This window comes from Diabrotica undecimpunctata, chromosome 7, assembly GCF_040954645.1.
Source record: "Diabrotica undecimpunctata isolate CICGRU chromosome 7, icDiaUnde3, whole genome shotgun sequence".
In the NCBI taxonomy this organism is placed as follows: domain Eukaryota; kingdom Metazoa; phylum Arthropoda; class Insecta; order Coleoptera; family Chrysomelidae; genus Diabrotica; species Diabrotica undecimpunctata.
The window spans coordinates 19,680,880-19,741,827 of record NC_092809.1 but is presented as its reverse complement, the minus strand read 5'-3'; the positions used below and the strand labels follow the sequence as shown (position 1 = coordinate 19,741,827).

At 33.5% G+C, this 60,948-nt stretch overlaps 4 protein-coding genes across 6 annotated transcripts in view; 3 read left to right on the top strand and 1 right to left on the bottom strand.

Moving 5' to 3' along the window:
- Positions 1–359: 359 nt before the first annotated feature.
- LOC140445018 (cathepsin L-like proteinase) lies at positions 360–13,648 on the bottom strand. Of its 2 annotated transcripts, none has more exons than XM_072536798.1 (5): positions 13,617–13,648; positions 13,113–13,205; positions 9,651–9,983; positions 3,164–3,443; positions 360–652 (listed from the first exon to the last, which is right to left on the bottom strand). In XM_072536798.1, the coding sequence occupies exons 2-5, from the start codon at positions 13,194–13,196 to the stop codon at positions 402–404; spliced, it is 948 nt and encodes a 315-aa protein (XP_072392899.1). In that variant the 5' UTR covers positions 13,197–13,205; positions 13,617–13,648; the 3' UTR covers positions 360–401. The 2 variants fall into 2 exon arrangements, with proteins under 2 accessions (XP_072392899.1, XP_072392900.1); XM_072536799.1 differs by lacking the exon at positions 13,617–13,648 and adding an exon at positions 13,465–13,485.
- A 6,635-nt stretch (positions 13,649–20,283) lies between these two features.
- Positions 20,284–28,496, top strand: LOC140445017 (cathepsin L-like proteinase). The gene is made up of 5 exons (XM_072536797.1): positions 20,284–20,589; positions 20,813–20,940; positions 23,825–24,157; positions 24,531–24,813; positions 28,182–28,496. Exons 2-5 carry the CDS (start codon positions 20,860–20,862, stop codon positions 28,451–28,453), a joined length of 969 nt encoding a protein of 322 aa, XP_072392898.1. The 5' UTR covers positions 20,284–20,589; positions 20,813–20,859; the 3' UTR covers positions 28,454–28,496.
- A 13,240-nt stretch (positions 28,497–41,736) lies between these two features.
- On the top strand, positions 41,737–47,004 carry LOC140446202 (cathepsin L-like proteinase). Its single transcript, XM_072538740.1, has 4 exons — positions 41,737–41,828; positions 42,479–42,901; positions 43,822–44,122; positions 46,663–47,004. The coding sequence occupies exons 2-4, from the start codon at positions 42,488–42,490 to the stop codon at positions 46,947–46,949; spliced, it is 1,002 nt and encodes a 333-aa protein (XP_072394841.1). The 5' UTR covers positions 41,737–41,828; positions 42,479–42,487; the 3' UTR covers positions 46,950–47,004.
- A 6,030-nt stretch (positions 47,005–53,034) lies between these two features.
- LOC140446201 (cathepsin L-like proteinase) overlaps positions 53,035–60,948 on the top strand; it is an 18,455-nt gene continuing 10,541 nt past the window's right edge. Inside the window, exons 1-2 of one of the 2 annotated variants that reach the window (XM_072538738.1) lie at positions 53,035–53,149; positions 55,881–55,983. In XM_072538738.1, coding sequence (XP_072394839.1) covers positions 53,103–53,149; positions 55,881–55,983 — 150 coding nt within the window. In that variant the 5' untranslated portion in view covers positions 53,035–53,102. Of the gene's footprint in view, positions 53,150–55,549; positions 55,603–55,880; positions 55,984–60,948 lie in introns of those variants that run through there. The other variant, XM_072538739.1, reaches the window with a different exon arrangement.

The window sequence follows — 60,948 nt, the reverse complement described above, 5'->3', positions numbered from 1 at the left end:
AGCAGGGTGAAAATCACCAGGAAGTTTAGCATAATTTATATAAGGGGTTATCTAACTCTCTAACTATTATCATGCAGATTTTATATTGTTGTGTATATTATGCTGTTGGAGTCCCTAAATGGACTCATCAGATTTTATTTGTAATAAGTTGGCTTTCCCATCTTTGGAAGAAGATTACCTACACCTTTTATATTTAATTTAAAGAGTTCAATTTTCAGACACCATACAAACTTGATCCATAATTAAAAAATAATTTGAATTTTATAAAGGGACAAATTAGACTCTTTGTTAATCTTAAACGTTTATACAAATATAACAGTACAAATACATAAAAACCTAAAAACTGATAAAAAACAACGTTTTAGCATAAAAATGTTTTATTTAAACAAATATTTAGTCGTTTATAATAAGGGAATTTGACTGGCGAAAGTAATATTGCATTGATTATTACCGAGGGATAATTGAATGTAGCCATCTTCTCCCCAAGCTGCTCCCCAGGAATTTTTAACTATCCAACTTTTTTGTGTATAGCCAACAGCCAACACAGCATGATTAGGATGTCCTCTGCAGCTTGCGTGTTCAAATATGCCACCTCCATACAAACTCCAATCGTTGTTAGCAAACACAGAAACAGATACTGGACCATATTGAGCTAAAAGTAATCAAGATACTTAGGCATCAATTAGGGTTACTCTATGGTTAAAAATTATATTAAAAAATAGCTGGGTAGAATATCAGTGACAGATGTTTAAAACATCGGCTGTGAAGTCAAATAAACAAGTTATTACGGCAATATATAAGAACAAGACAGGACATTAATTTTGGCGAAATAAATGAAACAAAAAGATAATAGAAAATTTAAGAACAATAAGAAGAAGAACAATAATAATCTATTCGTATACTAATTATCACTTACATAATAAAGATCATCATTATAACTGTTCAATCTAGTCGAATTATAGCAATGTGTGTCTTTGCAACGTTGGTTATTTATTACCACTCTGTTATCTGGTCCCACCATCTATTTCTTTTCTCTATTTCTTGAATTTAATCGAATCTATCTTGTAATTATTTTTATCATTTCTGTCGATGATTATCTTTATGTGTTCCACCCATTCTAGTCGCCTTGCTTTTATATGTTTTACTATATTTTCTCCATAGTTTTTGCTCCCGTTTTTTGTTATATTACCTTAATCAATCTCATACTTATTTTTCCTTCATTGGTTACCTTTTCCAAGAATTGATCTCATTATTTTTCTTTTCAATATTTTCAAATCGTTTTTGTCCTTTTTTGTTAATGTGGTTGTTTCCATTGTAAGTAATTACAGGTCTGATCAATGTCCTGTACAATCTGATTTTTGTCTGTGGGCTAATCTTCTTTAGGTAATGAAGATATAACTTAGGTCCTACTAGACGAGGACTGAAGACGAGGTCCTACTAGATTTTAGATGATAAGGTTAAGAAATATTAAAGAATAAACCGGCTCAGTCTTCCAGGTATTGTCCAGTCTATGTTCTAATTTTTGGATTTAAAGAGATGTTTATTTCTTCCGATAGCTTGATATCCTTTTTGAATTCTCTCCTGTATTCTGTCAACTTCTCCATGTCCTATTGCCACTCTTTGGTAGTTAAAGTTGGTTACTTCTTCTAGTTGTTGATTTCTGGTAATTAGGGGAGCCCTTCCCCCTTCCACGTCAAATCTGATTTATTTAGTTTTGTCATTAATCACTAGTCTCATTTTTCTTTCTTTTTGTATCCAGTCTGATTATGGCTTTTATAAGGTCTTCTATAATTTCTGATACTTGTGTTAGGTCAAATGCATATGCAATTATTTGAATTCTATTCAGTATTAATTCTTTTCATTCAATTTTGCTTCTCTCATCACGTATTCTAAAACGAGATTAAAAAGTGTGGAAGACAGTAAATCGCCCTGTTTTACTTCATTAATGGTGTCGAATTATTCCGACTTTACCCCTGAAATTTAATTCTTGCAAAACACATTTCTTGCAATTCTACATTCAACACATTTTTGTTGTAGAAACAGTTCCTTAAACACATTTCTTGTAGTTCTATTAGTTTGTTTGGTATCCCTATTGCTCTTAATATCATTTTCATTTTTGGTCTGTATACACTGTCAAATGCACTCCTAAAGTCAATAAAGATTATACGAACGCCCTCTTTATCTTCTTCTTCGTTTGCTTTATCTGTTAAGGATATTGGTGAACACACATTGCTTTCTGATATCGTTATAAATTTGTAATGATTTTCACATCCTGATCACCTACTTCTGTGTGCCTTTATATGTTTGGTAGCCTTCTGTGTTGTATTTTATCGAAGGCTTTCTCAGTTTTTGCCTTCATAGTTTTATTCTTATTTTTTAGTTCCTTGTTTTCATTCCTTAAGTTTTTTATTTCCTCAGCATATATTTCACTTCAAATCTTGCATAAAATTTAATACATTTTAAGTTTTCCTTTAGGTTGCCTTGCCTGTTTTGGCGGAGTTCTTGCGGTCTTTTTACTCTTACTGAATTCGTCCTCATTAGGATCCTGTTTTTCTTTTTTTATGATTATCGTATGTATACTACAGTAGTCAGGCACGAAAATTCCACTAAACCTCTAAAAATCAAACGAACAAGCTGGATTTTACTAAGAATATTAATTTTAGGACCCCAAAAAAGATGCAAAAAAGATCACTACTTTTACTCTTTTGCTTCCTCCTAAGACCCCCCTCGTAGGGGAGTAAAAACGCAAAAAAAATCGATTTACCAAGAATTTCTACGCCGTAGAAAAAAATGTTTTAAGTAAAAAATGTAGCTGAAATAATTTTAAACAAAAATGTTTATTGGGACTTTTTGTGTAGAATGAACCGTTCTCTCACAAACAACGCTTGAAGCGACCGTCGATTTTGAATGTCATAAAATTTATATCAAGTTTTTATTTTGATTTTTAAAGACCTAGTGCAGATATCCGAGGAATTTTTAACAGGTATAGATTTGTTATTATAATAAATTTGAAAATAAAAATTTACGAAATTTTGAATTTTGTTCTTAATATCAATTGAATTAATATTTTAAGTCGACTTATATGTAATATTTTAGACGTAGTCAATAAAGGAGAACTGATAAATAAAACAAACGATTAAAAATAGTTTAGATCAGAACTTACCAACAGCTTCCATAAGTGCATCTTCATCTGAAGGTACTCCCAACCATCCTGAAATGCTAGACACTGGTTTATTTTCCACTTTTCTACATTCACCTTTTTGTTGTGTATACTCGTATTGACTTTCTGAACTAATACCATTTGACTCAATGTATTCAAATGCGACGTCAGGATTACCTCCAAAGCATGCGCTATTCCCAGTATCACAGTCCATTAATTCTTGTTCGCTTAAGGGTATTGCCTGATTTTTATGAATGGCAAGTTGACCTTCAAGTGCACCTGTCTAAAGTTTAAACATTTTTGTATATTGTTATTAACATTAAAATAATTTAATATAAGTTTTATTTCCGTGGATGATCCATTTACTACTACTGAAAATTAACCACTACTTACAAATTGCAAATATACTGCAAAATAATATGACAATTTCCAATATACAAAATTGCTAATGGTAAAAACAAAAAGACTTAACGATTGTCACGTACAACTATTTATCGCCCCTCCTACTCCCTCTTTTCTTACATTTTTCTAGAAATTTAATGGATAGCCTTCTCTCCCTAGCAAATCTGGTGAGATGGTCAGTCTAATTTTGTGTAAGATGGCCATAGTAGGTATCTAACCTGTATTTTTATTCAGATACTAAATAAGTACATAAGAAAACTTGGTGTATCCCGAGGTTATGGACTTAAAAAGGCCTTCTCAGTGCCGTTCAAGCTGTAGAAAATATTTCTTCTATAAGAAATGCATTTCGAATCTGAAATTCTGAGAAAAAGAAGACGCGTGTCACGTTTTTACACTGAAATACGTGTGAAAACTGGAAATCTTGTCATATCTATATGCAAATCTCTGCAAAATTATATGAATATAAATATAAAGGAACGTGGAAAATTCCGGGATTAAATGAAACTAATCAAATAGACCACATTTTAATACAAGAGAAATTCGCCAATTTAATAACAAACGTACAGACGGGCTGACGTATACTCAGATCATTTTTTGGTTAGAATTATTATGAGAGAAGCAACAATTAAAAAGCATAAACGCAAAAAGAAATGCAACGTAAATTTAATGTTAAAAAACTGCAGAAATTTGAGGTAGTGCAGGATTATCAAAAGGATATACAAGAAACCTACGCCAAACAATATAGTACTACTGTGAATAACATACAACAAAAGTTCTTAAAAATGAAAAACATTATAAAGGAAACAACGTCGAAGAACATAACAAGAACAAAAAGATTTAAAAAAAAACCACTGGTTCGATAACGAATGTAGAACAGAGTTAAAAAAAGATCATATTTGAGATTAAAAAGTTTACGATTGCAAAAACAAGACGACCTAGAAAGGTATGCCGAACAATGAAAAAAAAGTATATGGATGATAAAGTAAAAGAAATAAAAATTTTTTAAAAAGAGGTAAAATACATTAAAACTGGTTATCAGGGAAGAACGATGAATGTAAAAGATAAGCAAGGGAACATGATAGTGGACGAAGACCAAGTATGTGAAAGGTGAAAAGAATATTTCGAAGAGATGCTAAATGACAGAGTGACTACTGAAGAAAACCGTGCGAAAAAAAGGTAAAGTGTTCGCCATACTCCATACTAATTACAAAACGATTAGAAATATATGTAGAGAAGAATCTAGGAGAACACTAGGGAGGATTTCGGAAAGAAAGATCAACAACCGATCAAATTTTTATGGTAAAACAAATCCTGATCAATTGCTATAAATAAAATATTTCAGCACAAGTACTTTTCAGTGATTACAAAGCCACCTACAATACAATAGACAAAAACAAATTAATAGAAACGCTAAAAAATTCAAAGTGCCAGAAAAAAAGAGTAAGATTTTAAAAAATGACAATTAGACAAACCATTTGTGCTGCGAAATGTAACGGTACAGTCTCAGAAGGATTCGAAGTGAAAAAAGGTGTTCGCCAAGGAGACCCGTTGTCTACATTTCTATTCAATATAGTTCTAGAAAAAATTGTAAGGGTTAGTGGGATAAATAGGTCCGGCACTATTTTATACAAGGAGCACCAATGCTTAGCATACGCTGATGATGTGGTTCTCATTGCAAGAAATGGAAAATAACTGCCAAATATAGCAAAAAGACTGAAATGGGACTGAAAGTTAATATTGAGATCTCCAGAGGTACGAAACCATAACCTGAGGGAGGTATGTGTGGAGATGGAAAATAAAGTATCTTATAAATAAAATGGAAGGGTGATGATCTTAGTTGAGCAAATGTGTTAAAAATGTGGGGATTACTGTCATAATATTGTGAATTATATGTATTCTTACCGAGTAAAATATTGATTTATGTATGTAATTATATGATTGATATAGGAGGTGGTCAGAATGATTCTTCTTCTTCTCGTAGCACTACAACGCGGGGTGGGTTTTGGCTGACTGCACAAATTGCTTCCATCTTGAACGGTCGTCCATAATATTTGGGTCAGTGGGTAGCACCATTGTTCTTAGATCTGACCATATATTCTCTCCATCGCATTCGTGGACGTCCCAAGGACCTTCTTCCTGTGGGGGCTTCCTCCCATATTAACTTGGCAAGGCAGTTATGTTAGAGTCTATAGATATGTCCAGCTCATCTTAGACGTTGGGATTTAATCTCTTGGACTATATCGTTCGCTCTATAAGTCTGCTTGACCTCAGCATTTGTTCTCATTCGGTATTGGTTGCTATTAATGTCGTGATAAGGCCCAAAGATTTTTCTGAGGATTTTCCTCTCAAAACATCTAAGTTTTCTTTCAGTTTCTTTGGTCAGGGTCCACGTCTCACACCCATACATTAGGCTTTTAGATTTAATAGTATTGTGGAGGCTGTACATACATGTATTTGCTGCCTGAATTCTTCCTTTAATCTCTTCCGCGATATCGTTATCTGCAGTGATTCTTGCTCCGGTCAGAATGATTGGTTAATTTAAATACTGCTAGTACATTACTTAACTTTTGACTTAAGTAAAAGGAACTACATGTTAAAATATTACATTTGGAACCTGAAATTTTTTTATGGGTGTCTAAGTTATACGTAATATATGGAAATGGCAAGAGTTGATTAAAAATTTCTTGTTAAATGTGTGTTGGTAGATTATTGAAGATTGACAAAACTGATTTGTATAGGGTGAATATTCTTGATTAGAGTTATGGTTTGTAGTATTTTATTGTTGTTGTGATAGGGAAAAGTTGACTGAACAAGACGTTACTAAAGTGTTATGATTGATAAGAGGAGATTCAGATGTGTGGCTTGGCTTTAGATGGACCATGAAATTATATAGGTATGTGAATGTGAGGGGATGTATATGAGTGATTGAGTTATTGTGTGATTATGAATGGTTTATAAAGAGGGAATATAATTATCTGATCTGAATTTAATTATTTAGCAGTGGATGATGAAAGGCATAAGGGTCAGAGGTGAAGTTTAGAATACTAGAAAGAATAGGAGAATGATGTTAAAGTTAGATGTATTGAAAGAGTGATTTTGAGTGGCTAAGAAAGATGAATAAATGACAAAAGGAGAGAGATTAGTGTAAATTTTGATGTAACAGTAGATGTTGAGAATGTAGGTAATGAGATGTCATATTTAGACAAATACCTCAGGTTACATTGACTGCTTTGTTTCGACTTCCGTTCTAACATGTTATTTTAATCAGTTGCTAACAACAAGTCCTCGTAGACACTTCGTATCAGGACTGGCAACCTCCAGTGGAGTCTTATGTTGCCATATTATCCATTCCTGTTGCAACTTAAACATCATAGTTTATACAGTTACATAATGTAATTCAAAGGTAATTTAATAATATTTAAAGTGTTTTTACTCATGTATTTAATGGCTTTTAACATGTACATCCAGTAAGTATTAACCATAATTTTTGTAATAACCTCGGTAAAAATTTTAAATTTTATGTTTGATTTAATTAAAGTGGTTATACTTAAGTGGGTCTGCTGGCTGGAAGTCGCCAGCAGACTCGAAAGAAACAAATGTAAGAAACCAGATCGACTTCATTGCCATACCAGAAAGATTCAGAAACTCAATCACATCAGTGAAAACCTATCCCGGGGCTGACGCTCAATCGGATCACAACCCAGTGGTGGGTAAACTAGGAATCAAACTAAAACGTATAGAAGGGAAGCCTAACAAAACCAAGATAAACATTAGGAAATTAAAGGATCCCAGCATTAAACAACAAGTACAGGAATCCTTAAGAAGAAACATTGGAAACTTGAGTGAACCCGAACAAGACGCAGTTGCTAAATGGGAAGAAATAAAAAGAGCTGTTGAAATGACAAACAAGACACTTCTGTTACAGGAGCGCGTAAAGAAGAAAGAATGGATGACGGATGAAATCCTTGATATGATGGAAGAAAGAAGACAACACAAATGCAAAAATCAAGTGAAGTATCAAGAAACAAGTCACAATAGAAAAACAAAGATAAAGGAAGTGAAGGAACGCTGGCTGAAGGAGAAATGCGATGAAATCGAAGAGTGCGACTGAAGATATGACTACCGGAACATGCACAAAAAGATCAAAGAATTAACAACTAAAAAGAAAACCAATAATCCCCACCCGACACTAATAGACGCAGACGGTAACCTTATATCAGACGACTTGAAGCTCATTGACACATGGAAAGATTACGTAGAACGACTTTTTAACGATAAACGCAGAGCGACAGTGGACCAAGATGACGACATGACTGGACCCGAAATACTAAGGTCTGAAGTGAAAAAAGCCATTTCATCGCTTAAAAACGACAAAACACCAGGTCCCGACAACATACAGAGCGAGATCATAAAACTCCTATGCGAAACGGATGACCACTTTCTCGATTTTCTGACAGGCCTTTTTAACACCTTTTACGACAAAGGGGAGATTCCGGAGGAATGGCTTCGATCGACCTTTGCAGCCATACCTAAAACACCAAGTGCAAAACACTGTAATCAACACCGCTTAATAAGCTTGATAAATCACATTACCAAAGTTTTCACCAAAATCATACACAATAGAATATATAACAAATGCGAAGCAAATATATCGGAGTCAAAGTTCGGATTCCGAAGCGCATTGGGCACAAGAGAGGCGATCTTCAGTCAGCAAGTTTTAATTCAAATATGCAGAGACATGCACAAGGACGTCCACTTGTGCTTCATCGACTTCTCCAAGGCGTTTGACAAGGTCAAACATGATAAACTCATGGAAATGCTCAGGAAGATGCATATTGATGGCAAGGATCTGCGCATAATAACCAGTCTCTATTGGAACCAAAGTGCTGAGATAAAGATGGGCAACTTACACAGTGGGAAGATAGATATTAAAAAGGGTGTACGACAGGGATGCGTCCTCTCGCCGCTCCTGTTCAATATATACTCTGAACAAATCTTCAGAGAAGCACTGGGAGAAGTTTCGGAGGGTATCAAAGCAAACGGAGAGGTAATCAATAATATTAGATATGCTGACGACACAGTTATTATCGCAAATGACTGCAACGAGCTTCAAAGACTCATGCAAAGCATACACACAGCAAGTCAAGAATATGGTTTAGAACTCAATACAACCAAAACTAAATGCATGCTCATCAGCAGAACACAACAACCTCCGATGCAATTGACATTAAACAACCGAAAAATAGAACAAGTGGAGATATACACATACCTTGGAACCACAGTCAACACAAAATGGGACCAGTCAACAGAAATAATATCACGAATTGAAAAAGCACGAAACGCGTTCAACAATATGAAAAAGTGGTTCACAAGCAAAATCTCATTGGAACTAAAATTAAGACTGGTCAAGTGTTATGTCTTCCCGGTCTTGTTCTATGGAGCAGAGGCATGGACCACAACGGAAGCCACCCTGAAGAAACTAGAATCCTTTGAGCTGTGAATATATCGCCGTATTCTTCGGATATCCTGGACAGACCACATCACTAACGTGGAAGTAATGCAGAGAATAGGCAAAAGCAAAGAAATAATCTTCACCGTAAAGAAACGGAAGCTTGAGTACTTCGGACATGTCATGAGGCATACTAAGTACCGGCTGCTACAGTTAATAGTCCAAGGAAGAATCGACAGTAGAAGGGGACCGGGAAGAAGACGACACTCATGGATGCATAACCTGCGACAATGGTTCGGACTAACATCTACCGAACTGTTCAGAGGTGCCGTAAACAAAGTCAAAATAGCCTTGTTAATAGCCAACGTCCGAAACGGATAGGGCAAAGAAAGAAGAAGGTTATACTTTTAGGATAACACTGATGATAAAATATTAATCTCGAAAGCGTCTTGTGATATAGGCCGACAAGGTTTTTTTAATATTATACCTTCTATAAATAAATTTTTAAATAAATTTATAAATATGGTAAAAGATATTAGTGCATTAAATTATTAGGGTTGTAACAAAACCGGTTTTAAAAAGATTTTACTGTAAATTATCAAAAAACCCCCTAAAGATCTATCATATATTATCACTTACAGTACTAAATGCCCAACAAGAACCACAGTTTGCCTGATCTTTTACAGCCAAAACAGCTTTGTCTCTCCAGTCGATGCTCGCTGGACGAGTTAAGTTTGGATCACGTACGAACGTTTTGGTGTTTTTATGCTGTGCTTTAGCAACTATTTTTGGGTTTAATATAGCATTCAATTCTTTATCGGTCCAGTCCGCAAATTTGGTTATTTTAAGAAAGTAAGACTTTTCTCCCTTCTCATATTTTGAATTATGTTCAACAATTTTACGAAGATTTTTTTGAAATACTTGGAAACGAAGTTCTTCTTCTTGTAATTTATAACTTTTTTTAAAAGTTTTCTGAAAAATAAATTTTTATATTAATATCTTCCTTAAATTATTATTATTTTTAAAAGTATTATAAGCGAAAACGTAAAACAAAATTTCTATGAAAATATTACGGGAAACAACTGAAATTTCAAACATTGTTTACATTTTTTTGCCACGCTATTTGTTGTCACCTAGCGGACAACACGAGAACTAAACTTAAAAACACCGGCTCTAAAAACTTGAATGAATTAGAGTTTATAACTGGTATAAATTTCATCAAATTTTAAAAATAATAAGCGATAAGAAGAAAAGTAATCAGAAGATAAGTAATTCCCTATCAAATTTACAATGTCAACAAACGATATCCATATTTCGTCCGCCATCTTTTAGAACAAGTGCTGCTACCTATAGTCGTTTTAGAACGCGAATATACGTTTATTATTACTTTAAGAGTAAAAAGGCTAGAGGGGAAGAATATATTAATTTGTCAAAGAAACTAATACAAAAGAAAACTACTGAACCAAATGCCATTGTAGCAAAAATTCTTCTTCGTCTGTTACGCCTTAAGGCCTGTTGTTTCCGGTCTGATTTAGCAGTATTTGTGATGTTGACTGCCAGATCTCTCCATCTTTTAGGGGGTCTACCTTGTGGTCTTTTACCTTTTGGTTTTCCATCTCTTACTGTTCGGGCAAGTCTCTCTCTTCCCATTCTGTTAATGTGTAAATTACATTCTCGTCTTTTTGGCCTCTCCATATCTAAGTACCGGCGTACATGATGATTGGGTGTATAGAAGAATCCTGAAGATATCATGGACCGAGCATGTAACAAACAACGAAGTCATGAGAAGAATCAACAAAAGAATGGAAGTATTGGAAACCATCAAGACACGAAAGCTGCAATACCTGGGGCATGTTATGCGTAATGAGAGATACAACCTACTTCAATTGATTATACAAGGGAAAATCTAGAGCAAGAGAAGTGTAGGAAGAAGAAGAATCTCATGGTTGCGTAACTTGAGGGAATGGTACGGATGCACATCAATTGAACTATTCAGAGTAGCAGCATCTAAGATCAGAATAGCCATGATGATTGCTAACCTCCATCGCGGTGATAGCACGTGAAGAAGAAGAAGAAGTACATGATGATAACAAGTGTCACAAGTGATACATGTCTCTGATTTGTGTATTAGGGATTCTGCCTCATAAAGTTTTACTTGCTATCGTTCTCAGTGTTTCTATCTCTGTTGTTTTTAAGATTTTCTTTGTAATTGTTGTTTCTGCACTTGCTTCTATAGCATAGGTTAATATCGTCGTGCACAAGTTTTATATATGTGTGTTTTCGGTCAATAGACCGAACAAAATTAGTCAAGCAATAGTAGCGCAAATAGCGGAACATATTCTGAGAAAACTGGGAAGCATTTCAATAGACCAACAATATTAGTAAAGCAATAGTAGCGCAAATAGAGGAACATATTCTGAGTTTTCCCAGAAGAAAATTTCGTTATAGTGCAGAAGATAATCAGAAAAGATATTTTTTTATCTCCCGAGTTGAATATTGCAAAAATGCATGTTGTATGTAAAAGCATATGTAATGCAAAAGTATATTATCCTGGATGACGGAAAAGATTTAAAAGACATTAAGCCATACAGTAACATATGATTTTTATCACCAGCAATTTAATCTCAATCATAATCTTAGTTTTGGACATCCCAGGTTGGATATCTGTCAGAAATGTGACCGCATGAACAAGACAATTGTCGCAGATGCCAATGCAGAAACTAAAATCCGGTTGTAAACTGAAAATTATCTACACTTACAGAATGCAAAATTTGTATATTCCCGTAATTTGGTATAAAATATTATAATTGCATATAAATATTGCATTATTTATATGCAATTATAATATTTTATACCAAATTACGGGAATATACAAATTTTGCTCGTCTGACCAAAACGACTGTTTTGCCCAAACAAAAATCACACCATAGTGTAGTTCTTTCATAAATGCTTTCAGTAGTTATATTCAGCAAATTATACATCAGTTTCCAAAACCCGGTCGCAGCTTTCTACCATGTGACCTATGCTTTGGTCTGATTGAAAAAGGAAAACAAAATAAGAAATAATTTCTGAAACCTTCTGAATAGACAAAATTAGTCAAGAAAACATCAACAAAAGTTTCGTGTAATAGAACGTTACCCAGGATATAATCACCGATTGTTAAATTATTGCTAATTACCATAAGTTAAGCAAATATTTGAAGCAAGGTTCAAAAGGATACCAGTCAAAAAGTCTAAAATTTGTATCTAGAGAAGATGTTTTAAAATTTATCGATGAAGCACCGAATGAGACATTTTAAATAACCAGTTGCATTCATATCTGATGTATTTGTTGGATAGCGATGGCAAGAACTGGTAAATATGCTAATTAATCACGTAGAAGATAGAAAATCAGTTTTTGTGGTGTACCAGAGACAAAAATCGACAAAAGGCGTGTTTTTACCAATATTGATAAAGAGAAAATAAATAGTTTAAAGCTAATAAGAGACTACATGTCTTTACGGCCACGTGGATGGTCGAAAAAGAGATTTTTTATGACCTATCTACAAGGTACTGTACCACTACTTGAAAAAAATAAATATGAAAAAATCCTCTTCATTATTACAAAATATCTTGGTTTGAGTCATCCTGGCAATCGACAATTCTTCTGACATACGCTGGAGCCAGTATGCCAATGTTAAAGCAGCATGGTGGATGAAAGAGGACTTGAGTTGCTAAAGGATGTATAGAAATGTCAGAGATGCTGGTAGGCATATCGTTTGGATCAGACACGTCCTGACATAAAATTGATATGCAGACAATAAAACATGAATCAGTATTTGCTGCTGGCACTCTATCTCTGACCAGATCTTTCCAGAATTGTCCGTTTTATATGAATTCCTCATAATAATCTTATGTAGTTATACTTATTTAATTCCATATTTTATAACTTTTATATTTAATACATTTTATTAAGCAGTTATCAATTTCTTTTTGTCTTTATGTCTGTGCGGGTCATTAAGAGCACTTTATACCTGAACAGACATAAAGTAAACTATTATGTAGTTAGTAACTAAGCAATAGAAACACAATAATGAACAAGTATGACATAAAATATATTTACCTTGAACGTGGCCCATTCTTCGTCAGCCGAAAGTTGTGCTGTCGCAACCACAAGACAAGCACAAAGCAGAATGAATATCTTCATTATGTCGTTCTACAAAAAAAAGAATACATGTTTCTAAAATTGCTTAGATAAAGAAAAAACAAGAAGTAAGACTCATTATATATTCGTCACTAAAAGTAATTTTCTGAAAATTGTTGAATTAAAGTGTTCCAAATTACGATTTTAATTTTATTATTTCTATAGGGATGTACAAAAAAATATTGTACAAAAAAGTATTCTTTTTACAGTCATGGAATTTCCACACTCGGCTGTGTCAATTTTTCTATTCGTGAAAAAAGTATACACTTACTGCTTAAAATACTATTAATATATAAGATTCTTGCATACATAAAGGTGTATAATTCTCAAATCTATTTGGCTAGAGTTGTACGAAATTTTAGGAAATAAAAAAATAAATAAACACGAAAGATAAATAAGTAAAAATTTGAAAGTTTATCATACCTGTTCTTTAAAATATAAATGTAGATTTAACTACAATACTTATATTTTATTTTATATCAATCATAGATCCCAATCTGGGTTTTTTTTAGATAAGATAATGTTTGTATTAATCTTTAAGACAAAAACATGTAATATTGTGGAAGATTATGTACTTGAATTTTATCTTATTTCGGTAGAAAATAAATTAGCATTAGGTGTCTGCTTCCTCTATTCTCCTTCTTTTTATCATTGGTGAATACTCAGAGTTCCTGTTATTCAGTTATTCAACACTTTAATTTTACTTTTTTTTTACTCCAGTCATCTACTTAAAAATTAAGATTTCTGTTTTGCTTGTTTTCTTGTTCTATTTTGAATGTTATCAATTCAATACTAAATGTAGTTCACTAAGATAGTGGCGGCTTCTTGGTCAACAGTTGCAGAATGGGGAAAGGATATCAGATAATTCATCTTTATTTTTATTTTCCAACTATTGACCGAGAACCCTCCGCTATCTTAGTGAACTACATTTAGTATACAGGGATGAGTGCCTTAAGAACCGGCAAAATAACGCAAAAGATAGAAAACATAATACGTTGTGAAATAAAAAGAGATGCAAGTAGTAGAGGTGAGAAATTATCGATATAAACCTATAATTTACTTTACATTACATTAGATCTATCGAAAATTTCCCACCTTTAGACGTTAGCTTATGAGCTGGTTGACTTCAGTCATAGTAAAGGCCGGTTTTCACGCTACGTCTTATTGTACGTTTTGTTGGATAGGACAAATCCTATACAATAAAACGTGGCATGTAAACAGAAAAACGTACGTCTTGTCGAATCGAAATGAAATCCAAGGTCAGATCGTAGAAATGATGGGAGAAGCATAGTTTTGCGAGAACTGATAGGATAAAACGTTACGTGAAAATACATGTTCAGACAAGTCGTCCGATCTTGACTTATTTGACGACTAGTTCCACTGCAGTTCGTTTCATTTTTCCCAAAAAAAGCCTAATAATGTCAGATTTGCGGCAATGCACTCACGATTTTCTCGGGGAATTTATTGAATTGTATAAAAGTTTTTAAGTAGTTATGTTTTAAAACCAAGTAGATTGCATTGCAGGTTTCAGGAATTATTTGGCTTAACGCTGGTTTGGATATTATGATTGTGAACTCCAAGTCCTTGGCGCTGCGTCCTGTTGTAAGATATTCTGAGAGATGCTGTGAGTCTTTCATGGGGTGTAATGGCTTTTCTCATGAGGTGTCTTATTTCAATATGTATGGTGTTACCAACTCTAGCAATTGACAATAGGCTGAGGTGTCCATTCGCAAATAATTGCGCCAGTCATCTGGTTCGCCTCTTTTAGTAACGAGACGTGGGAATACTGGCTTCTCTTTAGAAGCCCACTCTCTTGACCATCTTGTCTTTTACCTTTTCATCCCCTTTTTCCTCAGTCGTAGTATCTATATAGTTGAAAAAATAAAAGAAAGCAGCCGTGTTTCCTCCATAATAAAAAAAAAACACTAAACAAACTTCACACAACTCAAGACTCTGAATTAGAAATGAGGTAGAAAACGGAAGGAAAAACGTAGTGTGTATACACTGGACAAAACGTACATTTTGTCGTACGTTTTATATGACCCACAAAACGTACAATAATACGTAGTGTGAAAACGGGCCTTAATACGTATCACGTAATGTAAGTAAAAACAGAAGTACGAGTATGTTTTTATCCAAAATTAAAGTATTGATCAATAATAAACTGTGATTTGAGACGTCGCATACACTCTTCTCAATACAGAATTATCATAGCGTGTTATTCTGTATTTATCAAATTACTACTAATTAAACTGTTTACTTACATTTGCTTTATTGCCTTCAATCAGTTTTTACTTTATGCAAAATTTCTTCTTCTTCTTCTCGTGCCACTCCTAGCGGAGATTGGAAATCATCATGGCCACTGCGACTTTGTTAGCAGCGCGCCTAAAAAGTTCAATCGAACTACACCCGAACCATTCACGTAGATTACGAAGCCACGATATTTTTCTTCTTCCCACACTTCTTTTGCCCTTAATTTTGCCCTGCATGATATTTCTTAAAAGTTCGTACTTTTCACCTCTCACAATGTGCCCCAAGTATTCCATCTTTCTAGTTTTTATCTCATTTAGAATTTCGCATCGTTTGTCTAAAGTTTGGAGTACTTGCGTGTTAGTGACGCGGTCCATCCATGATATTCTGAGAATGCGCCTATAGCACCACATCTCGAAAGCTTCGATGTTTTTTGTGGTCAACTGTTTTAGTGTCCAAGCCTCTACTCCATACAACAGGGTAGAAAAGACATAACACCGCAGCATTCGTATTCGTAACTTTATATTGATATCACGATTGCAAAAGAGTTTGCGCATTCTATTAAAGACTGATCTAGCGATTTCTATTCTACATCTAATCTCTTTTGTTTGATCAGTATCGTCTGTGATCCAAGCACCTAGATATTTATAACAGGACACCCGCTCAATCGTTGTATTGTCTATTACAAGATTAGCTCTGATGTTCTTTGTTTTCGTGATTACCATAAATTTAGTTTTTTTCAAATTAATTTTCAAGCCGTAACTGTTACAGTATATATTGAGACTTTGAACGAGATGTTGTAGTTCTACTAGCGTTCCCGTTAGGAGAACCGTATCGTCAGCATACCTTATATTGTTGATCGTCTCACCATTTATTATCAGACCAAGATCTTCTTCCTCGAGTGCTTGTTCACAAATAGCTTCACTATACAGATTAAATAAAAGTGGCGACAAGATGCATCCCTGCCGGACTCCTCGACGGATTTGAATTTCTTCTGTTAGCCTACCCTCAACTTTCACATTTGCTGTTTGATTCCAATATAGGTTGCATATAATTCGAATATCTCGGCTGTCTATATTTTTCTTTATTAGAATTTGTCTTAGTGGTTCATGTTGTACTTTGTCAAAGGCCTTTTCGAAATCAATAAAGCAGGTGTAAATTTCTTGGTTCATGTCTAAGCATCTCTGTGAGAGAACGTTCATTGCAAACAGAGCCTCCCTTGTACCCAGCCCTTTTCTGAATCCCATCTGAGTGTTACTGATGTCTACGTCTAATTTCCTATAGATCCTATTATGGATTATTTTCAGGAACAGTTTTAGAGCATGGCTCATCAAGGCTATCGTACGATATTCGCTGCATTCCCTTGTATTTGCCTTTTTTGGCAGTAGTATAAAGGTCGAACGGAGCCATTCCCTAGGTATTATTCCAGTTCTATATATTGTGTTAAATAGATCTAGGAGTATTTTAATAGATTCATCGTCCATAAGTTTGAGCAGTTCTACGGGAATTTCATCAGGACCGGGGGCCTTACCACTTTTCGCTTGTTTGATTGCATAATCTATTTCTTCTCTGATTATATCAGGCCCTGTATCATCTGTATATTCGTTTGAGATTTCTTGTCTATCTTTGTCATCAAAAAGTTGTGATATGTATTCTGTCCATCGATTCATTTTTTGTTGTAAATCTGTTATGAGTAAACCATCTGTATCTTTGATCTGTCCTGTCTGTGTTGTTCTTCTCCTTCCTGTCATTTCTTTAATCTTTTTGTGTACATTAAAAAAGTCATATTTGCGCTCCAGTTGTTCCAACTCCTGGCATTGCTCACTTAGCCATCTTTCTCTAGCTTCTCTTATTTTCTTTTTTATCAGTTTATCTGTTTCTTTGTATCTTATCGGATTATTTGTTTTGTGTACCCTTCTTTCACACATCAACTGTAGTATTTCCTCATTCATCCATTCTTTATGTTTCCTTTCTTTCGGTGTTAAATTTTCTCTCCCTGCCAGCATTACGGCATGTTTAATATTCTCCCATTTTTGGTCTATGTTATCAGTATTTCTATTCAGTTTCTCTATATTTTGTAAATTTTCTTTGATGTTCACTATTGTTTTCTCTTTTATATGTTGTTCACTCAGTCTTCTCACGTCAATTTGTTTCTGTATGTGTTTTTGAATGATCTTTAGTTTTATTCTTAATGTGACTACTACAGGATTGTGATCCGAGCCTATATCTGCTCCTGGGTAGGTTTTAGCTGAGAGTATAGAGTTGCGGAATCTTTGTCTAACAAGGACAAAGTCAATTTGATTTCTGACTACTCTACCTTTGGTGCCACTCGGAGATTTCCATGTGTACAGTCGTCTGTTAGGTAACTTGAAAAGAGTGTTAGCAACTACTAACTCCTCCGCTTAACAAAATTGTACCATACGGTCTCCTCGTTCGTTTCGTTCTCCTAATCCATAGTCACCCACGTAACCGTCCACACATCCATGTCCAATTTTGGCATTAAAATCGCCCATTACTACTGTAGTGTGATGTTTCTTCATTGATTTTAGAATTTGTTCCAGATCGTAGTAGAAACTTTCAATTTCATCATCATCTTTATCAGCTGTAGGAGCATATACTTGTATAATATTTATAATTTGTTTATTTGACTGAAGTTGTAGTGCCATTATTCTATCAGAGAAGGGAGTAAAGCTTGTTACACAGTTACTGATTTTCTTTGATACCAAGACAGCGACACCGTAACGATGAGTTGAACTGATGGTGCCTGAATAATAAAGTGTTCCACTATTATTCGTGCATTTTCCTGATCCTGGCCACTGTACATCACTTATACCTAGGACATCAATTTTAAGGTTTTCCATTTCAAGGGCTACATTAGTTAATTTACCTGCTGCAAAGAGGCTTCTTACATTCCACGTCGCTATTCTTAACATCTTAAGGTGATTGACATTACTTGCACAGGGATTTCGCTGGTTCACGACCTGAGAGGCCCTATGGTCTGTCTGTGGTTTTCCTCTCCTGCCGGATCTTGGGTTCCGAGGTCCATGATCAGTAACATGAGTGATTGATGTGACATTTGCCATCATGATTATACTAGGGAATCTTAAAGATCATTAATACAGTGGTTTCCCGTTGCCTTCTGTATCCTTACGCCGTTGACCATTCCTTGATTCATCCACCTTCGAGACAGATTTCTCTGTCTCAGGACAAAAGAGTGCCATACCACTTACCCACTCTTCCGCCCGAAGCCGTTGGTAGGTAAGTGGGGGATTGCTTATACCGGCAATCGCTCGGTGGAATTGTCGCCATATCTAGCTACCCTCACTTAGTTTAGCCTGCAGACCAATGCAGTTGCCCGGGGTGTGGCACGTGGAGCCATAAGTGAGAGTTAGTTGTCTTATGAGGACCAGTTATCAAGAACCATCTCCCGTCTATGACGCTCGATGTGGTCGTTCCGATAAAAGGTGCTACCTCTATAACACAACTCTACACCCCATGCAAAATTTAAAAAATGTTAATGTTCGACGTCATACTTGTAATATTATGACTGAAGTCAACTAGCTCATAAGCTAACGTCTAAAGGTGGGAAACTATCGATAGTCCTAATGTAATGTAATGTAAATTAGAGGTTTCTATCGATAATTTCCCACCTCTACTACTTTCATCTCTTTTTATTTCACAACGTATTATGTTTTCTATCTTTTGCGTTATTTTGCCGGTTTTTAAGGCACTCATCACTCTATATATATATATATATATATATATATATATATATATATATATATATATATATATATATATATATATATATATATATATATATATATATATATATATAATCATCATCAGCATCATTCTTAGCGTATCTTACCGATTATGGTGCAGCCTCCCTTACATAGTGGTTCATCATTTATACCCAGGATTGTCTAATATTCGCCTTTCTGTACCATGTTGGTTGTTTTTTTATTTTATAGTCCCATCATAAATTTGGACGTCCTCTTAGTGTACAAGTTTTGCAGCCTTATATCCTGATTGGAGTAAACACTGATCGAATGCTTTTTTCTTCAGCTGCCAAAGCCAGTTTCATTCTATTGTTGATTTCTGAGAGTAAGGAGCCAGCTTTATTTAGTCCCTATACATACTCAACTACTGTCTTAAGTGCAGTGTTGTTTATTATTATATTTTGGAGAACCACTAGCTCGTTGCATATAGTTTTTGCTTTTGTCAAGTTCTTTTGAGGCGAACTTCATTGCTAGATGCATTTAGGTCGCTTATAAATTCTTGTAGCTCTGCAGAATTATTAGCCAAAACGATGTCGTCTGCAAATCTTAGATGGCTGAAGTATTCTCCATTATGGGGTATGCCTTTGTTCTGCTAGTTTATTTTGCTGAGTATATTTTCTAGAGTCGTCGTGAAGAGCTTTGGCAATATTGCTTCTTCTTGCTCTCATAGATTGGCCAGACGGATTTAAGACTCCTTGCAAATAAAACCAGTAGGAAGATGAGACTTTTTTTATTTAAGACAATTTTTAAATGCATTTTCAAATAGTAAATAACGGTTTTGGTACATAAAACTTTATTTTAGACCTGAAGAAATTTATAAAGTCTTAAGTTAAGTAAAAAAATCTAAAAATCGAAAAGTTGGATTTAAGACACTTTGGAAATAATCTCACACAGAAAATATAAAAATAAATGAAGAAAAGGCTACTGAAGGTTAATGTAATGAAACAATTAACTAAACGAATATTTCCGCCAATTGAGATTGGAATACTGTAATCATACCTACCATCCTGTCAACGGAGATGCTCGAAATGTTTTGGGTATCATACTAGATAAAACAGTTTAGACGATTTAGACGATAAGAAATTCTATACAGCGCAGGAACGACACATGGAACAAAAGACAAACAATGCAAAGAGAATTTTCTTAATTTCGAAGATATGCCGGAGGTTCAGAGCTCTAAAAGAAATTAGTGCAAAAATTTCAAATTTGGTGTACAATGCATTATAAAATCCTACTTTACCATAAATTTAAGTGCAATATTTAATTTTTTTACTGTTATCTAGTACCTATTGATAAGTTTACATTTCTTGATAAACAAGTATATTGTATTAGTTGGAATTAAATCTATTGGTTTTATTAACTTGGTAAGTGTATCACATGTTAATCAAATTTTTGGTCATCTTTTTCTGTGCCATGTTTGTAGTTGCTTTTTTTATTAACTATATATGTATATGTATCATAATACTGTTGAGAGACCAAATGTTATGTCGATCTATCTAGAGTATTATATTGTACCTCATTGGTATGATCATGACCTTGATTATTTCATTTTTTTCTGTTAAAACTTATACTTTGTAAATTTTCTAGTTGCAGATATTAAATGTAAAATATTTTAACCTAAATTAAAGATCAAGATGGAAAAATCAATTATAATATTTACAGTTTTTTTGGGAATCACCTATTCTTTAGACGATGTTAAATGGAATAATTTTAAGGTAATATAAATGTATATTCTATTTATTTATTTTATTGCAATTTATTACTGCACTCAATTTATACAAATTTAAGCATATAAAGTAACATTTACTCTATAAAAAAACAACTTTAAATGACATATTACAAGCAAACAACGATTGATCACTTAGACAAGGAAAGAGAAGGGACGCGTAATCGTATGGAATTGACTGAAGCCGGTATATATATATATATATATATATATATATATATATATATATATATATATATATATATATATACATATATATATACATATATATACATATATATATATATATATATATATATATATATATATATATATATATATATATATATATATATATATATATATATATATATATATTATATATTATCATATTTTCAGTAGATTGAGAAATGGATATACAGGGTGAGTCATGAGGAACTTTACATACTTCTACCATATGTAGAGTCCCTCAGGGAGCATATCATGTGTCCACTAAAAAATGTCAACGCCTCTTCTTTATTAATTAACAGGGTGATTTGTGTAATTGACCATTTATTTCATTTTACTGTAGTGTTTATACGGCTCATTTGATTTTTTTATTTTTTGCATGATACAGTACACTACTATCAAGCATTCGACTGGTATTAGCTAAACTAAAAAATTCCAGGACTGGCTTTGGAAAAATTAATTTAGGGATTCGTATTAAATATTACACCCTGTATATATTTTTTTTAAAATGCAATAAATGATTTTCAAATTACATAAATAGCCAATGCAAACGACATATGCGACAATGGTGTCGCACTTTTATTAAATTTTTAGTGAACGATCGAATCTTACCAAAAATAGAACAACCATAATGAAGTATCAAATTATAAGGTAATTAATTTAAGCAAATGTTATAAATTTCAAACATTTTAATTGAAATGATAAACTGAGTCACTGCACAACAAAAAACAGTAACTACTAACAATAACGAAGAACAATTTAAAAAAAACTAAAAATATGTACATAGTTATGATAAACCCATAAATTAGAACTGGAAAAGATACAATAATGTTAACAAAATAAAAATAATTTAAAATAGATTTTCGAAATGGAACCCTGCAGCCTGTACACATTTTTGTTGCCGAATTGTTAATTGACGTATTGAATTACGGATACTCTGGGGATCGTTTCTAATAGTATTACAACAATGTATAATTCTATCAATTAATTGTTGTCGGTTATTAATATTCACTGCGTAAACTAGTTGCTTCAATCCTCCCCAAATATGGTAATCAACGGGATTGAAATCAGGGGATCTTGAAGGCCACGAAATGGGACCTGCACGTCCTATCCACCTGTTGCCATAAACATTATTGAGATGTTGTCTCACTGCCAGTAAAAAGTGTGGGGGTGCCCCATCATGCTGAAAATATATCCCTCGGATAGCAACGTTCGCATTGGCAAGCAAATTCGGCAAAATATTTTGTAGAAAGTTCAAATAGACCTGCCCTGTTAAAGGACCATCAAAAAAGTGAGGACCTACTAATTGGTTATTTATGACACCAATCCACACGTTAACCGAAAACCTTAACTGAGAACGACGTTCTCGAATAGCATGGGGATTTTCTTCTGCCCACACATGTGAATTTCGTGAATTATTTATCCCGTCTCTGGTAAATTGGGCTTCATCTCTAAATAGTGTCCTGTATAGCGTTGGTCGATCATTGTTAATCCATCTACAAAATTCCAACCTATCGATCTCATCTCCAGCATGTAGTCGCTGAACCATTTGAATGTGATATGGGTATAGATTATTTTTTTGTAAGACTCTACTTACTTTTGATTGAGTAATATTGAGTTCTCGACTTACTTGTCTAGTGCTTATTGTAGGGTTTATAGTAACGGCGTCCATAATGTCATCTTCCTGCGCTTCATCTACATGTCGCTCTGTTGTTCCACTAGGAAAAGTGCCATTTTCTCGCAAATAATTAAAAACTGACCCAAATGTTAGATGACTGGGAGTTCGACGATTAGAAAATGTCCTGCGATATTCTCTACTAGCAGCCCTACCATTCCCATTACAGAATCCATAAACAAATATTATGTCTGCATATTCTGTGGTCGAAAACTGATGTGGCATTTTGAACGAAAGTAACAAAAGGTCTACCAAAACTAACACAACGTACTTAACGTAGATATGACAGAAGAAATATGTATTCTTGTACACATAAATAACAATTGATAATGACAATAATGACAATGGGTATAAAATATCAAGAAACGTCAAACGGTCAACGCCAACCTTCATTTTAAACTTTTTTAGATTTATTTTTATTTAGTACAGTTGATGCAATGTATTATTATTTGACATAAAATTTTAATCATTTACAATCAACAAAAACTAACACATAGAAGAGGTTTGACTTTTTAATCAATTTAATTTATTATTTATCAAAAATAATGCCCCAATACGATCTATGAGTAAAAATTTAAAATTGAAAAACCATTGATTCTATCGTAGAGATAATACAAAGTGACAGTAAAGATGTTAATTTTCTACGTATTAGATTATGTTGTAGGAACTCATTTTAATTAAAATGTTTGAAATTCATAACATTTGTTTAAATTAATACCTTATAATTTGATACTTCATTATGGTTGTTCTATTTTTGGTAAGATTTGATCGTTCACTAAAAATTTAGTAAAAGTGCGACAACATTGTCGCATATGTCATTTTCATTGGCTATTTATGTAGTTTGAAAATCACTTATTGCATTTTAAAAAAAAATTTATACAGGGTGTAATATTTAATACGAATCCCTAAATTAATTTTTCCAAAGCCAGTCCTGGAATTTTTCTAGATTCTCTTGTAACGAACTATACATTTATATTTTGTATTTTTGTAGAATACACATTTTAAAAGGTACAATGACCTTGAAGATAAGCTGAGATTTAAAATATTTCAAGACAGCCTTAGAGAAATAGAAGCACACAATGATAAATACAACAAGGGAGAAGTATCTTATTTTCTAACAACTACTCAGTACGCTGACTGGACAAATGAAGAATTTAGATCTTTATTAAACAGTAACTTTAACAAAAAACTTTATACAAAAACTGAGAATGTAGTGTTTAAGTCAAAGGCTGAAATTCCGCCATCAGTGGACTGGAGAAATGAAAAAGCTGTAACGGAAGTTAAAGACGAAGGAACTTGTGGTTGTGGTTGGGCTTTTAGTGCGGTTAGTATTTGATGATATGTTTTTTTAACTTCACTTTCATTTACAATCTGTAATACTATTACAGTAAGCAAATTGTGTAATTATTTTACACAATTGCAACTTCATTATTAAAAAGTAACATGCAAAAGTTGTCCCATGACAATGTTCTATTTTTATTTTAATTTTAACATTAAGTATTTGTAAATTTGAGATCTACACAAAAAATATAAAAATAACTCAGTTTAGAAATCTTGTTGAAAGATCACTGAAAGTGTGTCGCTTTAGAGTTCGATTTGGTAGTGTTTTCATAAGGTTCTTTGCAAGATCGATAGGATGGTTTTCAAGCTCCAGAGCATATTATAATAAATTATTACTATATATAAAATTTTTTAAGGTTGGTACCATTGAAGGCCAGTTAGTTCTAAAAAGAAATCAATCTGCTACGTCTTTGAGTGTTCAGGAGTTGATAGATTGTTCAGCTTTTAACTTTGGCTGCACCAAAGGGTCCAATCGTTTTGCATTAATGTATGCCAGGGAATTTGGAATTAGTTCAGATGAACAATATCCTTACGAAGCTAAGGACGATACCTGCAAAAATATTACCGATAAAGCTGTAAAACCCATAGCGCAGTATGGAACTGTCGAAGAGTCAGAAAATTCTTTGGCTGAAGCTGTGGGTAAGTAAGTAAATTGTATTGTACAAAACAATATTTAATTTTTAACTAACATTGTATTAATGATTAAATCAGTTATAAATTATAAAAATTAAAATTTTAACAACTTTGTTGAATGTTGAATTAGAAGAAGGCTCATATATTTAATAAGTATGTACAATCGGAAAACCATTACAATTAATTTTGCCGAGAATAATAAACATAGAGCTCAATAGCCAAGAAAATATTATTAATCATGGTCCTCCATGAATAGCCATGTTAACCATGGAAGCCTAGACCTTACAAAGGAGGACATACACTATCTGAATGTGATGCCGGAGGTCTTTCTTATATCATGAAATCCCTTAAGTTTAAGACAAAAACCAACACCTCTAAAGATTTTCGAGAACACAATTAGAATAGGTACATGGAACCTTAAAAGTTTATATGCAGCAGGAAAACCCATCAATTTGATTCAAGGTATTAAACGATTAAGAATTATTATTATTGGCATAAGTAAACTGAGATAACCTGGATCGGGAATATATGAACAGAATAAAGATTAACTGCACTATTCTGGGAGCAAGGAAAACGACACACATCACAGAGGAGTGAAGTTAGTATGTTTATAACATCGCAGTATAAAAATACGTTAAAAATTGTATACCTGTTAGTAACAAAATAATATTGATCTTTTAATGTAAATATGATCCAGGTATACGCCCCTACTGCAAAGAAATACAATATTGAAGTAGAATAGTTTTTTTCTTCTTATTGTGCCGTCTTCTGATGAAGGTTAACGATCACTTTTTTAAACAATTCCCTATCTTTGGCAACGTGAAATATCTATTTAATACTGAGGTTAGTCCAATCTCTGATATTCCTCAGCCAAAATTTTTGTTCCTTCTCTACTATTCCTTGCATCATGACGTGTAGAAGACAGTATTTATCAAAAGGTAAAAGAAATAATAAATTAGACTTACAATCAATTTAATTTAACTATCAGACGACCGGTTTCGCTTTCTACAATATGCAAAGCATCTTCAGGTCACGATACAAAGTTAAATTAATGCTGAAAATAATAAACCCATATTAGGGTGTTGTCTAAGCAGACAAGGTTTTTATAAATTTGTGGGTCTTACCTTGTATGCTTAAACATTTTATTCGTTTTTAAAAACCACAGACATGTAATATTGGCATAATTACTGTAATTTATATAATTTATATCACCTATCTTTGTTTTACCTTTATTAGACAACACCCTAATATGGGTTTATTATTTTCAGCATTAATTTAACTTTGTATCGTGACCTGAAGATGCTTTGCATATTGTAGAAAGCGAAACCGGTCGTCTGATAGTTAAATTAAATTGATTGTGAGTAAGTCTAATTTATTATTTCTTTTACCTTTTGAAATGGACTTACACAAGCAACACATTCATGATTTACAGTATTTATCGTTTCCAATGATGTGGCTCAAACGCGATGTTTTTCGTATTTTAATTGTGTTTATAAGCTTTCTGACATGCCATGTCCAATTTGTCTTAACAGTTTTTCGTTTGAGAGTTTTGCAGTCCAAGGAATAGAGGTCTACAAGAATAGATTTAAAACAAGGCAAAGTTAAAAGCCTAAAAGGAAATTAAGCCACGTATATTTTGAGTAATTTTAACGCCAAAATTGGAAAAGGTGGATGATCTGACTTATAGGAATATGGACTAGAAGAGAGAAGGCAATAAACGAGTGGAACAAAAAGTGTATAAATGTAACAAGTAGTGGAAACTATGAAGGTACTATAATGGAGCGATGTAATAAAAATGTATAAATATAACAAAATGGTAATATAGAAATGTAAAAAAAAATGAAGGTTAGCTAGGAGGCTATGTTGGAGGGAGCAGAAGCTTCTCGTCAGCTGATTGATACAGTCAAATCCAGGAAACTAGCAGATCTTGGACATGTAGTGCGAGAAAAACATTATAATATTCATCGACCGATTTATACAGTTAAAATCGAAGGACATCTGGAAATTGGGAGAAAACAAACCTCGTGGTTTCAATTGACTTCTATGCAAAGATAGCTACTCCCCACTGGCTTTTCTTGGCTATTTCGATTTTTCCATTAATTTTTAAATTGTCTTAAAGCTTGTATTTTTCCATTATTAAAATTTGGTTCATTCTGTAAATGTATCAGTAGTTTCTTTCTTATTTTTGTACAACTATCTTTAATAAATTTTTGTTTAAAATACGGGTATATTGCTGTTAGCATTTTCACAAAAGCTTCAAAATCGTTAAAGTAGTTTTTTTATGATGCTACTAGATCCTGTGCACCATAAACATGTTTAAATAGGTCGTATATTTGATTAAAATCAAGTATAAATGGAGGCTTTTGCTATGAGATGAATGCCTTGTTGTAGTCTTTTTCTTGCTTTTTTTTTGTTTTTTGATGATCATTATTTGGTTTAACAAACGGGTCTAGACTTGGATTTTCTGAATCAGCGTTTTGAGCTGGGGGAAGTGTGACTATTTTGTTGGACTTTTTATAATTTTCAAAAACTGATACTTGGTTTTTTTTTTCAATTTGCTGTAGTATTTCCTTGCCTTTTACATAAAAAACATACCAAGGAATCTTGTGACAAAAAATTCTATAGTTGGTGTTACCATGATTAATTAATATGGATTCAGGTATTGAGGCAAGCGGTGGTGTGATTAAAATTTGTCGTCTAAAACTATAAACGTGGCTAAATTCCGGTAAATTAGCACTTATCTTGAGAAATGACATGCGAGACATGGTTTTAAAGTCAACTTTTAAATTTTTTAAGTGAGTAAATCATGCGGAATGCTGCTACAAACGTTTGACAGAATAAGTCTTTCTGCTGGAGTGACTCGCTTGCGTGCTTGGACTTGTTGGTTATTAATTTCTATAGACACTCCATAATTATTCATGAAATTTTCAACAACGTTTTTGTTTGCAAGGTACATACACACTCTGTTGTTAGAAAGTCATGAGGAAAATTGCATGAGGATATTTTTGGGCTCAATCAACGTTCCTAGTGGAATCACGTAATCTTGAAGTTTTGAGGCTTTCAATGGCTGGGAATACAATAGCTTGATCTTAGGTAGAAAATTGTTGTTCAATTACAGCAAAAGAGTTTTAGTATTGTTTTCCTTTTGGGAGCTTCTGTAGTTAGAAGTCCCGTAAGTTGGACTTAATATCGTTTCTTTATAATTAAAAATTAAATTTTGTGTGGAAGTGAACGCACTCTTATGCACTTATGTTGGGAAAGTATTTTATTTGGAGCTAACAAATTCGCACTTACAAGTATACCTGTTAGGACCGAACCTTGTGAATGAATCGGCATCCTGAATTATTTAAATATTAAAATTTATTTTCTTTCAGCTCGCATAGGACCGATTGCAAGCGTCGTATATGTTGATGAGATTTTGGGATGGAAACTGTATGGTGGAGGAATATTTGATAATCCTTCATGCACAGATTCGATTAATCACGGGATCCTGACAGTTGGATACGGCACTGCAGAGAAGGACTTTTGGATTCTAAAAAATTCGTGGGGAACCACCTGGGGAGAAAATGGTTACATGAGATTAGTACGTGGAAAAAAACAGTGCGGAATATATTTAGATAATTCATTTGCTATACTAGATTCGTAATTTTCACTTTGGTTGATAATAAATACAGTCTTATGAAATAGGAGCTGGAATTTTTAGGATGTTTTGTAATGTAATTGATATATCTATTAAAAAAAGAAATATAAATATACTTCGCCAAAAAAGTATCGCATCATCTATGAAACTGCTAATTTTGTATTAAAAATAATTTAAAACATGGATTTTTTACTGTTGTTTTTTTTGTTTTTTAAGTTACTTAAGAAGTATTAAAAGAAAAATTCAGAATGTACGGCAAACAAAGGTTTTATTTAATTTATTTCATAAATTAGAAGTAAGCGCACAAACAGCATTGAATAAAAAAAATAAAAATCAAAAGTAATGATAATCTAGTAAGACGTATTGCCTCCTCTAGCTCTTATAACATCTAGACAACGTTGTGGCATACTTCCAATTAATTTTCTTAGATAATCTTGATTGATATTATCCCATTCTACGTTTAACAACCGTTGCAGGTTCTGAAGATTAGCTGGCGTCACATTACCAGATCTCACCCTTCTGTAAAGATGGTCCCAAACATGTTATATTGGATTTAAGTCCGGGCTATGCGCTGGCCAATTAAAAACTAGAAAATTTGCCTCTTGAAGGTACTCGGTAGCGATTCTTGCGACGTGTGGGCGTGCATTGTCATGCATTAAAACAAAGTCATTACCAATAAATGGGGCGTAAGGAACAATATGCATCTCCAAAATTTCTCTAATGTACCTATCAGCAGTTAAGGATCCTCCATCTAGCTGTTCCAATTCAGTTTGACCCCTAGGAGATATTTCGCCCCAGAGCATAATAGATCCTCCTCCAAAGTTTGTCGCCGGTCTTAGGTTGCATTGAAAATAACGCTCGCCATCTCGTCTATAAACTGGTACTCTTCGATCCGAAGTATATAAACAAAATCTTAATTCATCTGTAAAGAGTATGTTACCGTAGTCGTGGATATTCCAGCTTACGTGCTTTCTTGCAAATGTTAGACATGCTATACGGTGTTCCCTTGTAAGTCTCGGGGCAGTGGCAGCTACTCTGGCCCTAATTCCAGACTGTCTTAAGATGTGCCTAACAGTTTCTGAAGACACACGTACATTTCGAGTCTCGGCTAAGTCATGTTGAAGTTGACTTGCAGTCACATGTCTTCGACGCAAAGGACTAAAAATCTATTGTCCACATGCGTAGTTGCTCTTGGAAGACCTGTTACAGCTCGTGTTTCATAAAGACCAGTCGCTCGATACTTTACACCCACTAAATTTGCCACATATCTCTGACTCCTTCCGTCTTCAATGAGGGAAATTATTTTAACCACTTGATCTCTCGTTAAATTTAAATTTATATTGTCACGACCTTCAATACTCAATATTTAATACGAAATTTTAAATTAAACGCAAACTGTATACTCTTTACAAAAGTAAAATGAAGACTGATAATATAAAAAACAGACAAAATAGCAATTAACATTTTTTTTCTTATACAATAAGCTGTATTTACAAATTTCTTTTTAATATTTATTCTAGCCGTAATATTCTTAAGGGCCAGAAAGACATAATTTAAATTAACCAAATGCTGTCAGAAATATTTGTAATTTTATAAGTGATGCGATACTTTTTTGGCGGAGTATATATTATACCTGCATCTGTTTACACCAGCCACGTACTTTATTCTCTCTAAAATCTTCCTCCATAATATCATCCAAATATCTGACCTTAGGTCGCCCCCTTCTAATTCTCCATACCGGTCTAATGGATTGGAGGGATTAAGCGTGATAATTTAGGATTGAAGCTGTAGATGAATCGACTAAACCCCTCTAATGAATTGTCTCCACTCTGATAAAGGCTGTCACCATTGTAGAAGACGTCTGTCTCAATGTTCTTATCAATGCCTCTACAATTTTTAGGAGATACTTATCCCTGCGAGCGGGGCAAGGCTTACTGGTTCCACTAGTCTAGACTGACTGGTTCCGCCCTCCCGGATTTACAAGAGGGTAGGGAAAGCTTTCTGGAAAGGAAGGGAATTAAGGACTTCTCGGTCTCAGGTCCTGCAAAGAGTGAGAGGCTATGGGCTTACGTTAGAAGCCGGAGCACTGCATAAGCGAAATGTGTATCTCTTCTAGTCTCGACCTGTAACGGCTAGGAATAACAAAACAAATTTCGAGTTTACGATGTATTAACTATACTGTACACTACAAAATATCAGTTATGACCAAAATGTTCGATCAGGCGCGAAGGGAGACGAGAAGAGACAAGCAAGGAATTAAAGGTCGGACAATTCCGTATTATTAGATATACCTTGGATTAGTATATAGATCTTAGTTACCTTCGCTTATCTAGGCTCTAGCTAGGGAATACGCCTCCAGTCTACAGGGATTTGAGATTGCGAACCTTCGAATCTCCAGTTGCCGACACTTATACATCACACTATCCCGTCGAGTTAAATAACGCGTCCACTGTCTGCGTATCGTCCGATCTCCACACTATGGCGTGGAGCGTCTGGCGTGACCACTTCCCACTGGTCCCCCTGGCGTCGGACCACTCTCGGCGCCGTGCTCTTACTGTGCTCTCTGACCCACTTCATTCCGTTTTTTATGTATTCGCCAACTCGTACATTAGATTCTTTTTGTCACGTCCATGTGTTAAACTGGATCACGTTATGTAAAACTTTATAGTCAGCTCAATTCTTCCCACTTGTTTAACAAATCGTACCTTGTATTAATTTCCAACAAGGTCTAAGTGTCGTAATTTTTAAACATTCAGGCTTGTGTTAAACTGGGTCAATTGTTTTGTTTTTAATTTAAAATGTATACGTTAAACTGTGTCGGATTTATTCTTTATTAATTTGGAATATATAATAATTACTTAAATAATTATTACTCTTTACTAGGCTAATTGTCCCTTAATTTTTCCTTTTTTATTTCCTTGCTGTTTACATTACACCGGTTTGTTAATATATTTATTTCAGCAGGGTTACTTTCAGCGTGATAAACAAATGAAGAGTAGACGCAACTAGTTAGAGTCTCTCTTCGGAAAGGAAAATCTAATGAGACATAAAGACCAATAGACTAAGATGGGCAGGACACGTAATACCCAGTAACAACAATTGCCTTATAAACAATAAGTCTTGAGAATGACCAGATGAAAGGATAGCCTCTAGGACGGTTTAAAATAAGAGGAAAGACACATGACATAAATGCGTGCCCTCCAAGTAAAAAACCTGGCAGGACCCTGGGCTACCTGGCCTTTCGGCATACGCCCGTTAACGAAACCTCTGCCCCTACGAGTCCGACACCAAAGTGAAGGTGCCACGGGGCGCGTACCAAAGACGTCCCGTGGGTCCCCCCGCGGGGGTACCCCGTAGGGTTACCACGACACGTCTAGCACAGGCAACCCGCGGGGGCTCCACCTTCCCCGTAGTACCTGTGTTGTGAGTACCTTGCCTACCCGTTACTCCCACACTACGGGCGGGTAGGTTCGGCAGGCGGAGGGATTTCCACCTCACGCGTAGACAGGTCGCCGCCGAGGATCTCTCCTCTACCACTCTTGGATCTCCCGATGGGTACGTGCCGGGACACCTACACCACTCCTGACCGCCGTCAGGAGCGGTATATCCGCACCCCTCCTGACCGAGGTCAGGAGAGGTATTTACGGGCCCAGCTCGTTCAACCTCACCAGGCTCTTTTGGAATGGGAGTAGAGTGGTCCCACGAGTAGTCTCGTCTCGGATACTAGGAATGTAGACCGGTGACCGTGTCGCCGAAGCGACCGTGTGCGTTTCTACCAACCCGACACCTCAAACGACGGCTCTCCACCTCCCTATTCCTACCCATTAGTCGCCTCTTACGACAGGCAGGGCTTTCTGACCCCGGCCGTATTCTTATCTCCGCGAGCCGGACGGAGAGAGGAAAGACACAGTCAGAAAGTATCTAAACAAAGTGAGAGTAAGACAATAGGAAATAGTGGCACAAGACTGACAAACTATTCACGAATATTTGTAACGCCATTGATGATGATGACGGCTACTTCCATCTACCCACACCACATTGCCTATTCTTCTTGGGCGGTTCATTTTGAGGGTTTTAACAAGGTCTGCATAAGAACAACTTTCTAAAGTTTAAATATTTATCGCTTTTTTCATAGCCTTTCATAGCTCCATGCATATAATTTTTTTACAGAACGCAAAACGTCCAGCTTATTTTCAACAACTTTTTCTTCAAGTTCAGTCAGCCAAGCCACTTATTCTATCTGTGAGACGACGTATTTATCTTGGCAAATATAGATAGATAGATAGATAAATAGTTTATTTGACTGTAAGTTACAAGTGTAAACCCTGTCAAAAGCAAGTCAAAACTAAAATTATAAATATTAAACATTACAAAAAAAAATGGAAACAATACATTAAAAATATTTAAAACAATAAAATACATAAAAACGTACAATATAGACATATAATTAAAATAATATTAAATTTGGTTATGTTGTGCCTTGGGCATTCACAGATAGACTCTCGTAATATTCACCTAATGTATAAGGACACATGGTCACTAGGTACTCTTTGACTTGGTTTTTAAAATCTGCAGTTGAATTAATATTTTTAAATTTTTGAGGAAATTGATTATACAGTAGTAAACCAAAGACAGTAGATGACTTCCTACTTATTTCTAAATGTCGATAGGGTACTACAAAATGTCTCTTATTTCTTGTGTTGTGTGAGTGAATATCACTGTTACATAAAAAAGTTCTTTTATTTTTATGAATAATTAGTAGGTATCCATAATTCCAAAATGTAAATTCCATACATTGTTAATATATTTAAATATAAAATCCCTAAATAGGTTTTTATAAGACCAACCATACGGAACACCTGCAATACATCTGACAATACATTTTTGGCCCTTTAAAAAGTCCTTTATACTAGAAGAGCCACCCCAGACAGTTATACCGTAACTCATTGTCGATTGTACCTCAGCAAAATAAAAAAGACGAAGGTGTTGCAGACTAAGTATTCTACACAAATTTCTCAATTGATAACATTTAGAATTGAGTTTGTTACATACATTCCAAGAAGAAGTCTTAAAAGATAAATGAGAGTCGAAAGTCACTCCTAAAAACTTCACAACAACTTAAAATACCCATTGATGGAAATACTTAAATCAGGTTTAGTAGAATTTGAACAAATTACGCTATGTATTACGCCATAAGTGGTGCTCATTTTTATCTTTTTCTACAATTTTCATTTTCTTGTTTTTGAGTATTTTATTTCTATATAATATTTCATAAGTATAAGTGTTATTTTTCAGTCCACCAGTGAATCGAAATAGTAGAATTCTTGCAGCGTTATTTATTTATGTATTTAGTTTTCTGAATTTGAATCATAAGTCTGATGTGTTGTGAGTTTTTATAGGTGTGATATCTTTATCTGCTTTATCTTGGGTCTTTTTAATTATAACAATATTGTCAGCACAGGCTGTTACCGAAATAAGTAATCCCTCACTTGTTGGTCTAGAACTATATGTGGTGAATTGGTTAAAAATTATAATTTTTCTGTATTTATGTAAATTATTACAAGGGTACAAATATACCTATCAGAGGCCAAGTAAGTCAGCTGTGAAATTGGTGTTAATATCCAACGCCAATTCATAAATATTTACAGGTTAACATCAATAAACCTGTAGAAGATACGTGACAAAAACTTACACGAATTGTTTGCTTGGCTGGACACTTCTGTGCCTTCTTTAGGGTATCCTCTAACATTTCGTTAAGCTGTTCAATATTGTTTTCATTTTGCATGTTTTTTTGAAGGTTTCTCTCTATTTCTTTCTGCCCTTGTGGCATTGTGTGTGACATTTTTAGTCTTTCTTACCATATTTCTTCTTTTCTTTTTTGCTCTTTTCTTCGCTCTAACCATTCTGTGGTCACTTTCGGTTGAAAATGTCAAGCACATGTAATAGATGCAATAAATTATGCATTTTTAAGGAACCAAAGTCTTACATCGATATCTTTGGTTACTTTGTGATTATTGCAAGTTGGTATTGTGTAGAGATTGTTCCAACGTAAGTGCTACAGAAATCAGAGCAATAGTGATGCCAAGTAGAATCATACCATATGTTTGCAAGGATTGTACTTCCAAAATTTTGATTGGGCTCTCAGCACGAGTAGATGTTTTGGAGAGCAATGTTGCATACATAAAGGACACTACTCAGCAGGAAATGGACACGATAGAAGAAATAAAGTCCCTTCGAAGGTAGCTGGACTCTTGAAATGGTTCTTTTTAGGTAAGCTTTAATAAACCTAAATCCGAAATTCTATCTGAAATATCCAGCCTGAAAGATATAAGAATACCCCAAACAACTGGTCCCATGGAACAAAACACAACAGACCAATCAGTGATTAACAAAATGATCAAAAGACAGAAAAGATCCAACAACATTATGATTTTTAATATGCCCGAGTATGGTCAGGATGACCATACTCGGATCATATTGTTAATATACAATGTATGAATGAACATGGTACAACAACCGTCAATCTTTCAATAGAGTTTTATGTTTTTGTAAACGGAATCTTGCTAACTTCACGGAAAAAACCAAAACTAACAAAAAGTTTGCTAATATTTTAACAATGTTTATTTACAGTTGCGAAACTGTAATAGGTTGTATAAGTTTTCTTAGTGATACAACATATTTTTGAACATAGTTTCGACTAATGGAAAAATTATTTCTTTATCTTTATCTAAATTTGACTTTATTGCAGCTTTAATAAAAAATAATATTAAAATTTTAGCTACAAATCCATTATATATATTTTTTACAAAAAGTATTGAATATTTTTGCAGAACAATGACATTAATTCTGAAATTTAAATTTCGACTGGGTCGAAGTTTAAAATGATTTCAAAATAGATTCAATAACGTTAAAACTTGCAACTAGTGATATATGAATGACTGATTATTGATTATTAATATCTACTCAAGATCAGCCTCAAGTGTAGACATCTGGTGAATTTGTTATTGTAAAAAATTGTTATTAAACTCTGAATGTTTCCAAATTATCACTCTACTATTTAAAATATTAACTAAATAAGGCACAAAAAAATAGTTTTCGAACAATATTAAGTAACATAATGTTGTACACTTATAGAAAATATACTTTTTTAGATAAAAAAATTGTTGGCTAATATTTCCTCTCTTCACAGTACCATGTCCATAAATGAATGTATATTGGCCATAATAATTTTATTTACGACTGCTCTGAACAATAGCCCATTTTAAGTCAACTGCAGGACAAATGTCTCCCCTGTTTGTTTCCAGAATGCTCGATTTTGTGTAATATGGATGTAATTTTTCGTCTTTTGTCGCAGATTATCTTGCCATTATATAGGTGGTCTTCCTCTGTCTCGTTTATCTGTTTTTAGTCTCCATTTGGTTAACTTACTTGTCTACCTTCTAGTTCTAATGAGTCAAACACTTTGTGGAAATCTATAAACATTAATACTATAGGTCTGTTGTAATTGTATGGATTTTTCAATGAATTGTTTTATCGTTTGCAGGTGGTCGTTGCTTCCAAACTCTCTGGTTTGGTAGATATCCAGTTTTTATCCAATCTCATTATGATTTTTGTGATGAGTTTGTACATATGGCTTAAAAGGCTAATAGGCCAATAGTTTTTTAGGTCAGTTTTATCTCCTTTTTTGTAGAATAATCATTACAGCCTTATTCCATTTAAACGGTATCGATTTTTCCCGTAAGCATAATTTAAAAAGTTATTGTTTTTGATGACTAGAGTCTAACCAACATTCTAAAGGGATTCGATAACTAAGCCATCATCTGGTAATTTAATATTTTTCATCTTATCTTTTATGATTGCTTTGTGTACCTTTTGATCCATCTTTCTTATTTCTTCTTTACTTGTGTTTGTATTTTCTTTTATGTTTTTCTCTGATATTTAATCAAGTATTAATGACCAATTATTAGTCTAATGTCGAAGTTATCATATGACAATTAATACTTAACTATTATTATGCTTAAATAATTCTTTATAGTTTATTTGTTTTAAGAAATCAACATGAAAATTGTAATAGTTAAAACTTGCAGCTAGTGGCTATATACTGATATATGAATGACTGATTCTTCGTCTAGCTTCACTAATTTTTCCCGGCAGTCCTTTTCAGATCATCTGTCCATCTCATAGGAGGTCTGTCTCTGAGTCTTTTGTGTTGGTATGGTCTCCAGGTTAAAATTGATCTGTGCCATTTGTTTAGATAGCTCCTAGCTACATGTCCAGCGTATTCCCATTTCAACTTATTTTTGCACCACATCGGTAACTTTGGTTTTCTGTCTTATCCATGTGTTTGTTTTCTTGTCCTTAAGTGATATACCTAGCATTGCTCTTTCCATCGCGTGTTGAGTGACTCTAAGTATATTCATATTCTTTTTTGTGATTGTCCATGTTTGTGCCGCATAAGTTAATATCGGAATAATGCATGCATCAAAAACTTTAGATCTAAGATGTAATTGAATTTGTTGATTTCTGAGTATATAGTTCAGTTTACCGAATGCTGCCCAAGCTAACTTTCTTCTTCTTTTTATTTCTTCAGTTTGAATTTCCCTATTTAGTATTATTTTTTGTCCTAAGTATATATATTCTTCAACTTTTTCTATAACTTTATCGTTTATTATTGTCACGGTGTCTTCGGAGTGCATGACTTTTGTTTTGTTTAAATTCATTTTCAGTCCTATTTTAGAAGATTCGGTATGTAGTTCTAAAAGCATGGTTTGCATTTCTTGTAGGTAGTAGCTATCAGGATTATGTCATCTGCAAATCGTAGATTACTAAGGTAGCGGCCATTGATGTTTATTCCCTTATATTTCCAATTTAGGTTTTTAAACACGTCCTCCAAAACTAAGGTGAACAGTTTGGGCGATAAAGTATCTCCCTGTTTGACTCCCCTGTTTAATGGTACAGGGTTCGTGTGTTCATTTTCATTTAGGTAGTATGTAGCTGTAGCTTGGTTCATAGTTTCTTTTATTAAGTTAATATATCTGCTATCTATTCTACAATTTTGCATTGCGTTTATTACGGCCGTGTGTTCTATGGTATCGAAAGCTTTTTCGTAGTCTACAAATGCTAGGAAAACTGGAAACTTGTATTCGTTACATTTTTCTATTAATATTTTTGTGGTTAACAGGTGATCGGAAGTTGAATAGCCTTTTCTAAAACCTGCCTGTTCATATGGTGAATTCATATGAATGACTGATTATTGATTATTAATATCTACTCAAGATCGGTCTCAAGTGTAGACATCTGGGGAAATTGTTATCATAAAGTACTTGCTTGTAAAAACAAGTAAAACATTGTTATTAAACTCTGAATGTTTCCAAATTATCACTCTACTATTTAAAATATTAACTAAATAAGGCACAAGAAAATAGTTTTCGAACAATATTAAGTAACATAATGTTATACACTTAAGTAAAAGACGGTTTTTGATAAAAAATATACTTTTTTTAGCTAAAAAAAATTGTTAGCTAATATTTCCTCTCTTCACCGTACCATGTCCATAAATGAATGTAGGCTAATTCGTCATAATAATTTTATTTACGACAGCTCTGAACAATAAAAAAGGAGACTGATTTAACTACTGACGTGGATTACAAAGTCACGTTCTTCTTCTATATGGACCTCTATTTTCATTATTTATAAAAAAAAATGCTACACACGCTCTATAAAGGGTCAAAAACAATTGGTTTTAAAATTAACACCTCAAAGACAAAATTTATGACCAACCTTGTAGTCAGCGGTAAAATTCTGATTGAGAGCCATAGCATCGATCAAGTAATAGCTTACAAGTATCTAGGGCATGAGATTCGCTTAGGCCGAGATAATCAGACAACTGAAATACAAAGAAGGATAGGCCTCACATGGGCTGCCTTTGGTAGATTGAATAACATTTTCAAGTCTGTTATCCCAGTTTGTTTAAAAAGAAAGGTTTTTAACCAGTGCGTTTTACCGGTTCTTACATATGGTGCAGAAACACTGACTCTGACAAAAAGAACAATAGATAAAATAAGAGTTACTCAACGCTCTATGGAAAGATCAATATTAGGTATTACCATCAGAGATAAAGTACCAAACCTAGAAATAAGAAGAAGAACAGGAGTCACAGATGCAGTGGAAAAAAATAGCCATAGCTAAATGGGCTTGGGCCGGACATGTTGCCAGATTAACGGATGACAGATGGACCAGAAAGATTCTGGAATGGCGACCAAGGCAAGAGGCATATCGAAGCAGAGGACGACCACCGACTAGATGGACGGATGATATCAAGCGCATCACCACAAACTGGATGCAAGAAGCACAAGATAGAAATAGGTGGAAAATTTTACGGGAGGCCTACGTTCAGCAGTGGACAAATATAGGCTAATTGATGAATTAGATAAAGGATTTTATATTGTTCTGGGTCTCGCATGACATGGGCAAAATACTGCAAATTTTGTATTTTTACCATTTTGAGTAGTTCGAGTTGGTTTTTTAAAACCTGACCAAATTACAAATAAAGATGTCATCAGAAAAATGGAGAAATACCGAGATAAGAGAAAGCTACAGTACTTTGGATACATTATGCGAAATTAATCCAGATATGCCCTCCTACAAGCCATTCTAGATCCTACAGGGAAAAATATTTGGAAGGCGAAGTCCAATAAGAAGAAGAACATCCTGATAAAAAATCTCATAATCTGATTGATCTGATACCTAGAGTCAAATTAAGGGAAGCAATTAATGATCTCGGAATCCGACAAACACTAATAAAAGCAGTTAAAGCACTATACAAAGAAAACAAAGTAGCTGTTAAATGTGGAAATAAAGCCTACAATCCATTTAAGACGACAAAAGGACTTCTACAAGGCTGTGCTACGTCCCCTAGTCTGTTTAAAATATTCTTGGAAAAGACACTCAAACCATGGAGGAGAAAGTGCGAAGGAATGGGCATACCAGTAAGAGACGAATACCTATACACCTTAAGTTTTGCCGACGATCAAGTAGTCATCGCACAAGATGAAGAAGATCTCAGCTTTATGCTCAGAAAACTAGAAGAAGAATAAACGGAATGGAAATAAACTTAGAGAAAACCGAATACCTAACAACAGAAAACAAGGATATGAGAAACCTAGAGATAGACGAGGGAAGACAAATAAATGAAACAGATAAATTCAAGTATTTAGGAACCATAATATCGAACCAGGGAACAACAGAAGAAGATATAAACAACAGACTGAGACAAACAAGAAACTGTATAAGACAACTAAACTCAGTGTTGTGGGATAAGAACATTACGATAAAGACAAAAAAGAGAATATATAACACCCTGACAAGAAGTATCCTGACATATGGGTCCGAAAACTGGACAATAAACAAGAGAAATAGAGGTAGAATAAGAGCAGTAGAAATGGAGTTCCTGAGGAGAAGCTGTAGACTTACAAAAAGAGACAGAATTGAAAACGCAGAGATTAAGCAAAGAATGGGAGTGCAATCAGACATAATCGACTATATAGAGGAGAAGAGACTATCCTGGTACGGCCACGTCAGAAGAGCGGACAGAGGACGCTGGATAAACAAAATCACAGAATGGAGCCCGATTGGAAGAAGAAAGAGAGGAAGACCCCGAAGGTCATTTAGAGATGAAATCGACGAGGCTATGGAGAAAAGAACCCTGCGAGATGGAGACTGGAATGACAGGGAAAATTGGAGAAAACGGTTGAGTGAAGGAAGACAGTGAAAACTGTGGAAATCCTTAGTAGTAGTATAATCTGATTCAGCACAACATTTCTGCAACGTTGCCGTTCTTCTTCTTCTTGATGTGCCTATACGTAACGAATGTTGGCGATCATCATGGCAATCTTTATATTATTTGCAGCAGCGCGGAAAAGCTGCACAGATGTTGTATTGAACCAGATTCTGAGGTTCTTTAACCAAGATGTGCTTCTTCTTCCTGGACCTCGTTTTCCAAATATTTTTCCTTGCAGGATGGTTTGAAGAAGGGCATATCTGGATTTATTTCGCATAATATGTCCGAAGAACTGTAACTTTCGGGATTTGATGGTGGTCAGTACCTCTCGGTTCTTATTCATTCTTCTGAGGACCTCCTCATTTGTAACTCGGTCAGTCCAGGGGATCTTAAATATTTTCCGATATAGCTACATCTTAAATGTTTCCAGTTGCCGTAGACAAGATAAATATTGCCGTGATGATCGACAACATTCGTTATGGATAGACAGAACAAAAAGAAGATACAACATATAAACTATTTACACTAAGTAAGATCATCTCATTTACTGTTCGGGTTACGTTTTAAATGCATACCAGTGGGCATGAGTCTTCCAAACTCATACAAGACCTAGAAAGTATAAAAGCAATAAAACCCAATATTGGGTTTTAAAACTTAAGTGACTGAAATCTGTTTATTTGGGGCTTAAGAGGTAGATAGAACATCAGAAGAAGGAAAATAAATTTTAGATCCCCTGTCAACTTGTATTGTTAAGCATGGTAGATGTCTTCGTTTACCTTTTCTTTTTTTCACAGCTCTTGACTGTGCAGTCCTGGACGTAAGGTTTCTCCCCTTGGTTTCTCCCCTTAGTTTCCATTTTAATGCGTCTCTTGCTACCAAGTACCACTGTATTTCTGCCTTTTCTTTCACATCGTCCAGCCATTTTTTTGAAGGCCGACCTCACCCCTCTTATGTAATCTAGGTCTTCACTGTACGATACGTTTACTCAACCTGGTGTTATCTTCCCTGACAACATGTCTTACCCAAGACCACTGAAATAATACATTGCTTTATATAACGTTCACTACTTTTCTTCTTGTACGTATTTCTTGATTGCGCACGCGATCTTTTTGAGTAAACTCTTTCTCATATAGTTTCACTGGACGCTATGTTACACTAATTTTGCTGGCGGCTTTTATAGTCAACGTAATTGTTTCTAGACCGTATGTCATCACTGGAAGCATGCAAGAATTTAAAACTTTTGCCTTGAGATATGGGATTAGGTTTTTTGAGGGAAATTCTAAGCTTGAAAACGGTAGTCCATGTCATTCGGCTTCATCGGTCTATTTCTGCGTGTTGGTTTTCTCTGCTCAACTTTATTAGATAACTTAAGTCAACGTATACTGACACTTCCTTTAAAGTAAGGATCATGATCGGTGTATATTGGTATAAAGGTCACTTATAAATTAACACAATATATTAGGTATATGAATTAAGATTTCAAAAATCAAATACTTGTCTTTTGTACGTAAGTACTTCAAATATTTCATATCACTAATATACGAGAAGATAAATAGTTTGTTCTGATGACATATTATATCAGTATAGTTCTAGTTATCAAAGGTAAGAATTTTAAAATTGTAATGTGTTACTTTAAGTACGTATATTAAAAATTAATTGTTAAAATAAGTTTACCTATCATTTAGCAGAAGGCAGCAGTGATGTATTAAATGGAGACAGATGCGTGTTTGCCGAATTTAAGAAAAATGTGAAAAACATTGAAACATTGAAAACGAGTTTTGTTGTTATGCCAATTATCTATGTGTTATGCAGTAACCAGTAACCATGGAAATACGAATCACATAGTTTTGTTTGGCAAAGCGGCGTCTCCCAGTAAACATTTTGGCGTCGTTTGACTATCAATAATTATTGTATAACGTCATAGTGTCTTAACAATACAAATACCATTTTTATCCCTGACACCGTGACGTTATATAATCGTGGTTGAAAATCAAACAAGGCGCTTTGTTCTACAATCCCTAATGTCTCTGTTCAATCTGTAATGACAGAAGCGGTTGTCCACGCCATCCTAATATTTGCTTTTTAAGAATTCTATAATAATTGATAATAAGCATATTTTTTAATTGAAATCTTTGCTTCATTTATTAGTCTAATGTCTAAATCTTATTAGTCTAATGTCAAAGTTATCATATAACAATTAATAGTGAACTATTACTATGCTTAAATCATTCTTTATAGTTTATTTGTTTTAGGAAATCAACATGAAAACTGTAATAGTTTTAACAGCCTTGTTTATAGGAGCCATTAACTGTGATTCTGACCACTCGGTCTGGATAGAATTTAAGACCAAACACTCAAAAAATTATAGTGTACATGAAGAACCTACTCGTTTCTCAGTTTTTCAACAAAACTTGCGAAACATCGAACAACATAATGCAAAGTATAAGAAAGGAGAAGTCTCATACTTTCTTACTATCACAAAATTTGCTGATTGGACTAAAGAGGAGGTTCAGCAATTTTTAAAACCTCTTCCAGAAAATGAATTAGCATTTAAAACCGTAGAACAGAATCCAGTAGGTGCAGATTATCCTACTTCATTTGACTGGAGAGACCATGGAGCAGTCAGTGAGATTCAAGACCAAGGACTGTGTTTATCGGGATGGGCTTTTGCAGCTGTAAGTATTTGAAAAACTTTATAATTCAAATTGTCAAGTTCTTTCATGGTTTTTTCTTTACATTTTGACTTACAAGAAGAAACCAATAGTGAGAAACACTGATAAATTATCTTTTAAAATATAAATTGTAAGTAATAAGCACGTTCTTTTACAAAAATATTAAAGCATGGGTTTGGTTAAAACCAGACAGTAAAATAAAAAATTATTAAGTATTTATCGTCAGCGATCATATTTTAATGAGAGCTTAAGCTTATTAAGGTATCAAGATGAAAAGAATGTTATTGATAAGAACTAACACAAAGAAAAAATACTAAAAACTCAGCCACAGCCTAAATTACTTTAAAATGTCACAAAAAAATAGCTTCAGAACAATAAATAAGATCTAGATAAGAGAAGGGAGTGTTCTAAAAATGTCGTCAGAGCTACAGCGGCCACCCCACTTTCGGAGTACGGTACGTGCGACAGTCAACAAGCACAAGTAAGAGAGGGTGGTTTTAGTTGGTAGGCAGGATAATAGATACCTGAATATTTGACATTGCTATCTTTAGTACTTTAAACTAAACTAAAACCCAAATTTTAGGGACTCAAAATGGAGGTAGCATAAAAAATTTCAAGACCCCCCTCCTCAGACACATTTTGGGTGCGCCACTGTTTCAGATGTCCCTAAAGACGCTCTGAAAGTGCTTGGGCAAGATTTAATAAAGAATTGTGGTCGATATGTCCCTTTTGTTTGTAAAACTTATACCTTTCTACACTAGAAGTTTTACATTTCTCTGCAAGTTTATTAAACTATGGTATAAAGCCAACCACTATCATTCTTCTCTTTTAATAATTGATATAATATTAATAGTATTGATCTTAAGGCTATATTTGCTTTAAGGTATATCTTTGTACAGGTTTTTACCAGCTTATTTTTTTAGGCCGGAGCAGTAGAGGGAAGATATGCAGCTTTAAAGAAGGAATTAATCGCTTTGAGTTCTGAAGAATTAATAGATTGTTCTACATACGAGAATACTAAATGTAATAATGGAGGTATTGCCGAGTACTCCTATTATTATATTCAAGGCAGTGGTCTTAGTTCCACTGAACAGTACCCATATACAGCGTCCAATGCAGTACCATCAACTTGTTATGCCAAAAACATTACAAATAAACCTATTCAACCTTTCGGTAATTTTGGAACTATTCAACAAACTGAAGATGCTATCAAAGGATTTATTGGTAAGTGTGATAATGTAAACTACGTAGTATACGCTTTACATTGCATTTCGTTTATTTGTATATTTTATTGCACTGTAGCTCCAATATTATCAAGGCATTCATTTTCATAAGGGTAGCACATCCATTAGTATTTTCAAAGTTTGAGAAGCTACAGGACAAGCAAATGTACCAACAATAAATTTTCTACAAACATATAAGATGAAAAAGCTAGATTTAGACTAACGGAACCAAATTTTAAATTTTGAAGATCACATGAGACCGCTATAATAATTGTTTAGGCCTAAACGATTGTCATACTTGGATGACTTTGTTTCATAGAGGTTCTAGAACTTATATTACTGAAAAAATTAAGAAACAAACAGCCAGCTTACGTTATATGGCTTAGAATCTTTAAGTGATCTAATCAAATCCCACAGAAAACGAATTTCGTACCTGAGAGCAACATTACTTACGATCTGAGAGATCTATCTATTAATACTAAAATTTTTAAATTTCTAAATACTAAAATAAAATTTATAAAAAATATGATTAATTTTTATCAATTAAATGGTAAAAAATAAAGTATTTGATCAATTAAACAATGAATAATCTGCTATTTTTATTTGATACAACAAAATATGATTCGAAGAAGTTATATTTCTGAACGAAAAGGAAATAGCCTATTCAGAATTAAACAATGCTTACAAGACTTAAAGTTTTTGACTGATATCATGGAAAATTTAAAAACACTGGCTTTACAATTGCAGCGAAAAGATAAAATAATTATTGACCTCTTACAATCCATATTTCGTTTTCAAAATGAATTAAAACTTCTTCAAAAGGACATTAAAGATAATAAAACATTTTGTCATTTTCCTCGAATTAAAAAAAAATATTCCAATATTAAACTAGAAAAAAAAATCGTATTTTCGTACTAAATTAATAATAATCACAAACCAGGCTGAACCAATTTCTTCAGAAAACGTATAAGACATTATAAAGGCAATCTTTATCTTATCTGCAGCAGCGCGGAAAAGCTGCACAGAAGTTGTATTGAACCAGATACCTATTGTATAGTATTGAAATAGTATTGTAATAATTCGTGAATGAAAGTATTTTAGCAAGACTATAGGTTAGATATACGAGAATAGGGCGAAAAAGAACTTGAATCGAGGAAAAGTGTTTAAGTGCAGCTGTATTAAATGTATCAAGCAAGCAATTTGATTTAACCCAGCCTGTGAGATTTGTGCAACCTTTTTAATAACATTCGGATGCATCAATTCGTTGGAGCGAGGTGTATTAATTCTTGTAGATAGGAACCACTCCACCGCGTTCCAATGCTCCATACTATCCCTCTCCCCTATAGCACTCTGATGCGCGATAGGGGCACAACTATGTATCAGCCAAATGCTCTTTGTGTGGGAGTACTGAGTACATGAACTCCAACAGAGTTTCCTAACCCGATCAATTGCAGGTTAGCGTGAGGTGCTTTTACTTGTTATCTTCAAGTGATACATAAGTATACTCCCTCTATAACGAACACGGTTATTACGAGTTTTCGCTTATAACGAGGTACATTAGATGTCCCGTGAAATTGTTATTGAACTATAACCCTCTATAGCGAGGCAAATTTGGTTACACCGAGGGAAAATAAGATGGAAAACGTGTTTTTTACGTTTTTGACCTGGCTGTGGCTATAAATAAACATATATAATATACATATAATACACCTTTACCTTCTGCCCGCAATAAACTTCTTTACAATAATTTCAACTATTTCACATCTTTAGAAAATATGATAGAATGATACTGGACAATTTAAACCAGTCAAAAATGACGAGACTTCTTCCAATTGCAGAAGCAATAGTTTATGTTATCCTTGAAAATACGCTTTATACATTATGTAGTTGGAAAAAATGTAAGTACAGATTTTTTGTTTTAACGTATTTCATAGCCAATAAAAGTAAACAACTTTTTTTCAAAAACGCCATTCAAGCAATATTTATTAGCATCTTATACTGCGCCGAATGGCTTCACTATAGGAAGTTATTGTTTTAGAAAACTACATATTCATATGTATTCACAGTATTACTATTGTCTGATATAACGAGATCGGCTTATAACGAGGTAATTAGTCTACCATTTCAGTTCTCTTTATAGAGGGAGTCTACTGTATATCATCAAACTAAAATTGCTTGCTGGGGTCTTAAGACTCCGTTCCGGGCTACGCTCAGGTCGGCGACTCAGTGCTCGAGGATGTGGGCCCTTTGTGCCTAGGTTTTGAGGTTTTTATTAGTTTTTTCTGTTCGTTTGCGTCTCTTTTATTAGTAGAGAAAGTAGTAGATTTTGTTCGTTTGCGTCTCTTTTATTAGTAGTAGAGAAAAACTTATATTGGTTTTAGATTCTTACTTAAAAGCTAGATGCATGAAAATTACAAACACCAAAAGTATATACACCATTCCACTGTTCCTATTTGAAGTTGTACTTTGCTATTTTCTAACACGTATTTAACAATAGAATTCCATATATAAGAATTTATGAGTTATTTTTTACCATTTCAGCTGATTATTCCCCAATCTCCACACATGTACAAGTTATTGAAGACTGGCTCTTGTATGGAGGTGGTGTCTACGACAACCCACGATGTGGTAATGGCTTAGCAACACTCAATCATGGGATTCTCGCTGTTGGTTACGGAGTCGATGAGAAAGAAGGAAAAGAATACTTCACACTTAAAAATTCTTGGGGTAGCGATTGGGGAGAAAAAGGCTACATTAGAGTAGTTCGCAACAAAAAGCAATGTGGTATTAGCACCCGTGCCTCATTTCCCATTTTGTGGTTTGAGTAAACATATTGTTGCAGTCAAAATTGATCTGAGATAATAAAAAAATGTATATTCGTTAGTATTATTCTCTTAATATAATATACCCTGTCAATATAAAAAAAAAATCGGTTGCCTGTAAAGTCGGTTTTACGGGCGAAGATTTTACGTGACAACGTCTTTTTCTCGGTAGAATATTTATTGATATGAATATTATTAAATTGCACAATAGGAACAAGGAATTGAATAAAAATAATAATTGCACAAATTTTAACTATAGAAATATATTTTGTTTACTAAAAAATTGTACATGTAAACTTAAACTTAACTAATTTCTATTTGAGTGATTTTGTTGAGGATAGGACGATGATAGGAGAAATAGCATCGCACCAGCGGACCGATCATGTTTGAGTGGGAGAGAGACGCAAGGCATTCGCCGGTCCGGCGGGCCTCTCTCTCGTTCGGTGACTCATCGTAACAGACGTGAGCGGGCGTTACACTTTTTCATGAGTGACTCCGAGCCACAACCTAATTTAACACGTTGTCACGTCAAAACTTTCAAAAGTAGTCAAAAGGCAATTTAACAATTAATGAATTTTGTTTGAAATTTACTCAAAGAAGAAATATTGTTAGAGAAAATTGAAAATTTGATAATATTGTTAATAAAAGGTGAATTATAAGGAATTTTATATACCCTTTATGTGTTATCTAATCTTTAGTTTCTGTAAAAATAATCAAATATAAACCAATATGTTTATTATTTGTTTTTAATTAATTGTTTGGCATAAGTGTATTTTTTTATTGTGTTCCTACCAGCGCCAGCGTTAAATTGTTCTTCTGCAATTTTTTGCGGTTGCTTACGAAGTAACGCAATTGTCGATAGTACAAATTTCTGTTTGTCTTGTTTTGACTAGATATAAAAAAAATGCAATTTTGATTTCCTCTATGGTATTAAACTAGTAAAAAATTATAGATTCCACGATCACAAATTCCAGTAAATTAACCCGGCACCAGTGTGGTAGACTAAAATGTAAAAACCTGTGTGGTGGGGTATTAGATACCCTAAATTAAAAAAAAAATTGAAATAAAAATAACACATTTTTAGAAAATTTATATTGTGATTTATATTTCAACATATAACTAACTTAAATGAAAACAAACTAGTGTTTAGAAACAAATTGCAAACTAAATACTTGAATATTAAAAAAAAGGTTTCATTTTACAGCATAAAAAAACGCCAAACTCATTTTTTCTCGATTATAAAAAAAAGATCAGAGAACTAGTAAAAATAAATGAATGTTTGGAAAAACCATAGCATACAGAATATATTTTAATTGTTTTTAGCTAAATAGCAAGAATCACAATGCAGCACTGAATGCTCTAAACATATAGCTTTTTTACAAATCACACAATTATAAAAGGTCTTTCTGTCATTTTTTCTCGGGCAAACATTACATCTTTTGACTACTTTCGTTCGTTTACCTGATTTCACTTCATCATTTGTTACAGTTCCTTCAGGATGGACTTGTAAATTTCGCGGAAGCCTTAAGTTGGTAGACCGAATTTGTTTGTATTCTGTTAGTAACTGTATTGCTAATAATTTCAAAAATTCCCTTCGTTTTGACTAAAAATCGCCAGTATTTTGTTGATACATTACTCTAGCATTTATACCTGCAATGTTGAGTATCATATAAAAAATTGTAATGGGCCACCTTTTGCTATTACGCGAAATATCGTATGAAGTCGACAATTCATCTACCACATCTACCCCACACTTTGTAGCGTTATAAAAAGAAATTGTTACTGGTTTCTTACTTTCGCCAGTATTATCGTCAATATCAGGAGTGTGGTGTAAAGTTAACATTAAAAAAACTACTTTTCCTTTTTTTGGTACATGTGAAACTAGCGTTATACTCTCTTGAAATCAGAATTTTGAGGAATATACTGGCCTGTTCCTAGATGTTATAAAACTTTCAGGTATTTGCCTTTTGTTTTTTCTTACAGTTTCAGTAGACGTCAGTTGATGATCTTTTAAAAGCTTCAGCATCAGCTCATAACTTTTCGTTTGGTTCCAAATATTGGAGTTACAAGTCGGAGAACTACGTCGCTAGGTTTATTGCTCAATTGGAAGGGTTCCTCCTCTATAGTTCATCAGTAGTAAGGTATGCGCTTGGCGTATAGATTTCTTGGCTATTTTGCACAAATTTTTCGAAAATTCCTCTAATTGCGGTCATTTTATCAAGTTTTTTTCTTTCTTCTCCATTTTCTATATTGTTAAAACGTAGACAAGACTATAAAAAAATAAATCGTTGTAAAGACATCGTTTTTCTAAATAAGCTTATTCTGGTTACATCGGTAGACCAAAGATCTTTTAAATTAAGCCGAGCAGACTTGAACACCCCAGCCAAATACAATAGTTCAAACAATGCTCTTATTTCAGTTGCATTGGTTTCTCGAACTGCATACTGATGGTTTTCATCGTAGCAAGTGGACTTCCTTCTTATTTTTATATTAAGTAGTCCAAGTTACGACATCATCCATCATACTAGGTGTAAAAAGTAAATTGAAACATTCCACGGAAGTTTTCGCCATTTTTGCATTTCGTTTTACACCTGGTAAATGCGTAATAATATTTACTGAGCATGTTCTTTTATTTATAGAAAAGCATGTTGAAGATTATTTAGTGCCGTCCTTACCTACGTAATGTTTTTTTTGACTCTTCTGTTCTTACCCCAAAAGGTTATTTTCGATTTCTATGTCAGCCACCGACTGTTCTAAATCAACAGCATCTTCCTCACTGTCAGAGTTGTGGCTACTGTTATCTTCATTGTCGGATTCGTTCTCGCTTGCATATCCAATTACTACATCATCGTCTTGAGAATGGTCCCATAAAGCTTGAAGCCTTGCCTGCTTCCGTTCATATCGATAAGCCATAATCTAGAACAAAAACATAGGTAAATAATTTATGTATAAAATTTCACATTTTCATTAAAAATAAATAATTTCAACGGAAATTATATAAAAATGTGAATGCCCAACTCAAACAATACTACCATAAATATATTAACTTACCTATGTGGTGGAATAAAATATGTGAAACCCCAACGACGTTTGGATCAAAACAGCGATGCATGCGTTCACTTCTAAAGTAAATCAACAACTGCGAGACCTGGAGACCTCCTTCAAGGTTCTAACGAAAGGTACTGAAATGCCTGTCGCGCTAATTTACCGATAAAAATATTGGCGCTAATTTTTAACTCACTGAGGTATGTCATACCCCACCACACTGGCGCCAGGTTAAGAATGATTATAGTAGAACGTTTTTTAGCATTGTGTATAAAAAATGCATGTTACTCATGATAACAAGTACAAATTTATTCATCAGTTATAAAACTATAAAACGATAAAACTGATATATTATTAAGCATGTTGTTTTCTTAAATTTAGCAGAATAATATAAATAATTCTGTTTCTAAGTACTTATTAAAATGTATTTTTTAAATATTTTATAAGTATTCTCAATTACAGTTTTCCAATACTCCTTTGACATCTCTGACATCTATACGGGAGAAGCACAATCTTGTAAGTGTAGAAGACATCTTGAATGATCTTGAAATTCTACTTTCCACATTTACTTCAAATTTCAACAGAGGTGATGGCTGTTGTTAAATAGCTTATTAACCATATCTTAAAACTATTTAAATTTAAAAGTGAATCTTAAGTCACAGACTAATTAAGTACTATATTCCTTAGGAAGGAACAAGAATTACAAGAATTTTTAGATACCAGATTCTCCTGGATTAAACTTACTAATCAGTAACAAATAATTTTAAGCAGCTACCTAGTAAGTGAGAAATAGCAGCTAAATAATATTACTGAATCACAGTATAAAAACAATCACGGTTTCTATAACTCTCTACTACTGAAGACGTATTTTATATGATCCTTTAATAAGTTTTATGTTTAAGTTTATGTCATATTATTTTGACATAAATTGACTTTATATTGACATATACGCATGCACAGTTATTTTTCCTTTATAACAGAGCTTTAATAAAATAAACGCCACCTGTATTTAAATTAATCAATGTTAAATAAAATTTGTATGAACTCGACGGTAAAAAATCGATATCTTTTGATCAGAGTGTCAGAGAGAGCAGTTTTAAACATTTTAGATCGTTTGTAATGTGAAATTTTAAATTCAGCGTTTTTTAAGCATATTTCAAATGCCTCACATTTGTTGTCAAAACAGAAAACTAAAATTTCATGCTGTAGGTTTTGAAGAATAGGTTTTCGTTATGAAAACTCCATAGTGGCCGGTCAATTAAAGGCATACATTGCATTGATCTCATAAGAATCATAAAAAATGTCAAAAATCACGCCACGTTTATTTATTTAACAACTTTATAAAAACAGTTGATTTGCAGCAAAATACAAAAACTGCAATTTTTACTTTTAAAACGCGTCTTGATTTTTGTGGATAAGACACTCGGATCAAAAGATATTGAATGTTTTGTACCGTCGAGCTGATACAAATTTTATTGAGCATTCATATCGAGCGCGTAACTGGCATTTGAAATCTATGATTGCTTCAATCGTTATTTCTGAGAGAACAGTCCACTCTACACAAAAATTGCCAATGAACGTTTTTGTTAATGAAATAATGAAATATAATAATAATAATGAACGTTGTTGTTAGTGAAATCGGACATCCAGTTTATATGTGTTTTATTGACTTTGAGAAGGCCTTTGGTCGAGTAAAATATACTGAAATGATAGCCATTCTTCAGCAGGTAGGTATTGATAATAAAGACCTACGCATTATTAAAAATCTTTACTGGCATCAACGTGCAAACATCAGGATTGGCCGGGACACCTCTGAAGTGCTTCAAATACAAAGAGGAGTAAGGCAGGGCTGCATTTTGTCCCCGCTACTATTTAACATCTATTCTGAGTTCGTTTTCAATAAAGCAGTGGATAATGTTCAATGTGGTATAAAAATGAATGACGTCAATATTAATAATTTGAGATATGCGGATAACACAGTGTTAATTGGAAGCAATTACAAAGAACTTCAACATCTAATTAATAGGATTACCACAACGTGTGATGAATATGGCCTTAAGCTAAACACTGCAAAGGCAAAGGTGATGGTCGTCAGTAAAACGCCAATACAACCGGAAGTGGTAACAGCTTATGGCGAACAACTGGAGAGAACTAACAGTATCACTTGGTTGTGGTTACCTTTGTTGTAATCTAAATGAGAACTGGGACATGAGGAAAGAAATTAGAATACGGATAGAGAAGGCCAGAGCTGCATTCTTTAAGTTGAAGAAACTTTTATGTGGAAACAATGTTTCTTTAAGTCTGAAAGTTGGATTAGTGAGATGTTATGTGTCCTCTACTCTTTTGTATGGTATCGAAGGTTGGACACTTCTCAAGAAACTGGAAGCCTTTGAAATCTGGGTATATCGGAGAATCCTACGAATAAGTTGGGTGGATAGAGTTCGTAACGAAGCTGTTTTGCTCAAATGGGAAAAGTTACGGAAGTCGTCAAAACAGTTAAAAATCGCAAAATGGAATATTTTGGCCATGTTATGCGCCACCAAGAGAGATATAATATACTCCATTTAATAATACAAGGCAAGGTAGACGGAAGAAGTGGGCCAGGTCGAAGAAGAACGTCATGGCTTAGAAACCTGAGAGATTGGTTTAACAGATCCTTTGCATCTCTTTTCCGAGCTGCCGTCAACAAAATTACTATAGCCAATTTGATAGCCAACGCTCGATAATCGAGCTCGGCACATGAAGAAGAAGAAGAAGTTTTTGTTAAAAATTAGGTTGATATGATTTTTAGAGGTTCAGTGGCTTTTTCGTCTCTGACTACTGGAGTATAACGAGAATTAGATTTTACATTTGTTTTCGACCTTTCGAATTACATTTCGGATTCCATATAAGTACAACATCTAGAACAACTCTTTAGAATGGGACAGAACAATACGTTGGAATATGATAGATTTATTGTCATTTTAAAATTATATGACGACATCAGTCTTTTCTTTGACTCAATATATAATTAAATATGTTGTAATAAAATATGTACATATTGTACTTTTCCAAAAACGTTTCTAGAAGTTATCTTTATCTACATACTTATGATTTATAAGATAAAAATAGTACATGCTAAATTCTTTGGTTTTAATTTTTAGTGCATATTGTTTAAAAACGTAAGTAGATACATATATTTTTTTGTATATTACATTTTAACCTAATTTACAATAAAAATATTTGAAATTTAATGTTTGTAATTTTTTATTAATATGTATATTGTACTTTTATTGAAATGTCTACTTCAATACCATTTCAACCATATACTCGATTTTATGTAGCCATGAACATATTAAAACAAAAGGCAAGAAACGCCTAATCACCTAATTTTTTGATTTAAACAATGTATAAATACAGAGTGACCCTTTGGGAGCTATAATTAAACGTTTTAGAAAAAACTTAGACATAATAAATACCTGAAAATTTAGAATGTGGGAATATATATGGGAATAGTTCTTGATAATTCTCTCAATATCTCAATTATGAAGCCTCTGCTCATTACTTGCTGTTGTCCTCTTAAAGTCACTCTATCTGTCATTCTATCCACAGTTTCTATTCCCAGGTTCCAGTGTAGGTCACTGTTGTTCACGTACCACGAGGCATCAACGATATTCCTTAGTAGTTTGTTCTGAAATCTTTGGATAATTATATTACCAGCTTTGGCACAAATCCAGAGTTTGTTGCCTCTTAAAGTCACTTTATCTGTCATTCTATCCATAGTTTCTATTCTCAGGTTCCAATGAAGGTCACTGTTGTTCACGTACCTCGAGACATCAACGATATTCCTTAGTAGTTTGTTCTGAAATCTTTGGATAATTACATTACCAGCTTTGGCACAAATCCAGAGTTAATAACTATATACCTACCCATACGTATCTTTTTCCTTAAAGTCTCTTTTAAGTATTTCCTTATAGACTAACAATTTTTTATGAATGGATAATGCAGAATTTCTCCCAATTATCCAATACGTTTTCTTATATCGAATGCCTTTTCTCTTTTCTTTTTGGCGTGTACTTTCCAGTGCAGTCTCGCGTATAAGCTGATACCCAGATATTTTACTGCATTGTATAAGGAATTTGGATATTATTTATTGGAGCTGATAAATTTTGAATTATTTTATTTGTAAAATTGTTATAGTTTGACTTGATTCCATTTAATTCGATTCGTCATTTTGTGGTTCATGAATGTATTTTATTAGGCGATGTTTGCAGCTTGTCAGGCACTTCCTCACTTGTGTCTCATACCTGGATATGTCATATATAAAGGTGGCAATAGTGGTGGTTTATTCTTATTCTGGAATATTATACGTATATAGAAGATGCAGCGCTGGGCATAATACGCTTCCTTGTGACACGCCAGCTTTAAACTCCCCTAAATCGGTGTACAAATAACTTTAACTTCTCTGAATATTGTTAATTCGTTACAGTTTCTAATTTGTAGTTTAAATCTTTATAACAAACTTTATCGAAACCCTGAGTTACAGTTATCAGATTTTTTCGATCTACCATTGGTTTCAATCTTTTCAGTAGATGTTTTTAAAACAATTTACATACCACCGGGAATAGTGATATTGGTCTATAGAATGATACTTCGTTAGAAGATTTTCCTGGTTTCGAGATCATTATAACTTCTACCACTTTCTAGATCCAGCTTGACTATTACTTTATGTAAGTTTTTAAATATTTCTCCAGGGATCAGATCATATCTCGAAGCTTATTGCGGTTTTTATTTTTTTTTATCGCTGTTGCAACTTCTCTAGGCAATGTTGCGGTTGTTTTTTCTTTTATCTGGTATGACTCCCCCATCTATGTTTTTCTACTTGATTATCATTAAGTCTAAATTTGTTTTCCAGATGGACATCAATTCTCTACGGCTTCTGTTTACTATTTATGACTTTACTACCATCTTCTATACTAATTTCTATTTAATTGTAGGGTGGCAATATTTAAACGAATTTTATCTTATCGAGACCTAATTTGCAGTCATTTTTTTCCTAGTTTCTTTTTTCTGTTATGAGATTTCTTATTTTCTTTAGATAATTATTATTTGTTTTTACTCGCAGAGTTATTATGACAGTATTTTTCTCATGCTGATTGCTGAATATTTTTCATGGATATTTCGATTTCAGCATCAAGATATTGAACAACCAGATTATTGCAGGCTGGTTTCAAATTAAGACTTAATTTAAAACGTTCCCAATGAGTCTTTATTTAATTTGGGCAGAATTGCTCCCTTTTCCGATGAATGTATTACTCACAAATAAAGCCATAGTTTGGTGATCAGAGTTTATTTCCCAGTCAATATAAACCTGAAGATAGTTTGCTGAGATATTTTTGAAGATAAAGAAGTCAAAGACATCAGGAATTTTATATCTATCAGTAGGGCAGTATGTTGGCCTACCAGTAGATATTGTTTTACAGTTGTGTTGTTAAATAGCCGATAATAGTTCTTTTAATCATAGAAAAGTAACCACCAATAATGCATCTCGTGCCCAAAATTTTCATAAACTCCATATATTGCTCTCTATTGATGGAATGTCTAGGAGGACAATAACCGAAGTTATATTAAAAATGTGAGTCTTAAACTAAATAGAGACTATTTTGCCTTGTACTTGTTCAGTTAGATATTTATCATTTTGCTGCATTATGGCGATGTATAGTATGATAAACTTTATATCCATTTAACTGTATACATAAGTGTTTAGTAAAATGTGTCTCAGATATGAGATACAGATTAATTTTTTTTATATGTAGAACTGCTTACAGTTCATTGTGTGGTTAAAGCAGTTATGTAACTTAGTTGTATTAGGTTATGAAATAGTTTAACGTTTAATATTCTAATAATTTTCAGGCAATTTACAGATAATTTTTCGATGAAAACGATAATTATTTTTGCAACTGTCTTTTTGGCAGTTTATGCACTATCAGATGAAGATGCATGGAATTCATTTAAGGTAAGAAATTATAGTTAGCTTAAAACAAAACAAGAGTAAAAAATATTTACATTACTATGATTTTTTATTCTATGTATTCTATTCTATATGTACACTGGGGTGCAAAATTAACCGGACACTTATGATTTTTCATAAAAACTGGAGTTTAAAAGAGTTTAAGATGTTCTCAATTAAGTATTTAATAATAGACAAAATTTAAAAGTTAAATTTATTACATCTCAAGAATGTTACTCAGAAAAAACAATAAACAATTCAAAAAATTTCAAAATCCGCAAAGAAAAAAATATTATTTTTTATTTTAATATAAACAATTTTTATGGAAAACAATATTTAGTAGAGTGTATTACCTCCACGAGCCCTAATTACGGCCCTTATTCGATCAGGCATACTTCGGATCAAGATAGCAAAGTCTGCTTGAGGGATTTGCTCCCATTCGTCACGAACTGCTTGCTCCAAATCATTCATGGTTTCAAACTCACCATGGTTACGTCGAATACGTCGTCCCAGAATATCCCATGCATGCTCTATTGGATTTAAGTCTGCACTTCTTGGCGGCCATGGTAATAAACGAATTCCAACTTCATCCAAGTAATCCCGTGTTATTCTTGCGATGTGCGGACGAGCATTATCTTGCATTAGACGAAAGTTTTCTCCAATAAATGGGGCAAATGGCAGTACATGATCTTCCAAACATTGCTGAATATACCTTTGAGCGTTCAAACTGCCCCCTTGAATTGTTTGAATTGTAACAAGTTCTGTATGAGCCTCTAGGGAAATGACTGCCCACACCATTATACCACCTCCACCAAATTGAACTCTCGGAGCAAAACAACATTGCTGATAACGTTCACCAGTTCATCTCCATATTCTGTGCCGTCCATCCGATGAGTATCTATTAAATCTTGATTCATCCGTGAAAAGCACAGCACTTCAATCGTCAACACTCCAATTAAGATGTTCGCGAGCGAAGTGTAAACGTTGCCTCCGATGATCTGCTGTTAATAGAGGTCCCGTGACAGGTATTCTGGATCTTAATCCATATTCATTTAAGCGTCTTCGAACGGTATAAATGGAAACTGTGTTTCTATAGACATCATTTAATCGTTGAACAAGTACTGGTGCTGATAATGTACGATCGCGTAATTCTTGTAACCTAAGAAAGCGATCTTCAACTTGACTTGTGGTTCTTTGTCTATCTTGACCTGGTCTCCTGGTGTATTGTCCTGTTTCCACCCGAAATCTTTGTATTGCATCAAACACTGTACTTCGAGAAATTCCTAAAGCATTTGCGATGTAACGAATGCTCCGCCCATCATCCTGTAAAGCAATAGCTTGTGCTACTTCTTCTGGTGTCATAATTTTTTTAATGCAAGTTTTAAACAGGAGACAATCAAAAACCTACAGCCGAACTTATAATCAGGTACAGTACCACAATAAACCTAAATTAATACTAAGCCAATATTTCACATTAATAACAAAACGTATGTGTAAAAGTGTTTTTGTTCGCAAAAAACATCTAAACAGGTTCAAACAAGAAAAAAACTTGTCGCTTATAAGGCATAAAATACAATTTCAAACAAATTAAACAAGTTTCGATCTAAACCCCCAGTTAATTTTGCACCACAGTATATTATTTACTAATTTTATATTAATTATGCGTTCGAAACGTAGAATGAATACCTTTAAAATATGAATGGATGCTAAAAAAGCTGCTAAGAAATCCGAGAAAATGAATAAGCATATATAGTTAGGTGGTCAGAGATGTGACCACTAAAAATTATACCAACAAGCTGAATTTTAATGTAAATGTCAATTTTGAAACTCCAAAAAAGAAGCAAAAATGTTTACCAGTCCTACTCCCTCGATTCCCCCTAAAAACCCCAAAATTGTAGGTGGAATACGCGCATGAAATCAATTTTCTAAATAAAATTTTTGTCAACTCAGTTTCAGTTCAATTCAGTTCAATTCAGTTTCAATATTGCTGGTAAATAATTAAATAAAGCTGTTAAATAAATAAACATTGCGCGATTTCTGCCATTTTTTATGATTCTCATGAGATCAATAAAATTTATTACTTCCATGACCGGCCGCTATAAAAGTTCCATTGTTACAGCCCACTCTTCAAAACACATAACATTAAATTTCGATTTTAGGTTTTAAAAATAAATTTGAGGTATTTGAAATATGCTTAAAAACGCTGAATTTAAACTTTCACATTACAAAAGATCTTACGTCATGGTGAGTACTTCCACAAAGACGACATTAGGTAGAATTTGTAGATGAAGATTTATAGTTTTTAAGTACGTACTTATGAAATCAAAAAGAATCAGTTTTAAATGTTTTACATAAAGTATAAATTCAAATATGACGGCTTCACCATTTTTCAATTGCATATAGTCGCCTTATGCAGCCAAGTCTTGGTATTTTAAGGGATACCTTCGAAAAAAGTAAACAATGCAGTTCGCCCGAGTACTGCCAGCGAGTGACAATTTTCACAGCGGCTGCGTAGATGCAACCAAGTACATATGAAATATGTGTAATAAGTGTAAATTTGGTAAGTATTGATAATATTTATGCAATGTCATTTTATAGGTGTTTTTGTGGTTAAAATAATCTGATAATTACTTATAAATGAGCAATACTACATAGGATGAAAAATAGGAATGCGCAAATTACGGTAAAAATTGGTGAATATAGGAGGAATTTTGTACATGACTGTAGTATTAAGTCGAAAGTCGTATTTTGATCGCCCTGGAAAAGGTCACCACTCACCATACTCGAGCGAAGCGCATTGTTATCTTTTTCGAAGGTCTTCCTTGAAATTTCAAGACTCACCTGCATTAAGCGATTATATGCAGTCTATAGTAAAATTATAAAATAAAATTATAAAATTATAGAACCATTCAGCTTCAATATGCTGTTTAAAACGTTTGAAAATATGGTCGAAATCAAAAGTTATACTTTTTTTGTGAAAAATGAGGAAATTTTTATATTTACCTTATGCTTAAATAAAACATGTAAAATTGCTTGTTTTCCATTGCACAAGTAGGTGTTAATAGATCAGTTACCTCAGGAGGGTTTTTACCTCCGAATTCTTTATAACTGAATCGATTCATTTGAAATTTTGTGTGTTGGTAAATAATTACTCAAGCAACAAAAGTTATATAGTGCCGATGTGCGCTTCCACCCTGGGGGTGTTTGCCACCCCTTTTCGAGGGTGGAAGCTTTTTCACTCAAAATAACCACGCTATTCGATAAAAGGACAAATTTCAAACAAAAAATATAGTAAACATTTTTTTCGCTAGATCAATACTTTTTGAGTTATTCACTGTTGAAAAGTGTCATTTTTCGTTAAAAAAAAACATGTTTTTCAAAGATTTTTTAAGAATAACTCTGAAACTAAGAGTTTTATCAAAAAAAGTGTAACAAATAAAATTAAAGCTCATAAAAAAACAAAAAGATTGGCTTTTTAATAAATATTTTCAGTTCAATATTAACTGAGTTATGGCTGTTCAAAGAAGGTTTGTTTTTGTTTTTGTCTTTCAATACGAGTATTTAACGTTAAATAACGGAAAACGGGTACATTTTTCGACAAAAACTCATATAATATTTTTAGAAGAGCACGAAAAGACCTTTAAAATGAGCGGTAGTAAAAGTACTTTGCACCAACTGTACGTGAGATACGATCAAAAAAACGATGGGTTTCTCAAATTTTTGTAAAAAAAAACGCAATAAAACTAACGTCATGTTCACTAGGATTCAAATAAATTGTTTTCCTTATATAATTCACTTTATTTTAGTGTTTTTTGTATGATCCAAAAGTTTAGCCACTGTAGAATACCCAGTTTTTGAAAAAAGTATGATTACATTTTTTTTTGTAAATATTAAAAAAAAAATCTTTTTTTTTTATATTAACTTCAAAACTATAAAAGATACGTAAAAGATGACAAAAAATAGGTTTTTTTTCAACAAAAATTTTCATTTTTAAATTTTTTTTGTAGCTTAAAAAATAACGGAGATATAGTTGTTTGAAGTTTGCTTTATAGCGCATGAACCACTGGTCTCCGACCCTTTGACCCTTCACCCTTTAAACATGAAGGAATTTAGAATGATTTAACATTCCTATACTTATAGCCTGTTAAATTACCTGTAAAATCGTTTTTTTTATGCATGTTGTACATGCTGTGGTGACAATTGCCAAAAGTGTCCTCCAGTAAACGAAGACCAATTGGACGGTGAAAATTATGATTCCGATGATGAATAGATATTCATTTATTTTATACCTCGTTTTATATAAATATTATTTATTTTTAGTTTTTTGGAAAATAAAAAAATTGTAATATATTATAAACTAAATTTTTTCTATTTATGTCCATGTCTAAGTTAAGGATTTAAGGATTTTATTTTCATCAAAAGGGGTGCTTGTAAGGGTTGAAAAAAGTAGGCTCATTTTATAAGTAAAAAATTAGTTTTTGTCTACACACAATGCACTCTAAAAATGTTTCAAATCGTTAAAAATATCTTTTAATTCATTTTTGACAAAGGGGGTGGTTGTGCGGGTTAAAATGTTGAAATTATAATAAAATGTTATTTTATAAGCAAGAAATTAATTTTTGTTTAATAAAATGCACTCAAGAAATGTTTCAGACCAATAAAAATATATTAAATTAATTTAAAAAAAAGGGGTTGGTTGTGAGGGTTGAAATGTTGAAATTATAATAAAAAGTTATTTTATATGCAAAAAATTAATTTTCGTTAAATAAAATGCACTCAAGAAATGTTTCAAACCGATAAAAATATTTTTTAATTCATTTTTGTCATAAGGGTGGTTGTAAGGGTTGAAAATTTCCAATTTCTATTCCATTCCATTGCAATAAAACAAACAATTTGTAGACACGTTGCACTTTTCACCTTTGAAATGAATTTTGATTTTTGTCGGCAGCATTTTGATTTTTGTTTTCAAAC

Coding starts and splice junctions, on each gene's coding strand:
- LOC140446202 (XM_072538740.1), top strand. CDS start 42,488: ATGAAAACTGTAATAGTTTTAACAGCCTTGTTTATAGGAGCCATTAAC. Junction 42,902..43,821: donor CGGGATGGGCTTTTGCAGCT/GTAAGTATTTGA, acceptor TTATTTTTTTAG/GCCGGAGCAGTAGAGGGAAG. Junction 44,123..46,662: donor TGCTATCAAAGGATTTATTG/GTAAGTGTGATA, acceptor TTACCATTTCAG/CTGATTATTCCCCAATCTCC.
- LOC140445017 (XM_072536797.1), top strand. CDS start 20,860: ATGGAAAAATCAATTATAATATTTACAGTTTTTTTGGGAATCACCTAT. Junction 24,158..24,530: donor GTGGTTGGGCTTTTAGTGCG/GTTAGTATTTGA, acceptor AAATTTTTTAAG/GTTGGTACCATTGAAGGCCA. Junction 24,814..28,181: donor TTCTTTGGCTGAAGCTGTGG/GTAAGTAAGTAA, acceptor ATTTTCTTTCAG/CTCGCATAGGACCGATTGCA.
- LOC140445018 (XM_072536798.1), bottom strand. CDS start 13,196: ATGAAGATATTCATTCTGCTTTGTGCTTGTCTTGTGGTTGCGACAGCA. Junction 9,984..13,112: donor AAGAATGGGCCACGTTCAAG/GTAAATATATTT, acceptor TTTATTTTTCAG/AAAACTTTTAAAAAAAGTTA. Junction 3,444..9,650: donor CTTGTTGGGCATTTAGTACT/GTAAGTGATAAT, acceptor TTTAAACTTTAG/ACAGGTGCACTTGAAGGTCA.